This window comes from Nicotiana tomentosiformis, chromosome 3, assembly GCF_000390325.3.
Source record: "Nicotiana tomentosiformis chromosome 3, ASM39032v3, whole genome shotgun sequence".
Classification (NCBI taxonomy): domain Eukaryota; kingdom Viridiplantae; phylum Streptophyta; class Magnoliopsida; order Solanales; family Solanaceae; genus Nicotiana; species Nicotiana tomentosiformis.
In genome coordinates, this window is record NC_090814.1 from 60425984 (window position 1) to 60498072 (window position 72089).

General features: G+C 38.5%; 2 protein-coding genes and 1 long non-coding RNA gene across 3 annotated transcripts; 2 read left to right on the forward strand and 1 right to left on the reverse strand.

Moving 5' to 3' along the window:
• Window positions 1-38758: 38758 nt before the first annotated feature.
• LOC108943273 (receptor-like protein 9DC3) lies at window positions 38759-42287 on the forward strand. Its single transcript, XM_070197008.1, has one exon. The coding sequence runs from the start codon at window positions 39015-39017 to the stop codon at window positions 42087-42089; it is 3075 nt and encodes a 1024-aa protein (XP_070053109.1). The 5' UTR covers window positions 38759-39014; the 3' UTR covers window positions 42090-42287.
• Window positions 42288-42477: 190 nt separating this feature from the next.
• Window positions 42478-57657, reverse strand: LOC117274047 (uncharacterized). The gene is made up of 2 exons (XR_011414739.1): window positions 57568-57657; window positions 42478-43116 (listed from the first exon to the last, which is right to left on the reverse strand). It is a non-coding gene; the product is annotated as an uncharacterized lncRNA (long non-coding RNA).
• On the forward strand, window positions 49891-59011 carry LOC138906919 (receptor-like protein 9DC3). The gene is made up of 6 exons (XM_070196580.1): window positions 49891-50392; window positions 50495-50814; window positions 51026-51414; window positions 51982-52372; window positions 52454-52939; window positions 58880-59011. Exons 1-5 carry the CDS (start codon window positions 49891-49893, stop codon window positions 52841-52843), a joined length of 1992 nt encoding a protein of 663 aa, XP_070052681.1. The 3' UTR covers window positions 52844-52939; window positions 58880-59011.
• The last annotated feature ends 13078 nt before the right edge of the window (window positions 59012-72089 follow it).

The window sequence follows — 72089 nt, forward strand, 5'->3', positions numbered from 1 at the left end:
ACTGACGAGTAGTTAGTAGTTGATTCAGGAAGAGATTAGTTATGGCTGGACAAGAGGTCTCAGATAAATTAGTAGATCATGCAAGATAAATGTAGTGAAACCCAGCATAGGAAATTCAGACTCGCAGATACGACATCGTAATCCTTTAGAAATATTCATATGGGAGTTGGGGTAGTAAAAAGTACTGTACAAGTGTTATGGAAATAAAAGAGGGTGCCACTAGTGAGATAATCAAAATTTCAATTCAAAAGCAACCCTACGAGAACAAGTGCGTGGAGGTAAGTAACTAATGATAATGATAGGCAAGTAAGAACATCACAAATTCCATGAGGTATACAATGTAATAAGCTCGCAGCTTTACAAGAGTCAGAGAGTCTTCCCTAAATGCTACAATGAAAGACTAGCTGAGGAAATAAGGAAGAAGGCTTCAAACTAAGCATAGTGACCTAAATAAATAATGGTCTTGTAACAACATTCTCCCTACAACATCATATGCACTCTATAAGAAAGTGGAACCTATTATGATTAAGGAATGGGAAGTAAAATCCAAAGTAATATTCGAGATCATATGAGTTGCACAAAATTCCAATATATGTGGGCACTAAGATAAGCCAAGTATTCATGCAACAAGTGGCAGAACGACCAAGAAAAGTAATTGCTTACTTTTAACGAAAGCTGAGAAGGCACGAAAGGAATTATTCGATCTATGACCTAGAGTTAGTTGAGTTATGAACACACTTAAGATTTAGGGGTTTTGTCCATGCAGCATATATGTTGACAATGATACAACTATAGGAGACTCCAATATAAGTTAAAAGAATGAATTGAGTCCACGTCACAGACAAAAGCTTGAATTGCTAGAAGGTTATGCCATGGATGTTCCGTAGCATCCACGAGGGGCTAAAGTAATAACTAATAGCCTGAGTCGAAGATTAGAAGATAGTGTAAGACTACTTAAAGCTAAGAGAGAAGAGGAAACTAAAGAATTACATCAGCTAAGTGAATTAGGAGTCTGATTATTAGACCTCGATGAGTATAGAAATCATGATTCAGAACATTGTAGAATCACTCTAAATATCAGAGGTAAAAAAAAGATAGTACAACGGCCATATTCTATAATGGTTCTACGATAAATCTAGTTAGAAGAGTACCAACCTCATAAGAAGTCAGTATGAAGCTTCTGTCGGATTGTGTATGCCCATGAGGTGCAAGTATTATAGTAGAGCTTTAAGGTGTGGATGTGAATTCCACCTATATGGAAGGGAGGTTATGAAAGAGATAAAAGATACGATACAAAATTTAAAGGTAAGTAAGGTACATGTGAAGAAGGTATGAGATGCCCAAGTACAGAAGGTTACGAATAATCCAAATATCAGATAGAGGGCTGGAAGCGTCTTAATTCTGTATCAAGAAATGATAGTTGTATCGTCAGTGGAATATCTTCTAGCCTATGGTTTCCAGGTACATAGAGGTATAGTTAAGAGAGTAAAGAACAGTTATAGACGATATAATGTCTTGCTTGAGGTTCAAGAATAACATAAGGAAATCTATGGTGCTAGCCAGTTAAAGGAAAGTTGTGAGTAGTAAAAATAGATATATGTAGGTCGTAAGCTAAAGTATGGTAGAGCGACAAGGTTTTAGGTAGACAGGAGTAAGGATAAGAAAATGTGAGTGAGAAGGTGACGAGAATAGGTAAGTCCTCGAGATTAAACCCATCACAACAAGAGAGCTGATGGTTTCCATAAGTTATAAAAAGCTCAGTATAGCCTGAATGAACTCGGAGGAGTTGAAGATTATGAGCATTTAGAAAAGAGGGAATGCTGCCCTGGTAGTAGAATAAAGGTGTAATTGTGATAAATGATAAGTGGATGACATTTAGGCCTTCGATTGAGTAATGATTTAGAGAAAAAGGGATTTCATGAATTGCACAGGATTAGAATACCCCCATAAGATGAACCATGTTGGGATGCTATGAAATACGGTTAATGAAGTATTGTATCATCCCTAGGTGGATCAGGCAAATGACTTCAGATGTTCCCTGATAATACATGAGCCCTAACGACAATGTATTATGTAAGAGGTTTCAAGTTATCAGTGGTAGATTATAGATCAACATTAAGGTGAATCATCAATAGGTGGATAAAAGTTTCAAAGTATGAGATGAGATTAGGCCATCATTCTTAAGATGAATAGTAATGAGGAAAAACTAAAGGACTTAGATTTATACATATAGGATAAGCAACAAGAGAGTAACCTGCAGTTGGAAAGAAAACCTCAGTAATAATAAACCGAAGTAAGTGTTGTGGTATAGTATAAGCTACCTAGATATAGTAAATCCATAAGCATAGATAACCGATAATATGAAACAAGATATAGCAATAGTTGTAAGTTCGACAAAGTACCGAGCGAAAAACTTCAGTACACCTACAGATTCCAAGAGGGACAGCTTGTCGTAGTTATGTATATGTTCATAAAGTGAGCCCTAGAGATTGGCTAAAATCTGAAGGAAAAAGAGAGAAGAGTCACATAAGCACACATATAAGGACAGAGTCATATAGGCTGTATGACATAAGATAGTAACAGTTACGAGATTAGAAGATCTTTCGACCACAAGTCGTGGTGTGAGAAAGAGGCCTAAAGGGGAGGAATGCCCTGGCCTTTGGATTTATTCACAGGACATTTTCCTAGATGGAAAGTGTCACGACCCAACTACATGTCAGGTCGTGATAGCGTCCAGCACCGTTGCTGGACAAGCCAACAGTGAACTAGTTAGTGATTTTCCATTTTTGTTTATTAAGCAATTCCAACATTTAGCTTTACTTACATTTAAAGCTTTTGATAAATAAAGAATTTTTAAGGCAAACAAACGGAAATATCTACAAGCAGTTATAACTATTGAATTACAACCCAAAAATCAAAGTCTACTAATACGTGCCAAGATCTGGTGTCACAAATGTGTGGGAAACTAGTAAAATATACAAAAGATGAATATCCTACAGTCTGAAACAGAATAGGCAGATAAAAACAAAAGAGAAACTCTGGCATGCTGTTGAACGGCTCATAAGGGGCAGCTCACCGTGAAGTCTCGGTCCAAGATTAGATATGCGCGTCGGGCGGGTAACTAGATGCATCAGCCTCAGATCCTGTACAATTAAGTACAAAAGCGTAGTATGAGTACATAAACAATATGTACCCAGTAAATATCCCTCCTAACCTCGAAGAAGTAGTGACGAGGGGTCGACTGAACACTTACTAGGGCCAATAATAATGTAATTAAAAGTGTTATGCTAAGTATAGATATCATGAATAATTCTGACAATTCAATAACAGGAAGAGATAAGTACTTCTTTCATAAATTTAAAACTTAAATTTTGGTCATATAATTTAACCACTTACATTTCAAGGCATTTAAGCAGTATAAATCACAGAGAGTTCCAAATAATTATCATGCCCAATTATGCCCAGGTCGTACGGCCCGATCCAACAAAATATTTAAAATGTGCACTGCCGGAGGATCGGACAGCGCGAACCATAGATGCAACTATTTACTACCGAGGCGCTCGGCCCGATCCACAAATAACAATTATTTTCAAGAAAACACAAGTTTCTCATTTACAGTCAAGTATCTCATACAAACCTTCAAGTAAGTGAATTTAACCTTATACAATTCTTTTATCAATTTCTGTCATGACTAAGAGATTATATTAGCAAGTAAGGGTACAAACGTTCCAAGTATAACATGATACGAGTCCTAAACTACCCGAAAAATATCATAATAGTAGCTACGTACGGACTCGTCACCTCGTACGTACGTAGCCCCCACAATTAGGTACAAACATTTATTTAATTCACCTATGGGGTTAATTCCCTCTTACAAGATTAGAAAGGAGACTTACCTCACCTCAAAGCCTACTTCCCAATTCAAGAACGCGCTCTAACCTCCAAATTTGACGCCAAACGACACGAAGCTAGTCAAACATTACATAAACTAATCAATCTATGCTCAAAAGTTCATAATTCCACCATTTAAGTGATTACCCAACCTAAATTGCAAGATTCCTATAATTCACCCCCCGGGCCCACATGCTCAGATTCCGAAAATTTTTAAAGAAAATTGTTACTCATAACCGTAGGAACATAAATATATGATTTCTACTAAATTCCATAACAAATCCCATGGTTAAATCTCATTTTTATCAAAAACCTAGGTTTTCACCTAAACCCATGATTTTCACTAATTTACATGTTATAGTCTACCCATAAACTATGTATTTAACTCACATTGTGTAGAAGTTACTTATCTCAAAGTGCTAAGTGAAATCCCCTCTCTAAGAGCTCCAAGAATCGCCCAACAATGGAAGAAATGAGCTAAAATAGCCTAAGTCCCATTTTTTAAAATGTTTCTGCCCAGGTTTGCCTTCTTCACGATCGCGGAAGAGGCCTCGCGATCGCGAAGGCAAACGGTCCAGGCCCAGGAACATTTTCCCATCGTGAACACGACAGGAGCAACACGAACACGGATGCTCACTTGGCCTACCCTACGAGAACGCGAGGGCTTCTTCGCGAACATGAAGAACGAATAACGGCCACCCAGCTCTGCCTCTTCTACGCGAACACGGACCAGGTCACGCGAACGCGAAGGCTAGAGGACCCAGACCTCCGCGAATGCCGTCCTGTCCACGCGAACACAAAGGGAAAAAGCTCCCCAGCCCATAGTACCCCCAAATCATTTATCGCGAACGCAAGGGTCTAGCCGCGTTCGCGAAGAAGGAAACCAGAGGCAGAAATCTAGTGTGTTTCAACTCAACTCCGGGCGGTCCGAAATGCACCCAAGCCCCTCGGGACCCTGTCCAACTACTCCAACAAGTCTATAAACATAATACTAACTTTCTCAAACTCTCGAAATGCGTAAAACAACAACAAAACCAAGAATCACACCCCAACACCAAATTGAATAAAACTTTGAACTACAAGTTTCTAAATCGTTCCGAACGCGTTGAATCATACTTAGACTACTCGGATTGACACCAAATTTCACAGTCTTAAATGATATTACAAAACTATTCCAGATCTCAGAATTCCATTCGGACCTCGATATCACCAAAACCTACTCCAAACCAAATTTAAAGAACTTCAAAAACCAACTTTCAATATTAGGCGCTGAAACGCTCCCGGGTCACCCAAAACCCAATCCGAACATACGCCCAAGTCCGAAATCATCACATGAACCTATTGGAACCGTCAAATCCCGATTGCGAGGTTGTTTAATAAAAATGTTGACCAAAGTCAAATTTGGCCTTTCAAGCCAACCTTAAGGAACTAAGTGTTCCGATTTCAACCCAAACTCTTCTAAATCCCGAACCAACCATCCCCGCAAGTCATAAATCAGTAAAAGCAAGTATGGGAAATCTTATTTAGGGGAACGAGGTTCTAACAAGTAAAACGACTAATCGGGTCGTTACAGAAAGGACAACAGTAGAGTATTTGTAAGAGTTATAGGTTATGAGCTGATAAGCGCATTAGTCAAAATTCGAGGACAAATGTTCAAAAAGAGGAAATGATGTTACACCCCATGTTTTCGTACATAAGAGTACGTCGTAAGTCAATTGATGTAAGCTCAAAAATGATATCATCTTTGAGAGTACATAAAGTAAGTTAATCATGTTACCTTGGAGATTACAAATCTTTAAGATCATGGATAACAAGTACCAAGAGGGTTAAAAGGCTAAGAAGCTAAACAAATTGAAGAAAATAAGTTCCGTCGATTGTCGACAAGTTGGAAAATAAGTTACCTCAAAGTGCTAAGTGAAATCCCCTCTCTAAGAGCTCCAAGAATCGCCCAACAATGGAAGAATTGAGCTAAAATAGCCTAAGTCTCGTTTTTTAAAAAGTTCAACTCAGGTCTGCCTTCTTCGTGATCGCGAAAGAGGCCTCGCGATGATGAAGGCAAACGGCTCAGGCCCAGGAAAAGTTTCCCATCGTGAACGCGACAGGAGAAACTCGAACGCGAAGGCTCGCTTGGCCTACCCTACACGAACGTGAGGGCTTCTTCACAAACGCAAAGAATGAACAGCGACCACCCAGCTCAGCCTCTTCTACTCTAACGCAGGTCAGGTCATGCGAACGCGGCGGCTAGAGAACCTAGACCTCTGCGAACGCGGTCCTGTGCACGCGAACGTGAATAGAAAAATCTCCCCAGCACACAGTACCCCAAATCTTTCATCGCGAACGCGAGGGTCTGACCGTGTTCTCGAAGAAAGAAACCAGAAGCAGAAATCTGGTGTGTTTCAACTCAACTACGGGCGGTCCGAAACGCACCCGAGCCCCTCGGGACCCCATCCAACTACTCCAACAAGTTTATAAGCATAATACGGACTTTCTCGAACTTTTAAATGCGTAAAACAACAACAAAACCAAGAATCACACCCCAACACCAAATTGAATAAAACTTTGAACTACAAGTTTCTATATCGTTCCGAACGCGTTGAATCATACTTAGACTACTCGGATTGACACCAAATTTCACGTGCAAGTCTTAAATGATATTACAAAACTATTCCAGATCTCAGAATTCCATTCGGACCTCGATATCACCAAAACCTACTCCAAACCAAATTTAAAGAACTTCAAAAACCAACTTTCAATATTAGGCGCTGAAACGCTCCCGGGTCACCCAAAACCCAATCCGAACATACGCCCAAGTCCGAAATCATCACATGAACCTATTGGAACCGTCAAATCCCGATTGCGAGGTTGTTTAATAAAAATGTTGACCAAAGTCAAATTTGGCCTTTCAAGCCAACCTTAAGGAACTAAGTGTTCCGATTTCAACCCAAACTCTTCTAAATCCCGAACCAACCATCCCCGCAAGTCATAAATCAGTAAAAGCAAGTATGGGAAATCTTATTTAGGGGAACGAGGTTCTAACAAGTAAAACGACTAATCGGGTCGTTACAGAAAGGACAACAGTAGAGTATTTGTAAGAGTTATAGGTTATGAGCTGATAAGCGCATTAGTCAACATTCGAGGAGAAATGTTCAAAAGGAGGAAATGATGTTACACCCCATGTTTTCGTACATAAGAGTACGTCGTAAGTCAATTGATGTAAGCTCAAAAATGATATCATCTTTGAGAGTACATAAAGTAAGTTAATCATGTTACCTTGGAGATTACAAATCTTTAAGATCATGGATAACAAGTACCAAGAGGGTTAAAAGGCTAAGAAGCTAAACAAATTGAAGAAAATAAGTTCCGTCGATTGTCGACAAGTTGGAAAATAAGTTACCTCAAAGTGCTAAGTGAAATCCCCTCTCTAAGAGCTCCAAGAATCGCCCAACAATGGAAGAATTGAGCTAAAATAGCCTAAGTGTCGTTTTTTAAAAAGTTCAACTCAGGTCTGCCTTCTTCGTGATCGCGAAAGAGGCCTCGCGATCATGAAGGCAAACGGCCCAGGCCCAGGAAAAGTTTCCCATCGTGAACGCGACAGGAGAAACTCGAACGCGAAGGCTCGCTTGGCCTACCCTACACGAACGTGAGGGCTTCTTCGCAAACGCAAAGAATGAACAGCGACCACCCAGCTCAGCCTCTTCTACTCTAACGCAGGTCAGGTCATGCGAACGCGGCGGCTAGAGAACCTAGACCTCTGCGAACGCGGTCCTGTGCACGCGAACGTGAATAGAAAAATCTCCCCAGCACACAGTACCCCAAATCTTTCATCGCGAACGCGAGGGTCTGACTGTGTTCTCGAAGAAAGAAACCAGAAGCAGAAATCTGGTGTGTTTCAACTCAACTACGGGCGGTCCGAAACGCACCCGAGCCCCTCGGGACCCCATCCAACTACTCCAACAAGTTTATAAGCATAATACGGACTTTCTCGAACTTTTAAATGCGTAAAACAACAACAAAACCAAGAATCACACCCCAAAACCAAATTGAATCAAACTTTGAACTACAAGTTTCTAAATCGCTTTGAACGCGTTGAATCATATTTAGACTACTCGGATTGACGCAAATTTTATGTGCAAGTCTTAAATGACATTACGGAACTATTCCTGGTCTCAAAATTCCATTCGGACCTCGATATCACCAAAACCTACTCCAAACCAAATTTAAAGAACTTCAAAAACCAACTTTCAATATTAGGCGCTGAAACGCTCCCGGGTCACCCAAAACCCAATCCGAACATACGCCCAAGTCCGAAATCATCACATGAACCTATTGGAACCGTCAAATCCCGATTGCGAGGTTGTTTAATAAAAATGTTGACCAAAGTCAAATTTGGCCTTTCAAGCCAACCTTAAGGAACTAAGTGTTCCGATTTCAACCCAGACTCTTCTAAATCCCGAACCAACCATCCCCGCAAGTCATAAATCAGTAAAAGCAAGTATGGGAAATCTTATTTAGGGGAACGAGGTTCTAACAAGTAAAACGACTAATCGGGTCGTTACAGAAAGGACAACAGTAGAGTATTTGTAAGAGTTATAGGTTATGAGCTGATAAGCGCATTAGTCAACATTCGAGGAGAAATGTTCAAAAGGAGGAAATGATGTTACACCCCATGTTTTCGTACATAAGAGTACGTCGTAAGTCAATTGATGTAAGCTCAAAAATGATATCATCTTTGAGAGTACATAAAGTAAGTTAATCATGTTACCTTGGAGATTACAAATCTTTAAGATCATGGATAACAAGTACCAAGAGGGTTAAAAGGCTAAGAAGCTAAACAAATTGAAGAAAATAAGTTCCGTCGAATGTCGACAAGTTGGAAAATAAGTTACCTCAAAGTGCTAAGTGAAATCCCCTCTCTAAGAGCTCCAAGAATTGCCCAACAATGGAAGAATTGAGCTAAAATAGCCTAAGTCTCGTTTTTTAAAAAGTTCAACTCAGGTCTGCCTTCTTCGTGATCGCGAAAGAGGCCTCGCGATCATGAAGGCAAACGGCCCAGGCCCAGGAAAAGTTTCCCATCGTGAACGCGACAGGAGAAACTCGAACGCGAAGGCTCGCTTGGCCTACCCTACACGAACGTGAGGGCTTCTTCGCAAACGCAAAGAATGAACAGCGACCACCCAGCTCAGCCTCTTCTACTCTAACGCAGGTCAGGTCATGCGAATGAGACGGCTAGAGAACCTAGACCTCTGCGAACGCGGTCCTGTGCACGCGAACGTGAATAGAAAAATCTCCCCAGCACACAGTACCCCAAATCTTTCATCGCGAACGCGAGGGTCTGACCGTGTTCTCGAAGAAAGAAACCAGAAGCAGAAATCTGGTGTGTTTCAACTCAACTACGGGCGGTCCGAAACGCACCCGAGCCCCTCGGGACCCCATCCAACTACTCCAACAAGTTTATAAGCATAATACGGACTTTCTCGAACTCTTAAAATGCGTAAAACAACAACAAAACCAAGAATCACACCCCAAAACCAAATTGAATCAAACTTTGAACTACAAGTTTCTAAATCGCTTTGAACGCGTTGAATCATATTTAGACTACTCGGATTGACGCAAATTTTATGTGCAAGTCTTAAATGACATTACGGAACTATTCCCGGTCTCAAAATTCCATTCGGACCTCGATATCACCAAAACCTACTCCAAACCAAATTTAAAGAACTTCAAAAACCAACTTTCAATATTAGGCGCTGAAACGCTCCCGGGTCACCCAAAACCCAATCCGAACATACGCCCAAGTCCGAAATCATCACATGAACCTATTGGAACCGTCAAATCCCGATTGCGAGGTTGTTTAATAAAAATGTTGACCAAAGTCAAATTTGGCCTTTCAAGCCAACCTTAAGGAACTAAGTGTTCCGATTTCAACCCAGACTCTTCTAAATCCCGAACCAACCATCCCCGCAAGTCATAAATCAGTAAAAGCAAGTATGGGAAATCTTATTTAGGGGAACGAGGTTCTAACAAGTAAAACGACTAATCGGGTCGTTACAGAAAGGACAACAGTAGAGTATTTGTAAGAGTTATAGGTTATGAGCTGATAAGCGCATTAGTCAACATTCGAGGAGAAATGTTCAAAAGGAGGAAATGATGTTACACCCCATGTTTTCGTACATAAGAGTACGTCGTAAGTCAATTGATGTAAGCTCAAAAATGATATCATCTTTGAGAGTACATAAAGTAAGTTAATCATGTTACCTTGGAGATTACAAATCTTTAAGATCATGGATAACAAGTACCAAGAGGGTTAAAAGGCTAAGAAGCTAAACAAATTGAAGAAAATAAGTTCCGTCGAATGTCGACAAGTTGGAAAATAAGTTACCTCAAAGTGCTAAGTGAAATCCCCTCTCTAAGAGCTCCAAGAATTTCCCAACAATGGAAGAATTGAGCTAAAATAGCCTAAGTCTCGTTTTTTAAAAAGTTCAACTCAGGTCTGCCTTCTTCGTGATCGCGAAAGAGGCCTCGCGATCATGAAGGCAAACGGCCCAGGCCCAGGAAAAGTTTCCCATCGTGAACGCGACAGGAGAAACTCGAACGCGAAGGCTCGCTTGGCCTACCCTACACGAACGTGAGGGCTTCTTCGCAAACGCAAAGAATGAACAGCGACCACCCAGCTCAGCCTCTTCTACTCTAACGCAGGTCAGGTCATGCGAATGAGACGGCTAGAGAACCTAGACCTCTGCGAACGCGGTCCTGTGCACGCGAACGTGAATAGAAAAATCTCCCCAGCACACAGTACCCCAAATCTTTCATCGCGAACGCGAGGGTCTGACCGTGTTCTCGAAGAAAGAAACCAGAAGCAGAAATTTGGTGTGTTTCAACTCAACTACGGGCGGTCCGAAACGCACCCGAGCCCCTCGGGACCCCATCCAACTACTCCAACAAGTTTATAAGCATAATACGGACTTTCTCGAACTCTTAAATGCGTAAAACAACAACAAAACCAAGAATCACACCCCAAAACCAAATTGAATCAAACTTTGAACTACAAGTTTCTAAATCGCTTTGAACGCGTTGAATCATATTTAGACTACTCGGATTGACGCAAATTTTATGTGCAAGTCTTAAATGACATTACGGAACTATTCCCGGTCTCAAAATTCCATTCGGACCTCGATATCACCAAAACCTACTCCAAACCAAATTTAAAGAACTTCAAAAACCTTCAAGAACCAACTTTCAATATTAGGCACTGAAACGCTCCCGGATCACCCAAAACCCAATCTGAACATACGCCCAAGTCCGAAATCATCATATGAACCTATTGGAACCGTCAAATCCCGATTGCGAGGTTGTTTAATAAAAATGTTGACCAAAGTCAAATTTGGCCTTTTAAGCCAACCTTAAGGATCTAAGTGTTTCGATTTCAACCCAAACTCTTCTAAATCCCGAACCAACCATCCCCGCAAGTCATAAATCAGTAAAATCAAGTACGGGAAGTCTTATTTAGGGGAACGAGATTCTAGCAAGTAAAACGACTAATCGGGTCGTTACAAAAAGGACAGAAGTAGAGTATTTGTAAGAGTTATAGGTTATGCGCTGATAAGCGCATTAGTCAACATTCGAGGACCAATGTTCAAAAGGAGGGAATGATGTTACACCCCATGTTTTTGTACGTAAGAGTACGTCGTAAGTCAATTGATGTAAGCTCAAAAATGAGATCATCTTTGAAAGTACATAAAGTAAGTTAATCATGTTACCTTGGAGATTACAAATCTTTAAGATCATGGATAACAAGTACCAAGAGGGTTGAAAGGCTAAGAAGCTAAACAAATTGAAGAAAAAATAAGTTCCGTCGAATGTCCACAAGTTGGGAATGTTATAACGTGCACTTTTGTGATGAGACTAGGATGCTTAACAATATAAGGAGGTTATGTTATGAGTTATTTTAGTCATATGATAGTCATGTGTTATGTGTTTAAGTCAAGCAAGTTGTGGAACAAAAGTTGGCAAAGGTCATCACAAGTTAAATTCATAAATGTGCTAAATATTAGGTCAAATGTAGATGCGGGTTTCTCCCAATTTACTTCGAATTATGGGGTGATCTACCTACAAAATTCAATATCTATGAGTCTAGTTTCTAACGCATTACACCGTTCATTTATACGACGTTAGAGTAGAGAGATATTCGCATTTTTGGGAGACTGCACCAAGCAGCTCTCTATGGGACCCATAATGGATATATATAAGACGCCTCAACCACGTTTTAACTCATTATATTTCAGTATATTCAGACCCTATACACCTTAAAACACACTCTCAAGGTTCTCTCATGATCCAAGACCCAAACAAAGGGCAAACAACACAAATCAAGTGTCGGAAATCCCGTCGCGATAGTAAGTTTCTTGTTCTTCTTGTTGTTGCTGATTTTTGGTGGTTCCAGCTCGTGTGGGAGTGGTTTAAGTTCTATAAAATACTCTCCCAAGGTTTTCATATCAACCCTAGGTTATTTCAAGTCTTGCAAATGGATTACACCATATTTCAACTTCAAAAGTTAGTTCTAGTGAAGAACAACACCTCTTTGAGGTTGTGTTGTCATTGAGGATAGTTGTGGGCTGTGTTTGGCTGTAATTTCAAGTTGTTGCTACTGGAAAAGGTGAGTATAACAAACTACTAATTGTGCTTAAGCTTGCTTGTGTAACAACCCGGTCGTTCGTTCTGAGAGTTATAGCCCCGTTTCCCCCATCTATCCTTATTTATGTGTTGTTCAGTTGTGTTGAGTTGTATCGGGATAGTTTGTTCCGGTCCGAAGGAACTCGGAGTGAAATAAGACACTTAGTCTCATAATTGAGAAATTTAAGTTAGAAAAGTGGACCGGATATGGATCTAGGTGTAAACAACCTCGAAATTTAATTTTGATGATTCCAATAGCTCCGTATGATATTTTAGGACTTGTTGGTATATTTGGTTAAGGTCCCGAGGGGCTCGGGATGATTTCAGATGGTTAATGAGAAGTTTGGAAGTTTGAAATTTCAAAAGATTAAAGTTTCAAGTGAGTTCTCATAAAACCTAAATTCCATTGAGCATAACTCTAATTATACGAAGTGTTATATAGTTTATTAACTATAAAATTAAAGATATTTGAGTCTAGTTTCTAACGCTTCAAACCGTTTGGCATTTGGACATTCCTACAAGAAGTTATGACCAAATTACCAAAGGCTGGCGGAGGATCCTGCGGATGCGAAGCATCCGAGGTCGCGTCCGAAAGAGATGCTGGCAGTGAAGTGCTGCCATAGCGTCCAGGTCCGCATCCGACCTTCAAAGAGGAGTGAAGTGGGGATGCGAAGCATCCAGGGCCGCATCCGAAACCCAGAAATCTGGGCCTATAAATACAAGGTCGGGGAAGGGGGATATTTTGAGTATTTGGGGGTTAGGGTTCTTGAGGTGAAGGGATGATTTTGAGCTCAAATCAAGTCCAATCAACCAAGGTAAGCTGTTAATGATGTTTTGGGTTGATTATTACTCAATATACATGATTTCTAACATCATTCATACATCCAAATACAAGATTTCATCATCAAATCCTCAAGAACACAAAAATCACCAAAGTTATGATTTCTCAAGATTGATCTACTAGAGGTAATTCCAATGCTTCAAACTCATTTATTATGAGTAGTTAGAAGTATTTGAAGCATTTGTTACAAGTTTTAATGGTTTAAAGATTGGATTATAAAACTCTAGTTCATGGCATGAATAGTACTTTTGAGAAAATAAGAGAGAAGGTGAATGGTAATCTTGGCGATGAAATTTATGAATACAATAAAACTATGGAATGGGTTACTAATGTTGGTCCCAATGGATGTTGATATTGTAGATTGAAGTTGCTTAGTATAGTAGATCATTGTATTATCATTAAGGGGTGAATTTCAGTTTCGGATCGTTGGCATTGAATTGAGGAGACAAGAAAGCATTCAGAGGTGGATACGCACGGAGTGGAAATTTCCTGACTATTGATTAGCTTGCTCGATGTTGGGTTCATCTTGTTGAGGTAAGTAACGATTGTAAATCTAGTCCTGAGGGTATGAAACCCCGGATTTTGTATCATTCTATTATTTTGAAGTGACGCACATGCTAGGTGACGGGCGTGTGGGCGTGCACTGTTGGGGATTTGTGACTTGGTCCGCCCAGTAGCAACTGTAAAGTTGCATACTTTGTTGAAACCGTTGATACTTATATGATTTAGAAAGAATTTCTATAAATTGGGCTGAAAACCATGTTTGGGCCTTGCGCCAATGCTGTTTGGACCCTTAGGGGCTGCTTTGTATCATCCTCTCACTGTTTTTTATTGAAAATCTATACTCACTCAAGGTTATACTTGTTTAATGCATAACTCAGTCTTATGACTCTATTTTGATGCATATAAATGTTTTGGGCCGAATGCCCTATTTTACTGAAATGCCCGAGTGGCTTGAGATATTTATGACTGAGTGAGGCCGAGGGCCTGATTTATGAGGATGAGTGTGGATCGGGGCTGCCCGCCTGCAGCATACTTGTGACTGAGTGAGGCCGAGGGCCTGATTTGTGAGGATGAGTGTGGATCGGGGCTGCCCGCCTGCAGCATACTTTATTATTATCGCACATGAGTTGTCCGTGCAGATTATAGTGCTAGGGATGAAGGATCCCCTCCGGAGTCTGTACACCCCCCCCCCAGTGAGTGCAGGTACCTACTGAGTGCCGAGTGCCAAGTTCCAAGTGCTGAGTGATTGGGAGGTATGTCCGAGTGGCAAGAGTGATTGTGAGGTATGCCCGAGTGGCAAGAGTGACTATGAGGTTTGCCCGAGGGGCTATTTATGATTTCATCATTTTTACTCACATTTGCATTGAGCCTTTGTTTGAAAAACTGTTGGAAAAATGTCTTTAAAATGATTTTTACTGGAACTGGGTTTAAACGAGATGTTTGATTCAAATCCTGATTTTTAAGAGCATGTGGTATTTTGCTGAGATTTCCTGATATGAACGTTACATGCTTTATTGCTCGTCACTACTGCTCAGTCTTTATTTATTGTTGTTACTTACTGAGTTGGCATACTCACGTTACTCCCTGCACCTTGTGTGCAGATTTAGGTGTAGCTGGACACGGTAGCGGTTATTGAGTGTTCTGGTTGCAGGTTTTCTCGGAGATAGTAAGGTAGTTGTTTGGCGATCGCAGCCCCTGCTCTTCTCCCTCTTATCTTCCTCTAGTTGTATTTAGCTATTTTCCAGGCTAAGTTAGCCTTGATATTGTTAGACAGATTATAGTAGATGCTCATGACTAGTGACACCCCAATGTCGGGCTTTTCTTTTCCGCACTTCTGTTTTTCTTTGATTTGAACTCTTTAAATGGAGGTTTTTACCTTGAAATTATCTTTGAAATGAATATATCGGTTTGTTTTGGAAATGAGTCATCTTTCCTAGTTCCACGATAGGCGCCATCACGACAGTGTGAGTTTTGGGTCGTGACAGATTGGTATCAGAGCCTAGGTTACATAGGTCTCATGAGTCATTAGCGAGTTTAGTAGAGTCTTGCAGATCGGTACGGAGACGTCTGTACTTATCTTTGAGAGGCTGCAGAAATCTTAGGAAAATTTTACTTTCTTGTATTCTATCGTGCGAAATTTATTCAGTTTGAGACATAACTCTTTTAATTCCTTCCACGCATCTCGTATGCGCATATGAGCGCTCGGTACCAGTTGTGCATCACCGGTTTGTGATTCTATGAATGAGGTTCAAGATGTGTATTATGTGTTTTGGTGATGGGCTAGTCTGGAGGACTTGAGGCCAGGTCTAAACCGTAGTTTTGGCTCGGTAGCTTCAGTTGTAACCTATACATTTGGACTCATATGTCCGTTAATGTCCCAACGAGTGGAATTGTGGCTCGATGAGCAGTGGAATGGCTTTGTGGTGAGTATGATGTAACTGCGGGAAGTGTTAAGACTATGTGAATGTGATGAGAAGTGTTTTCTTGAAATGTAAAGGAAGGCCATTGTGTGCTTGATTTTCATTTTGATGCGACGTACCGTCTCGAGTGTGAATGTTTTGAAGGATCTTTCACGTTGTTAAATTTTGGGGCAAATTAAATTCTCATGTCTTTCAATGAGTTTGAACTCAAGAAGAGTAAGTGGTTGTGTAGTAATGGTGGTTGTGAATGGGTATTTTTATATTGATGGCTTGGGAAAGATAATCTTTGAAGAGACTTAGAGTCGGTAACATTTTATTGGTTCAGGTGCGACAGAGATACATTTCGATTTGATGCAGCAGTTGGGTTGCAAAGTATGAGGGAAGACATGACGGGAAGTGTTTCGCGGTGGTTGAAGTACTAGCAGGTCAAGTAGGAGAAGTAGAGGTTGAGGAGTTTCTTAAAGGAGATGATTTAACCGAAGTAAGAGTGGCAGATTAGCATATGAATTCACTAGTAGGGTAGTCGTGCACCTTGAGAAAGTGTAGAATGGTTTGGAATCGTGTTAACATGTGAATCGTTCTGCAGACTCTATCTGGAGTGATGGTTAGTGTACAAAGGAAAAATTTAATATGGAAGAAAGGAGTGTGTTTGAAATGAATAGAGGCGTGGAGATCTAATTATCGTGTCAGGTGCAATATGACTTGAGTTCGGAAGGTATTGTTGACGTATAGTTGATGTCAATAGGGAAAGTGCAGACTTATACAAATGGTGGGCGAGCATGAACTCAGGAGAATTTATGGATTTAGTGGTCGTTGCACTCAGTGTAGTGTCATTGGGAAATGTCGGTAAGGAATTCCACATGTGGGTTATCTCCTGTGTGCAGCTAGCGGTGGCGTGATGTTGATGAAACTTTGCGAGTAATATTACTTGCTACCCGGTAGGAGGTCGTGTATGTGATTTTGGTTGGAGATTCAGAATGTTCATGAAAGGCTTAATAAAAGACTTCGAGAAGTCTGGCAGGTTAACGGTGCGAGACCTTGGTAATTGAGAAGGAGAAATCCTTACGGATTCTAATTTTATATAATTGCAGCTTAAGGCTAAGTGGGGCAGTCTGCTATCGATGAGTTGATTGCACGGTTATGGGTCGTATTAGTTTCGGTTCGGGGTATACCGGTGAGTCAGTTATGAGTTGCAGAGGTCGAGATCGAGGATGACTCGGGTAAAGGAATTTCTGAACACAAGTTGTATTACACTCTGTGGTTATAGGAGGACCATAAAATAATTGAGCAGTTATTCACAGAGAATATAGTGTACATGGAGTGGAAATTTGCTCGGTTGTGTAGGAGTGCGGGTTACTCTTTATTCCCTTAGCTGTTGGTGTGCTAATGGGGCACAGGTCATTTCAGTCCGTTTGGTCGGTTAATTCGAGAATTGAGTAGAGTGGATGACTCTCGAGAATGGTTCCAATGGATTCAAGATTTATAAATATGGCTAGAAAACTAGGAGTTGCATTGAATGGTGTTGAGACTCGTGGCATCTTATATCATTGTGAATTATGCATTTCAGTATCAATAAGGCGAAGGAAATAGTTTTAGGTTCACATAAAGTCTCTGCAAAGTAAGCATTTTTGGTTGTGGAACCTTTGGGATACAAAAAGAAAAAAGAAAAAAAAAAGAAATTCGACGGCTTATAAGCCTTAGGACGGCCTGATTCTATGCTAGAGTTCATGGGGTAATTTTTAGTTAAGGATAGTAGTGTTCTAACAAGGAAAAAGTAGCAATTTGAAGGCAATTTAGAAAGGACTTGGAGAAATAGGACAGCTTGGTAGTAGGTTGGATTAGAACAATAATGGGTATGATCGGTTCTTTGGATACTTATGACATGGCTAGTATCTACAGTGCTTTGTGGCAATGCTCCCGGATTTGGCAACCTGTGTGGCTTGGTGAAGTTAGAGGAATTCGGCTCAGATAGCTTGATTATGTGCAAATAGATTTCAAAGTGTTCATGATGGGTTCTACCATGGTTTTAACCGGATAATTTCTACCGATGTACAGAGCGTGTTGTGTGTTATGATTTCTCCTAGAAAGAAGCAAGAAAGAGGTTTCTGACTAATAATGTATGTAATTTGCTAGTGACTCAGAGTTGATAATGGAATTCTTATGCTTGTCACATGGTGGCATAACATATGTGGTGTGTTGTGCGGGAATAGGATTTACATGTACCAGGTCACAGTTCAGTTTTGAAGGGAAGGACATAAATTCTTAGGCAACATGAATGGTTTCCGATGACTAGGTGGCACGGAAGAAGTTTCAAAGTATTTCTCGTAGGGGGGATTGTGTATGAGAGAGATGTTAGGCATTCGGGCGATGGAGGTGGAATCAAATAGGGTGAATCATGTATTCTATGGAATTGAAGATTGGGAGTTCTCATGAGCAGATTGTTTCATGGTGGTGGACTGTGAAGTTGTGGCCGGAGCTAGCCAGATGATAGAAGGTATTATGATTCCGTCATTGTGGACTTTCGAAGGTTGTTTATCTATTGGTGGCTGACCATAGTTGATTTGGGGCCTATTGGTAGGCTCAATTAGGATGTGTATTCTACACCGAGCCGGATTGATCGACTCCATACTGCTATTGTTGAAGGATGTGCCATTCGGTTGATGTGAAGCTTATTCGTGTTCTGGAATGATCTGTGAGTTACTCTTCTATGCTACGAAGAGTTGTGATTCGTTGGTTATATGCACATATGGTGCGGTTCTATTATGGCCTTATAGCGGAATTTGAGAGAGAATAGTATTGGATATTGCTTGGTTGATGATGTATTGGTCACGTTCTTTCAGATTTTATGTGGCATGGTGTCGTTTGCTTCTCTGTGGTTATAGTAATGTACTTTAGGTACTTGATGTCAAATTGCGCATGGTTATTGATTTTAGCAGGGTGGCTTGAGGTGTTTCATATGGACCAGTATTTGGATAGGGTCGCGTATTGCAGCAGGGTTATGTGGAAATATGATCCCTTGTGTAAGATTCGTATATTATGGTTCTACGGTGTGTAATGGGTTATTAGCATTGCGTCGGGGTGGTACTCGTCGAGCTTGCGGAACGGTTCTCCTGTTTGGGTCATTATTACGCTTGGGTACATTTGGAATGTTGCTATCTGGTGCACGGATTGCACGGGTTGTGGCTTTAAATTGTATTGATGTGTAATGTCACTAGAGTGGTCGTGTTAGAGGAGACGAGGTCATTGGACCTAGAATGGATGCTATCAAATTGATTGTGGTATAATTAGGAGGATAATATCGGAAGTCGACTTTGAAATTTGCTATAGTTCTTGTAGAAGGAACGGGAGCTCCATGACCTGTTGGTCTAATGAATGGTTATGAATTCGGTATGTTTCTTTTATCATCGGCAGTGTACGAAGGTTTTAAAACGAGGTTTTGTCTGATATGAGGTTTATTACCAGCACTTGTTGATTTGAGTCGATACTGTGATTTGAAATCATTGCTTCGAGCATTCGCGCTATGCGGTATTTGAATTTGAGTATTTGAGTTATGGTTACAACTTTTGGGTACAGATTGTTCAGACTTATACGGTATGTAGATGCAAACTTATCATCTTATAGGAAATTTCGGATGTTGGAAATTTGATTCGAAGGCTTGTAGGCTAGGTTGAATTGAGGAATTTCAGTTATGCTGTGCTATCGGACTTGTATGGGTTAGAGTGATGTGGGATCACCCCCGGGTATGTGCATGGGAAAGTTACACAGTGATTTGATGGCTTTTGGAACAACTCTGGGCACGTTCGAGGACGAACGTTTGTTTAAGTGGGGAAGGATGTAACAACCCGGTCGTTCGTTCTAAGAGTTATAGCCTCATTTCCCCCATCTATCCTTATTTATGTGTTGTTCAGCTGTGTTGAGTTGTATCGGGTTAGTTGGTTCGGGTCCGAAAGGAACTCGGAGTGAAATAAGACACTTAGTCTCATAATTGAGAAATTTAAGTTAGAAAAGTGGACCGGATATGGATCTAGGTGTAAACGACCTCGGAATTTAATTTTGATGATTCCAATAGCTCCGTATGATATTTTAGGACTTGTTGGTATATTTGGTTAAGGTCCCGAGGGGCTCGGGATGATTTCGGATGGTTAATGAGAAGTTTGGAAGTTGGAAATTTCATAAGATTAAAGTTTCAAGTGAGTTCGCATAAGACCTAAATTCCATTGAGCATAAATCTAATTATACGAAGTGTTATATGGTTTATTAACTATCAAATTAAAGATCTTTGAGTCTAGTTTCTAACGCTTCAAAACGTTTGTCATTTGGACATTCCTACAAGAAGTTATGACCACATTACCAAAGGCTGGCGGAGGAGCCTGCGGATGCGAAGCATCCGAGGTCGCGTCCGAAAGAGATGCTGGCAGTGAAGTGCTGCCATAGCATCTAGGTCCGCATCCGACCTTCAAAGAGGAGTGAAGTGGGAATGCAAAGCATCCAGGGCCGCATCCAAAACCCAGAAATCTAGGCCTATAAATACAAGGTCGGGGAAGGGGGATATTTTGAGTATTTGGGGGTTAGGGTTCTTGAGGTGAAGGGACGATTTTGAGCTCAAATCAAGTCCAATCAACCAAGGTAAGCTGTTAATGATGTTTTGGGTTGATTATTACTCAATATACATGATTTCTAACATCATTCTTATATCCAAATACAAGATTTCATCATCAAATCCTCAAGAACACAAAAATCACCAAAGTTGTGATTTTTCAAGATTGATCTACTAGAGGTAATTCCAATGCTTCAAACTCGTTTATTATGAGTAGTTAGAAGTATTTGAAGCATTTGTTACAAGTTTTAATGGTTGAAAGATTGGATTATAAAACTCTAGTTCATGGCATGAATAGTACTTTTGAGAAAATAAGAGAGAAGGTGAATGGTAATCTTGGCGATGAAATTTATGAATACAATGAAACTATGGAATGGGTTACTAATGTTGGTCCCAATGGATGTTGATATTGTGGATTGAAGTTGCTTAGTATAGTAGATCGTTGTATTATCATTAAGGGGTGAATTTCAGTTTCGGATCGTTGGCATTGAATTGAGGAGACAAGAAAGCATTCAGAGGTGGATACGTACGGAGTGGAAATTTCCTGAGTATTGATTAGCTTGCTCGATGTTGGGTTCATCTTGTTGAGGTAAGTAACAATTGTAAATCTAGTCCTGAGGGTATAAAACATTGGATTTTGTATCATTCTATTATTTTGAAGTGACGCACATGCTAGGTGACGGGCGTGTGGGCGTGCACTGTTAGGGATTTGTGACTTGGTCTGCCCCGTAGCAACTGTAAAGTTGCATACTTTGTTGAAACCGTTGATACTTATATGATTTAGAAAGAATTTCTGTAAATTGGACTGAATGCCATGTTTGGGCCTTGCACCAATGCTGTTTGGACCCTTAGGGGCTGTTTTGTATCATCCTCTCACTGTTTTCAATTGAAAATCTATACTCAGTCATGGTTATACTTGTTTAATGCATAACTCAGTCTTATGACTCTATTTTGATGCATATAAATGTTTTGGGCCGAATGCCCTGTTTTACTGAAATGCCCGAGTGGCTTGAGATATTTATGACTGAGTGAGGCCGAGGGCCTGATTTATGAGGATGAGTGTGGATCGGGGCTGCCCTCCTGCAGCATACTTGTGACTGAGTGAGGCCGAGGGCCTGATTTGTGAGGATGAATGTGGATCAGGGCTGCCCGCCTGCAGCATACTTTATTATTATCGCACGTGAGTTGTCCGTGCAGATTATAGTGCTAGGATGAAGGATCCCCTCCGGAGTCTGTACACCCCCCCCCCCAGTGAGCGCAGGTACCTACTGAGTGTGAGTGCCGAGTGCTGAGTGATTGTGAGGTATGTCCGAGTGGCAAGAGTAATTGTGAGGTATGCCGGAGTGACAAGAGTGACTATGAGGTTTGCCCGAGGGGCTGTTTATGATTTCATCATTTTTACTCATATTTGCATTGAGCCTTTGTTTGAAAAACTGTTGGAAAAATGACTTTAAAATGATTTTTACTGGAACTGGGTTTAAACGAGATGTTTGATTCAAATCCTGATTTTTAAGAGCATGTGGTATTTTGCTGAGATTTTCTGATATGAACGTTACATGCTTTATTGCTCGTCACTACTGCTCAGTCTTTATTTATTGTTGTTACTTACTGAGTTGGCGTACTCACGTTACTCCCTGCACCTTGTGTACAGATTCAGGTGTAGCTGGACACGGTAGTGGTTATTGAGTGTTCTGGTTGCAGATTTTCTCGGAGATAGTAAGGTAGTTTTTTGGCGATCGCAGCCCCTGCTCTTCTCCCTCTTATCTTCCTCTAGTTGTATTTAGCTATTTTCCAGGCTAAGTTAGCCTTGATATTGTTAGACAGATTACAGTAGATGCTCATGACTAGTGACACCCCGATGTCGGGCTTTTCTTTTCCGTACTTCTATTTTTCTTTGATTTGAACTCTTTAAATGGAGGTTTTTACCTTGAAATTATCTTTCAAATGAATATATCGGTTTGTTTTGGAAATGAGTCAGCTTGCCTAGTTCAACGATAGGCGCTATCACGACAGGGTTAGTTTTGGGTCGTGACAGCTTGTATGTTGGTTAAGTTGTTAGGGTGATAAACTATAAGATAATACTTGGATTAGCTTAAGTCACTTCTATGGTGTTGTATTACCATTGAGGGTTGTTGTAAGCTAAATATAATTTGGATTTCGACTTAAAGCTACTGTAGGAGGTATTTGTATTGTGTTCTTGCATGTGATTAAGGTTATCTTGATGTTGATTAAGTTAAATAGATGTACTAGACATGAACTAGTGAATAAAGTTGTTGATTGAAGATAGTTGGAGTTGTGGATTGTTTCCTTTGTTATAAATATATGATATAAGGATGGAATCATTGATGAATGACTTCATTATTATGTTAATTACGCTGTTAAGTTAATATAAGAAGACTATAAGGGGTGATAATGGGGTTGAAGTGTGCTGAAGGGATTTAATCCGAGCTTGTCGCTCGTCGTGATATGTTGATGACTTGTTAATGAAATATTTTGTACACTATTGTTGATGTTGTTCTTATTGTATTGCTCTGGTTGTTGTTGTTGGTATATGGTATTGGAGGAGGCCCTTGTTACAAGGGAGATGCTGCCCAAATATACATAAAATGAGCTACTAGCTTAAGTTACAAACTTAGCCTTTATTCAGCACTGGTTTTGAATCTCCTTATGCTATAGTAGACTGAGTTGAGTTGTTTGAAGAGTTGCTTGGAAGCTATTAAGGACTCAACGAGGTTAAGGTATGTTAAGGCTAAACATTTTCTTCATTTTGGCATGATCCAGTAACTACATGTATTTGATAACGAGACATAAAGAGAAGTTCATATTCCTGAATTTATGTACATTGGCCTAGTCTCATAAGTTATAGTATTCTCCCTTATCGAGACTTTCTATTCAATTAAGTATTGTCTTCATCCAGTCAGGAGAGCAGAGGGTCTAATTGGCTAGATGAAGACAATACTTAATTGAATAGAAAGTCCTGATAAGGGAGAATAATGTAACATATGAGACTAGGCCAATGTACATAAATTCAGGAATATGAACTTCTCTTTATGTCTCGTTATCAAACACATGTAGTTACTGGATATATATACAGTATTACAGTATTTTCAAAATCATTGAGCTATAATCGATGTGCAGGCCCCTATTGGGCAACCTCTGATCAGATGGTAAGTTATATACCAAGCCTATTTTGGCCGAGCGCCTATGAGCGAGCCTAGAATGGCTGAGATATAGATCCTAGTATGGCCGAGTACCTATGAGCAAGCCTACTACGGCAGACCAGTTACACATACCAAGCCTTATAGGGTCGGACAACTATTTTACTTATTATATTGAGAGAGTTGAGTCAGTATCAGCATGTAAGCATATCTTCAGATTATCTTTGACTCCTAGTTACTTTCAGTTATTGTATTATCAGTTTAGTTGTAGCTTTCAGTTATTCTATTGTCTTACATACTCGATACATTATTTCGTACTGACGTCCCTTTTGGCGGGGAGGCTACATTTCATGCATGCAGGTCCTGATAGACAGTTGGATAGACCTTCCTAGCAGACACAGTCAAACATCAGCTTGGTTGGTAAGCTCCACTTCCTCGGAATTACCAGGTCTAGACCTTGGAGTCCATTTTATATATACAGGTTTGATGGGTAGGTCGAGGCCCTATCCCGACCATGATATAGTTCAGCTATCTCTAGAGGCTTGTAGACGAGTCGTGTATATTTTGTATATCAGTAGATGTTCATGGCGGATTCTTCAGCCTGCATAGTTTTAAATATCAGCTTTTGGGCATTATTTTCAGACGATTCAGAATATGGCCTTATCGACCTAAGTTGAGGGTTACCCCTCCAGAGTTCACAGTTACAGAGTGGTACGCTCGGGCCGAGTATGGCACCGGGTGTCGGCCATGCCTCTTCAGGTTTAGTGCGTGACAATAACCATGGAATCATGAAGTATACTCACTTTTGGATATAGAACACTTACCCTAATCCATATGGTGAAAATCGCCTCACAAATCGCTTTAATCTGAGCTCCAAAACTCCAAATATGTTAAAATGGCTGAAACCCCCGTTTTAAGAATCTTTCCAGGCAAGTCTTATTTGACATTTGAGTCTTATAAATCGCATTTGACACCTGCGATTTGCCTTAGCCCCAAAATAACAGCAGTCTTTCTCGATACGGAAATGGGCATAACTCCTTCGTACGATGTCCGAATGATGAATGGTTTAATTTTTTGGAAACTAGACACCAAGCCTATAACTTTTATATTTTGCTCATCTTCAAATTCCTTATAGATGTCGAGATATAAGCTCCCAAAGTCAACCCTGTGCAGCATAAATTTATGTGATGCACACTGCCAGGCAAAACAACTGCAGTACTAGGCTTTAGTTAATCGATCATAACTTTCCGTACAAATGTCCAAATGATGAATGGTTTATATTTCTGGAAATTATACCCAAAGGGATGAAACTTTTATTTATGGATCATCTCCAAATTCCTTACATATTACGAGATATAAGCTTCCAAAGTCAGCCCTATCTAGCAGAAATTTCTGCGATGCACACTGTTGTAGCCAAAAACCAACAACTAAAAATGGCTTAGAAATGGCCTGATACCACTCTGAAACTCACCCGAGCCACTCGGGACCCCGTACGAATATACCAGCAAGTCCCATAATATAATACGGACTTAGTCAAGGCCTCAAAGCACATCAAACAATACTGAAACAACGAATCGAACCTCGAATCAAACTTATGAGTTTACGAAATTTTCAAATTCTATATCTTGTGCCGAAACGTATCAAATCAATCCGGAATGACTTAAAATTTTGTATGCAATTCATAAATGACATAATGGAGCTGTTCCAATTTCCATAATTGAATTCCGACCCCGATATCAATAAAGTCAACTCCCGATCAAACTTTCTAAAAATCTTCCATTTTCCAACTTTCGCCAAAATGCGTCGAATTGTCCTACGGACTTCCAAATTTAAATCCGGATATACGTCTAAGTCCGAAATCACCATACGAAGATATTGACATCATCAAAATTCCATTCCAGAGTCGTTTGCCCAAAAGTCAAACTCCAGTCATCTCTTTTCATTTAAGCTTCAAAAATAAGAATTGTTCCTTCAATTTAATTCCGAATCATCCGAAAACCAAACTCGACCACACACGCGGGTCATAATACATATTACAAAATTGCTCGGGACCGTAAGTCACTGAACAGAATGTTAATTCTCAAAATGACAAGTCGGGTCATTACAAGGTGCTTGCTAAATCTTTTAGTTTTCCTATTTTTTTTGTATAATTATATAGAGTATGCATCAGGGTTAATGGGTGCTTCAGCATCTAGCATGGTTAATGTAGATCCACCCCTACTCACAAACTCCTACCACCCCTCAATTCTCATCCTCGAACCTCATAAACCGAACCCAAAGGTCAACGGGTTAGGGTCGAATTGGGGGTCGGAGTCTGAATTAGAGGTAGGGGCTCGAGGTCGGGAGTTAAGGTCAAGGTTAAGATTCTATAACGACCTGACAAGTTGTTTTGGGGCATTTGCACTTTGCTTGGTGGTTTGAGGGGATGAGTATCTCCGTATGATGTATTACGACTTGTGTGTATCATCGGTTACGGTTTCCGGGTGATTCGGAATTAGTTTGGAAGAATGAATTTCATTGTTAAAACTTTAAGTTGGAAGAGTTGACCAAGTTTGACTTTTGTGAATTTGACCCCGAAACAGAGTTTTGATGGTTCGGTTAGGTCTGGATGGTGATTTTGGACTTGGGCGTATGCCCGGATTTTGCATTTGGATCTTTCTAGAAGGATTCGGCGCTAATTGGCGAAAGTTGAAAATTTGAAGGTTTGGAAAGTTCATAAGTTTGACCGGGAATTGAGTTTGATGATATCGGGTTCGGATTTTAGTTTCGGGAATTTGAATAGCTTCGTTATGCCATTTGGGACTTGTGTGCAAAATTTGAGCTCATTCCGGATTGATTTGATATGTTTTGGCGCGAGTTTTGGAAGTTCAAAGTTCATTTAAGTTTGAATTGAGGTGTGATTCATCGTTTCTATGTTGTTACGTAGGATTTGAGGCCTGAAGTAGGTCTGTATTATGTTATGGGACTTGTTTGTATATTCTTGTCCTAAGGGGCCCGGATGAGTTTTGGACAATGTTCAGACCATTTCGCCGCATGTTGCAATTGGCTAAGGTTATTGGTTCTGGTGTTGCCGCATTTGCGGACAATTGGTTGCAAAAGTGACTTCACATATGCGGGGTTTACTTTCGTAGAAGTGAAAAGTGTAATTGTGTGTGAATGCCGAAGAAGCGGGATTTGTTTCTCACCCGCAACATCGTAGAAGCAGAGGGATAGGTCGCAGAAGCGGAAGAAGTGGTTACACATGTGTGTGCGCAGAAGCGAAATTTGTTCCACAAGTGAGATGGGCGAATTCCAGTGACTTTCCATAGAAGCACAAATTTGGTGGCACAAGCGACACCGCAGAAGCGCAAATATGTTCGCAAATGCGAACATGCCTGGGCAGAACATATATTTCGGGGAGATGGTGGTTTTTCATCATTTTCGGATTTTGGAGCTCGGTTTGGGCGACTTGGGAGAAGAATTTCACCATGTGAATTGGGGTAAGCATTCTTGAATCGCTTTTGAATATATTTTATGAATCTATCCTTGTTGTTGGCATTTGGTTTGATGATTTAAAAAGGGAAATTGAGGATTTTTGTCTAAAGTTTCATAGAGTACATTTTCGAGTTTTGAACATCGATTCAGAGTCGGATTTGAGTGAAACTAGTATGATTGGACTCGTAATTGAATGGGTTATCGGATTTTATGAGTTTTGTCAGGTTCCAAGGTGTGGGCCCGAGTTTAACCTTTTGGTTGACTTTGGGCTTTTGATTAAGATTCGACCTTTATCATTTGGAATTGTTTCCTTGGGCTTTATTTGATGTATTTGAGTTGCTTTTGGCTAGTTTCGAGTCGTTCGGATTTGGATTGTTAGATTTAAGTAACACTTCTAAACTTGGTGCTGAGAGTATGAACCCCTGAATATGCGTGACATGTGTTTGGTGTTGAGGTGACGCACATGTTAGGTGACGAGGGTGTTGGCGTGCACCGTGTGAAATGTGATTCAGTTATTTCTGTGTTACTGTGTAGTTACCTAATCTTATTTGTAACCATAAAATCTCTACGTGCTAGAGTAATTGAGTTGTGATCCATGTTTGAAATCATATTTAGGCTATATGCTTATCCTGTTGGGACCCACTGACGTCATTCTTGTTATTGAGTTAATTGCTTACATTGCAACTACATACTCAGTCATACGCATTCATTTGCATATTATATCTCAGTCTCTATTACCATTTATTGATACATCACATTATATTTTTGGGCTGATTTTCATGACATTGTGAGCTCGAGAGACTGGAGAGATTCATGACTGAGTGAGGTCGAGGGCCTGATTGTGACAATATTTTTGGGATCGGGCTGCACGCCGCAACATGTTTATTTGATTCATGCCATGATTGGCTTATTATAGCGCTTGGGCTAGAATTGCCCCTCTGGAGTCTGCACATCCACAGTGAGTGCAGGTACCTATTGAGTGCGAGTGCCGAGAGCAAGTGCTGAGTGACTGTGAGGACTGAGTGACTGTGAGGACTGAGTGAATTAATACTCTGAGAATATGCATATAGTTTTATCACTGAGTTGCATTGCATTCGACATGCACACTTGACAAACAGGTATAGAGATGTATTTTTCTCATGTTGTACGGTATTGTGTCATTCATGGCTTCACATACACATTGATATGTAGGCATAGAGATGTATTTTCTTCATGCCATTCAAAAATGAAACAATTACCTATTGAAAGCTTTGGGAAAAATTACAGTTTTACAAACTTACTCATATTATTTTGGTGATTTCGATAAAAGATTTGGGTTTTCACTAATATACTTGAAAAGCATGCCTATTCTTTAGGAACTATGAACGAGCTGATATTTTGTCTCTGAATTATTTCTTTTGGCACTTTTATTATGTTATTATGAATTTTTGTTGGCTATTGGTGTTGGACTCCAACTTTTGTTCCAGCTCGTCACTACTTTCAACCTAAGGTTAGGTTTGTTACTTATTGACTACATGGGGTCGGTTGCACTCATACTACACTTCTGCACCTTGCGTGCAAATGTTGGATAATGATGTTACTGCGTACGGCGGGAGCTGGATTTGAAGATGTACTGCGTTCCAGTTATGGCTATCACTTGTCCTTAGTAGCATTAGATTCGAATTCTATTTATTTACATTTCAAAAAGATGTAATTATTTTAGTTCAGTCTTGTAAAAATCTAAATCTGAGAAACTCATGATTTGTACTACCAGTCCTTGGGAAATGTATAAAGATTCAGATATTTTATCATTTATTTGTCTTAATAAATCTCATTAAATTTGATAGTTGTTAATTGGCTTATCTAGCGGATTGGGTTAGGTGTCACCACGACTAGTTGGATTTTAGGTCGTGATAAATTCGGGATCCGGGGTGAGGGTCAGGTTTTGGGTTAGGTCAGTGTCAAGATTGGGGTTGATGTCTAGGGTCAGATTTGTGATTGGGGTCGGGGTTAAGGCTTGAGCTCGAGTTCGGGGTTTTGATTATAAAATATGGAAACATTATATTGAGGTGGTATGAAATTAGACTTAGCAATCAATACTTTCTTTTTGGTCAAAGGACTAAGAATTTGAAGTATACTCAATTTTTTGTCCACTTTTATTGTCTAAATATTAGGAAATTCAAATGACAATCTTTTAAAATGTAAAACTATTTTAAACGGTATAAAGATTAATCAATATTTTATAAAACAAAATAAAAATAAAAAAGATAACGTATATATATGTAATTTTCCGCAAGTCAAGGTACCTTAGAAAGAAATCATAGGTAAAATAAGACAACGATCAGGTTAAAAATTTTAAAACAAAATTGTTAATAACAACGAGTTCGGATGCCTATATAATTACTTAGGTATGAATAGAATAAGGCTACCGTTTACAAGTCACGTTAAATTGAGTAAAATATGGGTAAAAACATTTTTAAATATTTTTGGTAAACTATCTAACACAAATATTATAATAAGTAATACGAAATATATTTTATACAAAGAAATAAAAATAGATAAAATAACGTATATATGTAATTTGCCGCAAGTAAAAGTACCTTAGAAAGAAATCATCGGTAAAATAAGACAACGATCGGGCTAAAAATATAAGAAAAATCTATATATAATGATCGAGTTCGGATGCCAATATAATTACTTAGGTATGAATAGAATAAGGTTAATTACTTATGTATGAATAGAATAAGGATACAATTTAGAAGTCCTGTTAAAATGAGTAAAATATGGGTAAAGAATTTTTAATTAATGGTAAACTATCTAACACAAATCTTATAATAAGTAATACGAAATATGCGTGCAATGCACGTACATAAGCGCTCAGATAAAGTTAAACGAATATTTTATATATCAATCAACGCTACTCCTATGACTTTTTTTACAATGAAGCAAGTAAGAAAATAAAGAAGGAAGAACCGCTAGATCTAACTCCATTATATGATTAATATTTATCATTTTGGAATTTGCATTATTGATTTTGAATAATATTTATGTTATTTTTAAAATTTTATTTTCATTATCACGAAAAACACGCGCAATGCGTGTACGTTAAGACTAGTTACACAAAAAAATCTATAAAGAAAAAATATTGATCGAGTAGGAAAGGAGTTCAAATTAATATGAAATTTAATTATAGCACATATATATAATGACTTTAGTATTTTAAACTCTAGATAAACTAAATATTTAATACTTCGAATTATACTACAGTATATATTTTCCACTTTGACTTTTGCAAAATTTTTTTTTACCTTTTCAATCAAAAATATAAGAACTTTATCTCCTTTTCAAAAAGGAAGTCCTTTGAAGTTAAAGATTGCCCACGCAATCTAATTCTTCGAAAGGTAGAAGTTTATTCTTATATATTTTGAAATATTTTTTTGTTTTTTATTCTTGTGATAGAAAAGATAAAGGATTTTTAATATATTTTCTATGTTTGTTGTAGACTAGGCTCTTTTAAGTTGTAAAAGAATTTTTTTTGTTTAGTTGTATGCACGTTAATATGGTTTGACTTGTTGTTAAAAGGTAATCCAAGAGAATTGATTGAATTACAGATACTTTATACAATTTAAATAAAGAAATATTAATAAATAAAATATAATTAATTTGGAATCCTAAATATTAGAAAAATAATTAAAAGATTTTTCCTAAATATGAGAAAAATAATTAAAATGATTGTCCTGTCTAATATGAAAAAGCAATAATAAGATTGGTGGTTTGGGTGGTGTCATCCGAAATTCTACTGGAACTTCTTGCTTTAATGCAAGGACGGCAGCTTGTGCTCAATTTGACAAGATTAATGTAAACTAGTATGAATATTTGAAGTCTCCTTTTAGAATGAAATTCGTAGATGCATTTTTCATGCATTTACATTGCATGATCACACTTAATATGATGTCATGCATGACACTATTAAGGTCATTTCCCTTCTATAAATAGCAAGGTTTTTGTTCATTTGTAAACATCTCTCACATGCCTTCTTATCTCCTAAGGCATTTGAATCTTCTTTCTCTCTTGTAGTATTTCACTTGTATTTTTGGAGTGAAATAAATTTGAGTTGATAGTGTCCGAGGACTAGGAAAAAATTAAATTTTGCCGAACCTCGTTAATTTCTGGTGTTCTTTTTATTATTGTCTCATTTACTATTTATTAGCTACCTTTAGATATAGTAGATCTGATTTAATCACTCTCTATATATTCGGCTTCTGCAACAATTGGTATCAGAGTCAAGGTTCTATCTTAATATGCTTTGTGGTTGTAGCATAGTCTAAACCTCCACATCAGAAAAGAATTACTTTAGTGTTCTATACTGTCAGCAAATAAATAGTATCTATAGAAAAAATGGGAGATAATAAAAATGAAGAGTCCACATTGGGTGTGAGTAATACGTCGTTGGCATCTTCGCTTATGACAAGAATTATGTCAAATGCGAAATTTGCAGTTGAAATTTTTGACAGGTCAGGACATTTCGGGATATGGCAAGCTGAGGTTCTTGATATCCCTTTTCAACAAGGGCTAGATATTGCTATAGAAGAAAAGAAACCAGGCAATATCGGTGAAGGAGATTGGAAGATTATCAACCGCGTTGTTTGCGGTATCATTCGATCTTACCTCGCAAGAGAACAGAAGTATCCATACACAAAAGAAACTTCTGCAAGTAAATTGTGGAATGCATTGGAGGATAAATTCTTGACGAAAAACAATCAAAGTAAACTTTACATGAAAAAAGACTGTTACGCTTCACATATGTTCCTGGTACTACAATGAATGATCATATCACCAGCTTTAATAAGTTGGCGACAGATTTGCAAAATATGGACGTGACTTTTAGTGATGGAGATATGGCTTTAATATTATTAAGTTCACTTCCCGATGAATACGAGCACCTCGAAACTACTCTACTTCATGGGAATGATGAAGTGTCTCTCAAAAAAGTTTGTTCTGCCTTGTACAACTAAGAACAAAGAAAAAGAGAAAAATAAAAGAGGGTAGAAGGAGAAGCACTGGTCGTGAGAGATCGTTCTCAAAATCATATGAGAACGAAGAAAGGAATATCCAAGTCAAGATCCAGGCCCAGCAAAGATGAATGCGCCTTTTGTCGAGAAAAGGGGCACTGGAAGAAAGACTGTCCAAAGTTGAAAAACAAGGCCAAACCTAACAATGGGAAGGCTGCCATTGATTCAAATATAGCTGATTGTGACGACTCTGATTTCTCACTAGTTACAACTGAGCCATTCAAACCATGTGACATATGGTTGATGGATTTAGCTTGTAGCTTTCATATGTGTCCCAACAGGGACTGGTTCGTTGATTTTCAAGAAGGAGAATGTGGAGTTAACCACACCGCGAATAATTTTCCACCGCATATGGTATTGGTTTAATCGGATTAAGGAACCATGATGGATTGATCAGAACATTAACAAATGTTCGATACGTACCGAAATTGAAGAAAAATCTTATTTCTGTAGGAGCCCTAGAGTCAAAGGGGCTCAAAGTCATTGCAGAAATTGGATAATGAGAATATGCTCCGGTGCACTAGTGATAATGAAGGGAATTCGGTGAAATAATAACATGTACCACTATCACGGTAGTACAGTTATTGGGATAGCAATAGTGACATCCAGTGATGACAAGGAGGCAGAAGCAACCAAGCTATGGCACAATCGCTTGGGACATGCTGGAGGAAAATTCTTGAAACTTTTATCAGATCAAGGATTGTTAAAAGGAGTAAAGACTTGCAATTTGGAGTTTTGTGAGCATTGTGTCAAAGGGAAACAGACAAGGGTTAAATTTGGAACAATTATCCATAATACTAAAGGTATTTTGGATTATGTTCACTCTGATGTTTGGGGTGCTTCCAAAAATACCTTCATTAGATGGGAAACACTATTTTATAACATTTATTGATGACTTTTTCCCGAGAGTGTGAGTGTATACTATGAAAACCAAAGTTGAGGTGCTGGAAAAAATTTCTCAAATGGAAGGCAATGATAGAGACTCAAACATGCAGAAAGATAAAGTGTCTCCGCACAGATAACGGAGAAAAATACAAAAATGATCTTTACAATAAGACTTGTGAAGATGATGGTATTTTGAAATATTTCACCGTTAGAAATATACCACAGTAGAATGGAGTGGTAGAACGCATGAACCGGACTTTGCTGGAGAAGGTTCGATGTATGTTGTCCAATACTGGCCTGGGCAAAGAATTTTGGGCTGGGGCAATAACATATGCATGCCACCTCATTAATTGTCTACCATATGCCGTTATTGGTGTCAAGACACAATTTGAAAAATGGTATGAGAAATCTGCTAAAGATTATAGTTTTTTGCATGTATTTGGCTCAATTGCATACTATCATGTGAAAGAGTCAAAATTGGATCCAAGAGCAAAGAAATTTATATTTATGGGAATTACTTCTGGAGTCAAAGGATACCGCTTATGGTGTCCAGAGACAAAAAAAATTATATTCAGCAGAGATGTTACCTTTGATGAATCTGCCATAACAGATAAGGTGACAGTTGAAGATTTCAAACAAACTGATGGTGCTTCAAAGCAGGTGGAATTTGAGGGAAAATTAATTTTTCCAATACAGAGAGAAAACGAGGAAACAATAGAAGATTTTTCCTTGGAAGAAGAGTCAGAAAAGAGGGAGATTCTAATTCAGGAACCTTAATAACAACTTGAATCAATAGCAACCAGCAAGCCAAAAAAGAACAATAAAAAAAACTTGTTCGTCTCATAGAGACGGTGGCTTGTGCAGCCTCAATTATAGCTGATGGTGTTCCTACCACTTAATTAAGAAATGCCATAAAAATTAAGAAATTTAGTCCCTTCATCAGAATCAAACATGAAAATTGGCCAATCTCCCGAAGGGCAAGAAAGCAATTATGTGCAAATGAGTATTTGCAAAGAAAGAAGGATTTCCTAACCAAGAAAATATTCGCTACAAAGCAAGATTGGTGGCCAAAGGGTACGCTCAAAAGGAGGAATGATTACAATGAGGTATTTTCTCCAGTCGTGAAACACTCCTCTATAAGAGTTTTGTTGGCTTTGGTAGCACAGTTTAATTTGGAACTAGTTCAGTTAGATGTAAAAACTGTATTTTTACATGGAGACTTGGAAGAGGAAATCTATATGACTCAGCTAGAAGGATTCAATGTTGCTGAAAAGGAAAATATGGTGTGCAAACTTGAAAAATTATTGTACGGATTAAAACAATCTGCTAGATAATGGTACAAATGATTTGACAAGTTTATGTTGCGGCAGAAGTACAGAAGAAGCAAATACAATCATTGTGTGTATTTGCGCAAGCTTGAAGACGGATCTTTCATATAGCTTCCAAAAGTCAAGAGGAAATTGAGAAGTTGAAGATTCAACTAAGAAAGGAGTTTGAGATGAAGGATTTGGATTAGGCGAAGAAAATTCTTGGCATGGACATAAAAAGAGATAGACATTCAAAGAAACTCTATCTATCTCAGAGAGAATACTTGAAGAGAGTAATCGATCGATTTGGCAGGAATGATAACACGAAGTCAGTTAGCACTCCTCTTGCTCCTCACTTTAAGCTTAGTGCATGCTATATCGCCGAAGAATGAAGCTGAACGAGAGTATATGTCAGGAGTGCCATATGTGAATGTCGTTAGTAGCTTGATGTATGCAATGGTTTGCACAAGACCTCATATTTCACATGCCATCGGAGTTGTAAACAGGTATATGCATGATCCAGGAAAGTTGCATTGGCAAGCTGTGAAATGGATTCTACGGTATATTCGTAATACTGTAGATGTTGGATTAATTTTTTAGCAGGAAGATAGTCAGTATCTGGTTGGATATTGTGACTCGGATTATGCGGGTGATTTGGACAAGCGTAGATCAACTACTGGTTATGTTTTCACTTTTGCAAATACATTAGTTAGTTGGAAGTCTACTTTGTAGTCAATGGTTGCTTTGTCTACTGCTGAGGCAGAGTACATGGTAATTACGGAGGCTGTAAAGGAAGCAATTTGGCTTCAAGGGCTGCTTAGAGAGCTTGGTATTGGTCAAGAAAGCATCACACTATTTTGTGATAGTCAGAGTACTATCCAATTAGCAAAGAACCAAGTTTATCATGCAAGGACGAAGCACATTGATGTTTGATATCACTTTGTATGAGATATTATAGAAGGAGGTGGAGTGATGGTGCAGAAAATTCGGACTACAGACAACTCTGCCGATATGCTAACAAAAGTAGTGACTGCGATCAAGTTTCAACATTGTTTGAACTTGATCAACATTGTTGAACTTTGAAGATTGAAGTTGAAGACACAATCAAAATTTATCAGTGAGAAAAAATTTTAAAAAAAAAATAGAATCTTGCCAAGGTGGAGATTTGTTGAATTTGACAAGATTAATGTGAACTAGTATGAACATTTGAAGCCTCCTTTTAGGAAGAAATTGGTAGATGCATTTACATTGCATGATCACACTTAATATGATGTCATGCATGACATTATTAAGGCCATTTCCCTTCTGATAAATAGCAAGAGTTTTGTTCCTTTGTAAACATCTCTCACTTGCCTTCTTATCTCCTAAGGCATTTGAATCTTCTTTTTCTCTTGTAGTATTTCACTTGTATTTTTGGAGTGAAATAAATTTGAGTTGATTTTGTCCGAGGACTAGGCAAAAATTAAATTTTGTCGAACCTCGTTAATTTCTGGTGTTCTTTTTATTATTGTCTCATTTACTATTTATTAGCTACCTTTAGATATAGTAGTTATGATTTAATCACTCTTTATATATTCGTCTTCCGCAACAGCTTACCCATGAAAGAAACTTGAAGCCGCTAGAAGTGGAAACGGACTCGGTGGAAGTAATACAGCTGGTTCAAAATAATTATCCTACATATAACTCAATTTTTCATTCTTGCAGTTGCGAGTGGTTAATTAGCAAACGGGCGGGTCGGATATGAATGGGTCGAAACGAATAATTCAAAAACGGATAAATTATCCGACCCGACCCGTATTGAGACGGATAACAAAATGGGTTATCCGGCGGATAATATGGATATCCATATTATCCATGACTTCTTAAATATGATCATTTATGGGAGAATTCTACTCTTCCAAACTTGAGGAACCCCCAATTTGAGGCTTTACAAATGTAAAAGTTAAACATATTAGTTATCCATTGGTTATCCATTTGGTTAACCATTTTCTAAGTGGATAATATGGTTCTTATCTATATTCGATCCGTTTTTAAAAAGTTCATTATCCAACCCATTTTTTAATGAATAATATGGATGGATAACTATTTTCTTTTAATCATTTTGTCACATCTAGACTTTCTGGTAAAGATCTAGGACATCAGGCATCATTTTCGCAAAGCAAATTCAGTAGCTCATCTTTTGGCAACAAAAAGTAAGTACCAAGCTGGAATATTTCAACGCTCAAATGAAACTTTCTAATGCCTCTCGTTTTGTTGCTGCCAACCTTCTAGCAGATAAAGAGGGTCCTCTTTTACTAGAACTATTTCATAGAGTTCATGTAATAAATTAGCTAGTACCTCTGCTTTTTCAAATAGTTCCTTTAACTCTACAAATTATGGATTTGATCCCAATGGAACTTCCATGATAGAACAATGTAATGCTACTTAGTTTATATTAATAAAGTCTCCCCGTTGACATATATATATATATATATAATGAGCTTTTTCTGGAGTATCAGGTGTTCTCCAAATGCATAATATGGTTTAATCACCACGTATATGGACACTTTCAATTCCGAGTGCTTATAAAGTATTCAAACCCTTCCTCTATTCTTTTTCTATTCTTTCTCCACTTCTTCCTTTAATTGATTCTTCATCTTACAAATAATTCAAGAACTGTACGAGGAATTATAACGGTAAGAAATTAAACGGTAACGACTTTGAACTTTAAAGTAGCCAGATGCAAGAAATTAAAGGGTAACGACTCTTGAGAGAAATACTGAATTTTCTAACGTTGAAAAAAACAAACGTATACTTAAGGTAGCCAAGGTCCAAGGAAGATGTCCAATCGTAAACTGAGGACTACTCTTGGTGTTGGAGGCAATGAGTTGCATATTAAGACCTCTTCATGAATTTATAGGTCCAAAAATCTCAATTTGATTTTATCAGTGAATTTGTTCTTTTGTTTTTGTGCATACAAAATCTTAGGTTTCAGGTAAAATTTAAGAATATTATTTTTTTCAAAAACTTTTATTTTTAATGTTGTAATATAGAAAAAGATTATTTCCTAAATTCAATAAAATATTTTACGACCGTGCAAAGTGCAATTAAACTTACTAGTTCCTATCTAATGAGGGAGCCAGCTAGATCAAAACGTCTCAAAAAGAAACACTAGCGTTGACATTTAAGATATAGACAAACCTTTGATACTTATTCTAGAACTAGGAGGAGTCAATATATTCTGAGATTATGTAAATTTTTCATTTTTACCCTAAATGATCTTATAATTATAAAAATACCATCTCATGCTTAAAATAAAAAAAATATACTTTGTGAAAGATATCTTTAATGAGTCAAAGCAAACATTGAACCACAGTAAAATCTATTCTTTATTTGGAGAATGGGCAAGGCTCTTTCTCCTGCCTTTGAGGTGGGAATTCAACTCCAGCCTAAGCAAGACAAACAGGAAAGAAATACTGTTGTTTCTTTGCAGAAATAGGGTCTGTGTGAACACTTTATGTTATTTTAGGCTTCTCCACATTCCAAGTTTCCAACACTAAATAAGAAAGAGCTAATTGAACCACAGTAACTAAAAGGACATTTAATTGAGTGTACTGGTATGTCAATGGCTTTCCATATATCTCGACAGTTTTCACTCTTTAATAGTCCTACGAAAATAAAATGCAGCAGAAGTTCTTCAAAATGTAGTTTTTGCATTTCATGCATAGTTTGTCAAGATGTTGCCATGGTATTGCGTATTTCTTTCATTCCTCTAAGTTGACAAAACTGTCTCTATTTTTCCAACTTAGGGGAAGTTTCATGTCCAGTATAATATTAGAGGGATGAAAATAATTCTAGCTGTATACTTGAGGGATTATCTTAATATGTTATGTTCGTAAGACTAGAAGAATAAGAAAATGGGTGTCTTGTCCCTTTTTTTTTTTTACAACGGGCAATCATTAAATTCCATAAGGATCTTGCTGATGTATTTTTTCCATTATGAATGCCAAAGCCAGACAACACAAATAAAAGAATTCCTATCTAATGAGGGAGCCTGAGAGATCTGACTATCCGGTCAAACAAAGCAAGAGAGTTGACATTTAATATATAAACAACAAAACAAACCTCTATGCAGCTTTGACTGCAATTCTTGATTTGTACTTGTTCTAGAATGAGTCGAGGAAATATGCCTCATGAGGTATAAAATCTCTGTTGGGATTTGAATCTTGATCTCTGCTGTATTTCATCTCACTTCATTGACCACTAGATGCCGAGTGTCTTGTCATTTATGCAGCCGCAATCATTAATTCCAATAGCATCGTGCTGAAGTATTTCTCCATTTTGAATGTCAAAGATAGAATAAACAATTGAAGGAATTCCAATCAAATGGGGGAGCCTGTATGATCGTCAGTCAGAAAGAAACAATAGAGTTGACATTTAAGATATAGACAAACCTCCGTGGACCTTTGACTGCAAATTTTAAGCTGCTTCAAGATTTGACAATCAATGACGTTGTACTTGAGGATCTCATTATTTGTTCTAGAAGGAGTCAAGGAGATGTGCTGAGACTCTGAGGCATAAATCTTGTTCCTAGCCCAGTCTGAATTGCTTGTACATTCCCCTACTTTCATTTGATGCAATATACTCTATATAGGTAACAATGAATCTTATTACGTTATTTGTTGATCTGAAAATGTATCATTCTTTGTAGTTTAAGTAAAATATTCAATTTTTGCAGATGGGCTGCCTATTTCTTGTCCTGGTTTTTGTGTTACAATATCCAATTATTGTTCTTTCAAGTGTTTTGTGCAGCCAAGACCAGAGCTTGGCTTTGCAGCAATTGAAGCTTAAACTGACCATAGATGAATCTTCTTCTTCTGATTGTGAATCCAATGGTCACCTTCCCTACCCAAAGACAATTTCCTGGAATAAAAGCACTGATTGCTGTACCTGGGATGGAGTAACGTGTGATAGAATTACAGGTCAAATAACTGGGCTTGATCTTAGTTGCAGCCAACTTCATGGGACAATTGATTCCAACAGCACCCTCTTCCAACTTTCTCATCTGCTAAAGCTTAATTTAGCATACAATGATTTCTCCCCTTCCCAAATTTCAAGCAAATTTGGCTGGTTTCCAAGTTTGGCACATCTTAATCTCTCGCATTCAGGCTTTTCAGGCAAAATCCCTTCAGAAGTATCATACCTATCTAAGTTGATTTCACTTGATCTTTCCGCAGGTCTTGAGGAGTTGAGATTTGGACCTCACACTTTCAAATTGCTCCTTCAAAACTTAACCCAACTAAAAGAGCTTCACCTCACCTCTACATACATCTCTTCAGCACTGCCATCAAACTTCTCCTCTTCCTTGGAAGTCCTGAATCTTCTTAGCACCGAATTGTCTGGGAAAGTCCCAGATCACATTTTTCATTTACGAAGATTGCAAATCCTTAACCTAGGGAGCAACTTGTATCTCAAAGGGCATTTGCCAAAAATGCAATGGAACAGTAGCAGCTCTTTAAAGGAGTTAGATCTTTCTTCATCAGGCTTTTCCGGGAATGTACCAGATGCTATCGGTCATCTCAGCTCTTTAAGTTTCCTAGATTTCTCAAGTTGCTACTTCTCTGGAACCATTCCTCAATCTATAGGGAAACTAACAAAGCTCAATAATTTGCGCCTCTTCTCGAACAACTTCAATGGTTCACTGCCATCAACAATCTCAAATCTGGTGCAACTTGTTGAATTTGATATTTCATCTAATAACTTTAGTGGTGATATTCCAAATATTTTCAGTAACTTCACCAAGCTCAAATCTTTATCCCTTGCAGATAACTTGTTCACAGGGTTGTTTCCATCCTCAGTTACAAACCTAACAAAGCTGGAGAGTTTAATACTCTCTAATTGTTCAATTGCTGGTCCTATTCCTTCTATCGCCACTGGATTCCCAAACCTCATTTTGCTCTTCCTATCAGATAACTTGCTTACTGGGGAAATACCATCTTGGATATTTGATCTTCCTTCCTTAAAATTCTTACAGATGAGAGCCAATCATCTTACTGGTCAACTTAAGGAATTTGGATACAACTTGCTAGAAGTTCTTGATGTTGGTGACAATAAGCTGCATGGACCTATCCCAAGATCATTCTCCAAACTTGTGAACTTGACAACACTAGATCTTTCTACGAACAACTTTTCTGGTGGTCTAGACATTGGTATGTTTTCAAACTGCAAACAACTTAGAAGTCTTGGTCTTTCTTTTAACAATCTGTCGGTGTTTTCCAGCCACAAAGATATGGCCTTGCCGAGATCTATTGGAAGATTGTATGCATCTTCCTGCAATATAAGGGAATTAAATTTCTTACAAGCTGCAACGAGAATTGGTCAATTAGATCTTTCCAACAACAAGATCTATGGCAAAATTCCTGATTGGGCGTGGTCTGATTGGCAAAGCTCATTGTTTTATCTGAATCTTTCAAGCAATTTTCTAACTGCTATTGACCCACTTCATGACTTTGAAAATCTTGTTTATCTTGATCTTGGATCGAACTTGATTCAAGGAGAAGTACCTGCTCCACCTCCCTATATGTTCATCTTCGTAGTGTCAAACAACAACTTCTCTGGGAAATTACCTTCACCACTATGCAAAATGAGTTCCCTAATGATTCTTGATTTGTCCAATAACAGCCTGACTGGAGTTATTCCAAAATGTTTAGTAAACATGAGCAGAAGTCTCTCAGTGTTGGACCTGCATGACAATCAATTTCATGGGACACTTCCAAAAAATTTTGGTAAGGGAAGTAGTCTAAGAAGTCTCAATCTGCGGAAAAATAAACTAGAAGGAACATTGCCACGAACCCTGGCCAATTGCAGAGCGCTGGAGGTACTTGATCTTGGAGAAAATTCCTTGAATGATACATTTCCCAAATGGCTGGGAACACTTCCTAGGCTACAGATTCTAAGTTTGAGATCCAATAGGTTACATGGCCCCGTTACCACTTCTATAAACCAAGTCTTGTTCTCTAAGTTGAAAATCCTTGATCTCTCTTATAATGACTTCACTGGAAATTTAACAGAAAGGTTTTTCAGGAATTTAAAAGCCATGACGATTGTAGATCCAAGGGGAACTCCCCTAACGTATATTGGAGAATATCTATACCATGATTCCCTGACAGTGGCTATAAAAGGGCAGCAGCTCCAACTTGTGAGGATTCTTTCTATTTTCACAACCATTGATTTCTCACATAACAAATTTGAAGGTGATATACCAAAATCCATTGGCAATCTTGGTTCACTTCGAGGATTGAATTTGTCCCATAACAGCCTTATGGGTCCTATTCCTCAGTCCTTTGAGAATTTATCTGTTCTTGAGTCATTAGACCTGTCATCAAATCAACTCTCGGGGAAGATTCCTCAAGAACTTGCGACTCTGAAATTTCTTGCTGTCATGAATCTCTCAAAGAACCACCTGGTCGGACACATACCTAGAGGTCAACAGTTCGATACATTTGAAAATGATTCATATTTAGGAAATGATGGTTTATGTGGATTTCCCTTGTCTAGGAGTTGTGCAGATAGTGGGATGCCGCAACAACCTCCTTCATTTGTGGCCGATGAAGAAGAAGATGATCCAGGTTTTATGGATTGGAGAGCAGTGGTAATTGGATATGGTTGTGGAATGGTGTTTGGATTATTTATGGGATATGTCATTTTCTTAACAGGGAGACCTAAATGGTTTGTGAGAATTGTCAACGAAGAAGGATACAGGATGGTTAAGAAAATTGAGGCAAAGAGAAGACGTCGGAAAAGAAGACAATGAAGTAATCGAAAAGTCTGTATAGTTCATGCATAATTGCCTTCTTCTTCTTTTTTTGTATTTTTCTGGTGGAATTTGATAATTGAACAAATCTAAAACACCTTCAATATAGAATCTATTACTGACAAAGATAAATAGAGCTTTTCATACATGTATTTGGGTTGAACAGTTAGTGAGGTTAATTTTACTTGTGCTCTTCATACTAATTTTCTTCGACTGAAACTTGAATGATCTATTTTAAATATCTGTTAACTTTTGTTATTATCTTGTTAACTTTTTTGAATCAAATTTAATGTGTCTGACAGATAGAGTTATCTTTTCTTTATTAAATCAGGAGTATCCAAGAGTAGGTTGAGATATACCTGAAGATAATTCCCTTTACATATGAATATGTAGTAAATTAAAGCTGAGATTTGGTGTATAAGATGAACAATCATCTTTTTGTTAAGAAAAGGAGAAAAGTACATGACGTTTCTTCAAGAATTCAAGTATAAATGAACATAAAGAACAAAATGAAGCTTGAACATAGTTACATACTAGTAATTCCTGCCTCGCCCCACCCTGTTTGCCATCCCTGCTCAAAGGCAGAGTTCAGGCTTGAAAGAAAAAAACCATTTGTTATCAGATCTCATCAGAAGGTCCATTCCATTTGAGTAAACGAGCATGAGCTACCATTTATACTAGTACAGACTATCATCCGAGGTATCTCTGCATGTTACAAGCAAGATCTTATACAATAAATATTTAAATTTAGGGGGGCTCAGCTTAATATGATCATTACAACTCCTATAAGCTTGAAAAAGTATTTATTATCACATTTTGCATCAGCAATAGAATCTTGTGCAATAAATATCCAAAAACGTTTTTATGGTGAATTACTAGGATAGTTGAAACTCACTCATGCATCACAGATATGTTAACGAAAACATTATTCATCAAAATATTGAGAATGAAGCGAAGAAGTCTGATTAAAAAGCCTGACCACATGAGGTCTCTCTCGATGATAGCTTCAGTTGGCAGTTGTTGGTGCCTGAGATATAAGTGAATACCATGTTATGTCGAGGAAGAGGCAAATCCGAAAATAAAGAAGATAAAGAACACCAAATTTTAACATGGAAAACCCTTCAAATCGAAAGTAAAAACCACGGGATCACAAAGATCCAAAAGGCTCCACTATAATAATAAAAGGGTTACAAAAGTTCTCCAAATTGGCTACACAACAAGTGTCAAACACGGAGCAACAAGAGCAACAATAAATCAATTGAAGAAAGAGGAGAATCCACAAAAATGAAGCTGTTATTCGATGCTCTAAATTAGATACTACGGGCCTCCAAATATGATCTTCTCCGTTCCAATCAAAGAAGATGTTATGAACACTCAGTCAAACTTTCAGTCCGATCCAACGGTTAACGAATCAGAAAACGTGATTTGAAGTTGGCTGGTCGAAATTAAAATCTGCAGCAAAACGAATACTTTTCTTCTCTCTTCTCTCTTCTCTCTTGATGAAGGCTCTCTCAAAACCACTCTTATGTGCTTAAGTCTTTCAAAGGCTTGTACCAATGAGCATAGAATAATTCTCCAAGGTTGTCCTATTTATAGATAATGAGTGGTGCTTTCTCTTAAAGCAAAACCAACTCTAAATAGGAATAAAAACCGAATCCAATTTCAAATAGGAATGGAAACCAAAAGAGAATAGGATTAGGCCATTGGGCCTTTGGCTGGACAACATGGACATGTGCCCAACAAACTCCCCTTCCAGTCAAAGGGCCAAATGTGTCTTTAAGTAGAGGAACTATTGACATGCTTCATACCTGCCAATTTTCTGCAAAATTCATGTTTATCTGCAACCACCGCCTTTGTCATCATATCCGAAAGATTTTCATCAGTGTGTATCTTCTCAACCTCAAATAATTTCTCTTCCACAACCATTCTTATCCAATGATACTTTCTATTTATATGTTTGGTCTTAGAATGAAAAGTGGAGTGTTTGGTGAGATAGATAGCACTCTGATTATCACAAAATAAGATGTACCTTGGCTGCTCAAAGCCAAAATCATTAATAAACTCCTCCATCCATAATAGTTCTTTGGCACCTTCTGTGACAGCAATATATTCGGCTTCTGTGGTGGATAGAGCTATGCACTTCTGTAGTCTAGATTGCCAAGAAACAACTCCCCCTGCAAAAGTGATCAGATAATCGGAAGCGGATCTTGAATTATCAAGATTGCTTCCTAAATCACAGTTTGTATAACAAACAAGTTCAGGCTTGCCATTGCCAAAGCGCAGCTTCAAATTTGCAGTACCTTTCAAATACCTTAATATCTATTTTATCGCATCCCAATGTTCTTTTCCAGGATTAGAAAGGAATCTACTAACAGTACCAACGGCATGTGCAATATCCGGTCTAGTGCAAATCATAGCATACATCAAGCTACCAACAGCAGAAGAGTAAGGAATACGAGACATCTCTTTTTTCTCTTCATCAGTAGATGGACTCTGACTAATACTTAATTTGAAGTGTTTAGCAAGAGGAGTACTAACCACTTTTGCATCTTTCATATTGAACCTCTTGAGTACCTTCTCAATGTATTGCTTTTGGGATTAAAATAACTCCTTTATATCTCTGTATCATTGGATTTGAATGCCCAAGATTTTCTTTGCTGGCCCCAAGTCCTTCATCGCAAACAATTTGCTCAACTGCTTCTTAAGGACTGAAATTCTGGATTTATTCTTGCCAACAATAAGCACATCATCCACATAAAGCAATAAGATAATAAAATCATCATCAACGAACTTCTGAAAGAATACACAGTGGTCTGACGAAGTTTTCTTGTACCCTTGTTCTTCTATGACAGATTCAAATTTCAAATATCATTGCCTTGGAGCTTGTTTCAATCCATACAGGCTCTTTTTTAATTTGCAAACATAATTTTCTTTTCCCTTAGTTACAAAACCCTCAAGTTTCTCCATATAAATATGCTTATCTAAATCACCATGAAGAAAAGCAGTCTTGACATCCATCTGCTCAACCTCTAAATCTAGACTTCCGGCTAAGCCTAGAACCACACGAATAGAAGATATCTTCACAACATGGGAGAAAATTTCATCAAAGTCAACTCCCTTCTTCTGGACAAAACCTTTAACAACTAACCTCGCCTTGTATCTAGGCGCAGAGGTACGGTTATCTTGCTTTATTCTGAATATCCATTTGTTAGATAAAGCTCTCTTACCTTTTACGGCAATTTCACTAACTCATATGTGCCATTCTCATGGAGTGACTTCATCTCATCTTCCATGGCTTCGATCCACTGATCTTTGTGAGTATCTTGCATGGCTTCATCATAATTCTCAGTTTCTCCCATGTCAGTCAAAAGTACATACTCATCAGGAGGATAGCGCATGGATTTTTGTTTCTCCCTTGTAGATCTTCTAATAGAGGTTTCAGGAGCATTCGAAGTAGTTACTTGAGCAGGAATTGGTTGCTGATCAACCATAACTTCATCAACTGGAGCATCTATAACATCTACACCATGATGATCATTTTGATCTTGATCACTATCTTCATTATTGTCTTGGGTTCCTTCATATGCAATAGGTGCCTTAGCAATAGAAACTGGATCAATATCAACTAAGCTCTCATTACTCTGAGAATCTATCTTCTCAGCTTTGTCAATATCTTCGATAGTCTGGTCTTCAAAGAATATTGCATCACGACTTCTAATAAGTTTACTGTCAACTGAATCGTAAAAACGATATCCAAACTCATCTTGACCATAACCTATAAAGATGCACTCCTTAGTTTTCACATCCAGTTTTGATCTCTCATCTTTAGGAACATGCACACAAGCTTTACACCCAAAAACTCTCAGGTGATCATAAGAAACATCTTTGGCAAATCAAACTCTGTCTGGGACATCACCATCTAAAGCAACAGCAGGAGACAAATTGATAACATAAGCAACAGTGTTAAGTGCTTCCGTCCAAAATGTATTTGGAAGTTTAGCTTCTGAAAGCAAGCATCTAACTCTCTCAACTAGAGTTCTATTTATCCTCTCTGCCAAACCATTCAATTGAGGCGTCTTGGGCGGAGTTTTCTGATGACGAATTCCTTGTTCATTGCAATAGTTATCAAAGGGACCACAATATTCACCACCATTGTTAGTGCGAATACATTTTAATTTCTTTCCCGTATGTCTCTCAGCTAAGGCCTGAAATTCCTTAAACACGCCAAGTGCTTGATCGTTAGATTTCAAAGGATACACCCAGAGCTTACGTGAATGATCATCAATGAATGTCACAAAGTAAAGTGCACCACCTTTTGACTTTACTTTAAAAGGACCACACAAATCAGAGTGCACTAGATCCAATAAATCGGGCTTTCTTGAGGGAGGATGGCTATGAAAGGAAACCCTTTTCTGTTTGCCAGCTAAACAATGGATACACCTTTTCAGCTTTGCTTGTTTCACTCCAGAAAGCAAACTTTTCTTAGTCAAACATGTAATCCCCTCCCCTCTCGCTCATATGACTCAATCTTCTGTGCCACAATTCTGATAAAGTGTCATTTTTCCACCAGATTTATAGAGTCATTAAAAATAGAGTCCTGTGTCACATATAAATTACCAGACTTGACTCCTCGAGCCACTACTAACGAGCCCTTGGTGAGCTTCCATTGGCCATTAGAGAGGGCATTATGATAACCTTCATCGTCTAATCTTCCTGCGGAGATCAAATTGAAAGGAAAGTCTGGAGCATGCTTGACATCTTGAAGAACTAACGTTGAACCATTATTAGTTTTCAAATAAACTTTACCAACACCAAACACCTTAACTTCACTGGCATTGCCCATCTTTAACACTCCATAATCAACATGAGTATAAGATGAGAAAAACTCTTTTCTTGGTGTGACATGTGAGGTAGCTCCAGAATCTACTATCCAACTCGTATTATAGGATACCAAATTGATGACATTTTCATCATAAGCAAAAATGTCATCTCGAACAATAGCAGCAACATTGTTCTCATTATTTTCAACTTTCTTTCCTTCTCTAATGTCTTGCAACCACTCGTGGCAAAACCTTTTGATGTGTCCTTTCTTGCCACAGTGGTTGCATATAATATTATAGTATTTGGACCTTGACTTACTTCTACTTTTACCTCTATTCCTCGAGTCTCTTGTTCTATCTCTCCCCCGGTCTTCTGTAACCAAGATATCTGCTTGTGAGGATGAACCCTGAGATGTTCTCCTTACTTCCTCTTTCAACACACCACTATTGGCATATTTCATGGTCACCTTACCTCCAGGAGCTGAATTTGTCAAAGAAACACGAAGAGTTTCCTAAGAGTCTGGCAAAGTATTAAGAAGCCAAAGTCCTTGTATCTCATCATCAAAATTAACTCCCATTCCAAACAGCTGATCTAGGACGCACTGAAAATCATTTATGTGATCAAGGATAGGGTTGTCTTCCTTGTATTTAAAGGTCATCAATTTCTTTAGCAGGAACAACTTGTTGTTCCCAGTTTTTGAAGCATAAAGAGTCTCTAGCTTTTCCCACAATGATTTCGCATGTGTCTCGTTTACAATATGGTTGTGAACATTATCTTCAACCCATTATCGTATATATCCACATAATTGTTGGTGCTCGAAATCCCAGTCTTCATCAGATATACTCTCGGGTTTATGAGCTGCAAAAACGGTAGATGCATCTTCTTCACGAACAATAAATCTTCCATCTTGCTTCTCCAAACATTATAATTTCTCCCATTTAAACATACCATCTTGCTCATATTCGCCTCCATTATGTAGCAACTTGGATAAATAACCAAGGCTCCACGTTAAAATTTGGTGTTCTTTGTATTCTTTATTTTTGGGTTTGCCTCTTCCTCGACATAACATGCCAATACCCAGCTTAGAGCTGGACCCTGACTGGGTTTTGGTTGGTATAGGTCAGGATCGGCAGCTGACTCAATGACAACATCAGTATCTCCTTGGCATGGAAGCAGGAATTAGTTGAGGTACCCTACAAAACCCAAGACGGTGTTAGAGTTCTATTGGAACACACTTCAATACTTAAAATCAATAATGTTCATGAAAGATAGGCAAAGCAATGAACTAATATGAAAAATAGCAGTAATTTGTGAATAAGAAAAGTTCATAGTAGATGGTTAAAGGGTATAGACTGCACAACTGGCTTTATTGCCTTGGTAAAAAAGAGGGCAGGACATTCCCCTATTGTTCTCCTACCACTATTTCTACTGCTGCCACTACTCTACTCTTTCCTTCCGCTTGCATTTGTCTCTCCTTTTTTCTCTTCTTTTTCTGTTACCTTTCATCCTATCATATAAAGATTGTTCTTCTGATTCTCCTTTTTGTTTTTCTTGGCTTCTTTTTTAAACTTGCCCGATGCAGTAGCTTGGGTTCAATGTATTGGTCGCTCTCAACAAAACATTATGCTCATACCCTATTCTAAACTTATTATAATTCTTATATATCTATCAATCACTTCTATATCCAACAAAATATTTGAGAATAATTAAAATGATTTCTTAAGAAACATATATTTTCCACAAAAAATAATTCCGCCGAAACATTCTTCTCTATACCTGATTCATCTAAATCCAGTTCATTTAACTCATTTCCCAGCTGCTTTTCTTACGAAGCAAGCTACTCGTGCGCATAAATGTGCTAAGCACATCAGTTTTAGCTAAATTTGTGAATTTTATGACATGCTGCCTTATTTCTCTTTTCATTAGCTATTAAATTTCCAGTCCGCTCCTCCCTCCAGATTTTCAAATTTTAAAATTTATCACTTAAGATTTTGTGAATCTCCCCAGTATAAAGAGAATCTTGGCATGGCAAAGTGGGTCAGATCTTTCTCCTGCCTTTCAGAGTTTAAGGTGGGAATTTCAAATCCAGCCTAAACAAGACACAAAGGAACGATTGTTTCTTTGCAGAAAAAAAGTGAACACTTTTTGTTATTTTAGGCTTTTCGGTATTACAAGTTTTCAACACTAAGAAAGAGCTAATTGAACCACTGTAACTAAAAGGACATTTGAAATTTTTGTAGGCAATGAACGTGTCTGCATAAGTGTACTGGTATGTGAATGGTTTTCCATATATCTCGACAGCTTGATGGTTTTCGCTCTTTAAGAGTCCTATGAAAAAATAAAATGGAGCAAAATTCTTAAAATTGTAGTTTTTGTATTTCATGCATAGTTTGCCCAGATGTTGTCATGGTATTTTGAATCTCCTTCTTGCACAAATCTGCTTCAATATAGATGGGTTTAGGAGACTCCTTGATATGGAGTTGAGAAATACCAACAGTAAGCTGAATGGGGATCTTATTGAAATGAAAAAGAACAAAAGCTGAAAGGAGGAAGAAGGATGAGGGATATTCAGTTAATACTTGACATAATCCGTTAGAGCAGAGTAAAACTGTCTCTGTTTTGCAACCTTAGAGGACGTTTTATGTTCAGTAAACTATTAGAGGGATGAAAATAACTCTAGCTCAGACTAGCTCTATACTTAAGGGACTATCTTCATCTTGACATTTAAGATTTAGCCAAACCTCTGAGCACCTTTGACTGCAAATTTAAGCTGCTTCAAGATTTGACAATCAATGACGTTGTACTTAAGGATCTCATTATTTGTTCTAGAAGGAGTCAAGGAGATGTGCTGAGACTCTGAGGTATAAATCTTGTTCTTGGCCCAGTCTGAATTGCTTGTACATTCCCTTACTTTCAGTTGATGCAATACACTCTATTGTATCATTCTCTGTAGTTTAAGTAAAATATTCAATTTTTGCAGATGGGCTGCCTATTTCTTGTCCTGGTTTTTGTGTTACAATATCCAATTATTGTTCTTTCAAGTGTTTTGTGCAGCCAAGACCAGAGCTTGGCTTTGCAGCAATTGAAGCTTAAACTGACCATACATGAATCTTCTTCTTCTGATTGTGAATCCAATGGTCATCACCTTCCCTACCCAAAGACAATCTCCTGGAATCAAAGCACTAATTGTTGTACCTGGGATGGAGTAACATGTGATAGAATTACAGGTCAAATAACTGGGCTTGATCTTAGTTGCAGCCAACTTCATGGGACAATTGATTCCAACAGCACCCTCTTCCAACTTTCTCATCTGCGAAAGCTTAATTTAGCTTACAATAATTTCTCCCCTTCTCAAATTTCAAGAAAATTTGGCTGGTTCCCAAGTTTGACACATCTTAATCTCTCGCATTCAAGCTTTTCAGGCAGAATCCCTTCAGAAGTATCATACTTATCTAAGTTGATTTCACTTGATCTTTCCGCAGGTCTTGAGTAGTTGAGATTTGGACCTCACACTTTCAAATTGATCCTTCAAAACTTAACCCAATTACAAGAGCTTCATCTCACCTCTACATACATCTCTTCAGCACTGCCATCAAACTTCTCCTCTTCCTTGGAAATTCTGAATCTTCTAAGCACAAGATTGTCGGTGAAATTTCCTGATGACATTTTCCATTTGTCAAAACTACAAAAGCTTAACCTAGGAAGCAACTCGGAGCTCAGAGGACATTTTCCAAAGACACGGTGGAACAGTAGCAGCTCCTTAAGGGAGTTAGACCTTTCTTTGTCAAGATTTTCTGGGAATATACCAGATATTATTGGTCATCTTAAATCTTTACGTTTTTTAGATCTCTCAAGCTGCTACGTCTCTGGAACCATTCCTCAATCTATTGGGAATCTCAGACAAGCTCAATAATTTGTGCTCGAACAACTTCAACAGTTCACTGCCATCAACAATCTCAAATCTAGTGCAACTTGTTGAATTTGATATTTCATATAACTACTTTAGTGGTGACATTCCAAATATTTTCAGTAACTTCACCAAGCTCAAATCTTTATCCCTGTCACATAACTTATTTACAGGGCTGTTTCCATCCTCAGTTACAAACATGGCAAAGCTTGAAAGTTTAGACCTCTCCAATTGTTCAATTACCGGTCCTATTCCTCCTATCACCACCGAATTCCGGAAGCTCATCTTGCTCTTCCTAACAGTTAACTCGCTTAGTGGGGAAATACCATCTTGGATATTTGATCTTCCTTCCTTAAAATTCTTAGATATGAGATCCAATCAACTTACTGGTCAACTTAAGGAATTTAGATACAACTTGCTAGAAGTTCTTGATTTGGATGAGAATATGCTGCATGGACCTATCCCAAGATCATTCTCTAAACTTGTGAACTTGACAACACTAGATCTTTCTACGAACAACTTTTCTAGTGGTCTAGATATTGGTATATTTTCAAACTGCAAACAACTTAGACGTCTTGGTCTCTCTTTTAACAATCTGTCAGTATTTTCGAGCCATAGAGATGTGGCAATTCCCAGTTCTATTGGAAGAATTAAACTTCTTACGAGTCGCAAAGAACCTTGGTCATTTTTCCAACAACAAGATCTTTGGAAAGATTCCTGATTGGGTGTGGTCTGATTGGCAAAGTTCATTGTTTTGTCTAAATCTTTCGAGCAATTTTCTAATTGCTATTCACCCACTTCATGACTTTGAAAATCTTGTTTATCTTGATCTTGGACCGAAATTGATTCAAGGATAATTACCCGCTCCACCTCCCCACATGTTCCTCTTCATAGTCCCAAATATTATCTTCACCGGGAAGTTACCTTCACCATTTTGCAGAATGAGCTCACATGTCATTCTTGATTTATCCAGTAACAGCTTGAGTGGAGTTATTCCCAAATGTTTGATGAACATGCGCAGAAGCTTCTCAGTATTGGACCTGCATGACAATTGTTTTCGTGGGTCGATTCCAACAATGTTTGGTAGGGAAAGTACTCTGAGAAGTCTCAATTTGAGGAATAATAAACTAGAAGAACACTGCCACAAACCCTGGACAATTGCAGAGCGCTAGAAGTACTTGATCTTAGAGACAACTTGTTGAATGATACATTTCCGAAATGGTTGGAAAAACTTCCTAGGCTACAGTTTCTCAGTTTGAGATCTAATAGGTTACAGAACCCAATTACCACTTCAAGAAACCAACTCCTATTCTCTAAGCTGAAAATTGTGGATGTCTCTTATAATCACTTCACTGGAAATTTTCCAGAAAGATTTTTTAGGAATTTGAAATCCATGATGATATCATATGGATCAGGAACTCGCATAGTGTATATTGGAGAAGATCTATACCATGATTCCCCGACAGTGTCTATAAAAGGGCAGCAACTCCAACTTGTGAGGATTCTTTCTATTTTCACAACCATTAATTTCTCACATAACAAATTCGAAGGTGATGTACCAAAATCCATTGGCAATCTTAGTTCACTTCGAGGGTTGAATTTATCCCATAACAACCTTATTGGTCCAATTCCGTAGTCCTTTGAAAATTTATCTATTCTTGAGTCTTTAGACCTATCGTCGAACCAGCTCTCGAGGAACATTCCTCAAGAACTTGTAGCTTTAAAATCTCTTGCTGTCATGAATCTCTCACTGAACAATCTAGGCGGACGCATACCTAGATGTCCACAGATTGATACATTTGAAAATGACTCCTATTCAGGAAATGCTGGATTATGTGGATTTCCTTTGTCAAGAAATTGTGGAGATAATGAGATGCACCAGCAACCTCCTCCATTTGAGGCCGATGAAAAAGAAGATGATCCAGGTCTTATGGATTGGAGAGTTGTGGCAATAGGATATAGTTGTGGAATGGTGTTTGGATTATTTATGGCATATGTCATTTTCTTAACAGGGAGACCAAAATGATTTGTGAGAATTGTCAACGAAGAAGGATACAGGATGGTAAAGAAAATTGAGGCCAAGAGAAGACGTCGGAAAAGAAGAGGATGAAGTAATGGTGTTGTAATACATCGATCTCACTCTGTGATTTCTCATAAAGGAATTGGTACTGAAGAAGGGAAGAAAGTAATCGATGAAGAAGAAGAAGAAGAAGGGAAGAGAGGACTGAAGGTCTTGGACAAGATAAATTCGGACAAACCAATGCTAAAACTTGGTCTTAATCCATTCTCTGAAAAGACATGTGACAGGCGACGTGGCATCATCTCATCCAACAAACAAATTAATGAAGGATTTAATTTGGACCGTTCAAAGCATGATCATAAAATATAGTTAGACACTTTTGGACTAGAACGAAAGCTAAAAGATGCTAATAAGTAGTCAAAATTTCCACTTATCAACTCCCCCAAACTTAAGATTTTGCTTGTCCTCAAGCAAACAAGGTAATTCTCACCTCCATAAGATAAGAGCTATTCTAGCTAATCTAAGGTGAATCAAACACACATCAATTGGAACCAACAATTACCCACAACACTTATGAATGTAATGAAGGCTTTTGGACTAAGGTAGGAAATGTTGGAATATAATGGGTTCCTCTTTCCTTAAGCACTCCATTTTCTCTTTTTGGATCATGCTTTGTCGACTCTTTGAGTAATTTGTTTTTCCTTAGGGGAACTAGAGAGACTTAACATCACTCTTTCTTGGTCATGATATTCGTTTTCTCCTTCTTTGTTTTTTCCATGCTTTGCATTTTTGCTTTTCTTTGAATCCCTTCAACTCTCCAACTTATTCATTTTATTTTTGCATTTTGCCTTTCCTTTACTTCATTTCTTTTCTCTTTTTGTACCTTGATACCACTTTCAAATTTCTCGTCTCTCTCCCAAACTTATGTTTTAGCCAATTATTTCTCAAGAGTGTTAAGGAAAGCTCGGGTGCCAAAAGAAGATCACTACAAAACAGGTAAAGGCTTGTAACATGGTTATCAAATGAGAAAAGTTTTTAGGCTCAAAAGGGTTGACTAGGGATAACAACATTGGTGGGTCGTGAAAAAATTTAAAATGGGTCAAGGAGAGCCTACAATCACTTCTCAAGCCAAGCAAAACTTAAAATTTTGCCTCGAAACACATTCGAGGCAAGTTCTAGACCATTCGTACGGGTACTTGGACTTGTAACAAAATACCTCACCTTTCACATAGCTGGATTGTTCAAGAGGATAGAGTCGAGGGCCCACAACAACCATATTCGAGATTGAAAATCATTAATGGTTCAACTAAACCACTCGATGATTGCTTAAGTCAATACAAGAGTCAAAAGATCACTAACTAGAGCTATTTCTTTCCAAGAACTTATTTTTAATCATAAGCATGTAGTTAAGTGTGTTGGTACTAAGTGAAGCATGCTTGACTCTGCTAGTTCGACTCAATTAAGTCCTCTTATTCATTATTACTACTGTTCTTACCTAAACATCAAAAATAGACTCAATCCCTTAAGAAGGTTGTCACGTCATTCATCGTTGGGAAGAGTCACCCGGTTCACACAGAAAACCACCTTTGGAAAGAACCGTGGCATTAAGAAAACCAAAAGCTTATTTATCACTTAAATATGAAAAGAAACTACTAAATTAAAAAGAAGCTATTAAAGTAGATAAGAAGCTATTAGACTAAACATTGACTACTGAGAAAACAAAATAAATAAGCTATGAAGTAAACTGCTGAAAGCACAAATGAATATACAAACTGAGAAAGGGAAAGAGAATATATACATCAATAGAGAGAGAAGAATATGTACATAATGAAAGTAAAACTAAAAAGAGAATGTTATCCGTTATTACAGGCCAATGTCAAATGTCAAATCAAAATACACTCCACCCCATGAATAAAAATAAGCATTGTCTTCAATGCTTAACAAAATAAAAATAAGGAAGGTAAAGAGTATAGAGGACTCCCTATGTGGTCTCAGTGTCTGTAGCAGCATCACCTCCCTCAGGCTCCTCCAACTGGATCTCATCATCCTCTGCTCGGGGAGTAGCTGGGTTGGTGAACATCTGTAGCACCGCCTCAGTAGTGTGGGCAGCGAGGTCTGGCTCCTTAGACTGGCTAGCTGGTGCCACTGATGCAGCTAGGCCTGCTGGTACTGATGGATTTGTCTCCATCAGTAAGTCAAATGGAAGATCTCCAGCGGCTGCTATCTTGGTCACTTCTCGTCTCAATTTGTCAACTAATTTACTTGAATCCTGAGATTTCCTCATCTTCTTCACCTACTTCCCAAGCTCCTCAATTTCTCCCCAATGTGCCACCCAGGTGCTCATGATGGTCTTCCGATTCTCCAATATTTTCTTTAAAGTTTCCTCCACTGACGGAGGAATCTGGGTGCTGAGGTAGAAGTATGAGATGCAACAACACTGAATAGGTCAGACAGCTTTGCAGTAGCTATCTGCATCTAGTTGTTGAGACTCGCCAGTATCTGGGAGATGCGCATCGCAGAGATGGATAAGTAGATGAGGAAGGCACCGATACTGATAGCCATGAAGATGGAGGTGGAGGTATGGCAGTTGTATCGGTGGAAGGCCCGAATGCTGTGGAAGGCATGGCTATTGTAGAAGGCATGGCAGCTGAATATGCAACTACCACTGATGGCTCATCAGACTAGCCTACGGTAGTAGTCGACTTACCTTTGTTCTTTGGGTTCCTTGGGTCCTTCAGAGAGTACCAGGAAAAGGGCTGCTTAGCCCTAACCTTCGTATCAAAGCTCTTGGGCTCCACCCCCACATCCGTAAGATACTCTATGATAGTGTTGGGATATGGATAGGAGCTTTCACCATGCCTGACAACCAGAGACATATTGGCCTACATGATGGCACCCATATTGATTGGGTACCCGGCCATAATGGAAGCAACTAGGACTGCCCGAGGGATTGGGAGATTATTTTTATTTTGGCTTGGGTCTATGCGATTGCACACAAATGTTTTCCACCCTTTTGCTTTAAAGTTGAGGGTGTTCCGCAGAATGGGAATCCCTATTGTGATCCATGGTGGTGGTGGTCCTGGATCCTCTATATTTCTACAATCTCAAGGAATTCTACATCAGACTTCATGTGTGAGTACTCCTCAACAAAATGGTATTGTAGAAAGGAAACAAGTACATTTGTTAGAGGTAGCTAGGGCTTTATTGTTTCAATCCAAGGTGCCTATATCTTATTGGGGAGAATGCATATTGACAGCTACTTTTCTGATCAACAGATTCCCTTCTAAGGTGCTTAAAGGTAAAACTCCCTATGAAGTGTTATTTGACTAGGCACCCTCCTATTCTTTCTTGAGAAGTTTTGGTTGTTTATGATATGCCTCTACCTTGTCACATCATAGAATAAAGTTTGAACCTAGGGCAAAGGCATGTGTTTTCATGGGCTATCCTATTGGACAAAAGGGCTACAAACTATTGGATTTGACTACTAAGAAACTGTTTGTTTCTAGGGATGTTCATTTTCTTGAACATATTTTTCTATTCACCTATATCACTTCTCCTACAATAGACTTCTCTTCTCCATCAGTCCAAATTTCTTTAGTTTTTCCTCCTCCTCCAGGTCATTTCATCCCTGATACTTCTTCTCAGCACTCACCTACACCATAATCTATGCCCACATCTCATACCTATCCTACTTGTCTTCCTACACATTCTACTTCACTTGCTCCTTCACCTGCTTCTCTTAATTCCCCTTATCCTTCTCTTGTTTCTTATCTCCACTAATTCACCTCAGGAGATCACACAGAGATAATATAGGCACCCTGCCTAGTTATCTTAAAGACTATGTTTGCAATAATATCCATTTCACTGATTTCACCACCTCTTGTTTTTCCTCTCCTTGCTCACCGCCTACATTCTCTTTTTCTGCACTCTCCACCTCTAATCAGCATCTTATTCAATCATTCTCTACCATTTCAGAACCTACCAATTGCAATCAGGCTTGTTCCAATGCAGGTTGGGTCCAAGCCATAGATTCTGAACACAAAGCTTTGGAAGAGAACCATACCTAAGATGTAGTTCTCTTACCTTATGGAAAGAAAGCTCTTCCTTGTAAATGGGTTTACAAGGTCAAGTACCATGCCGATGGTACTATTGAAAGGTTAAAAGTCAGGCTGGTTATAAGGGGTGATGTGCAGAGAAAAGGCATTGATTACACAGAAGCCTTCTCTCCAGTTGTCAAAATGACAACTATCAGAAGTTTGCTTTCTATTGCAGTCAAGAAAGGGTGGTTTGTTTCTCAATTTGATGTGAGTAATGCCTTTTTACATGGGGAGTTACAAGAAGAGGTTTATATGAAATTCCCTGCTGGTTTGTCTTCCCACATTCCTAACCATCTTTGTTGACTTAAAAGGTCTCTTTATGGCTTGAAGCAAGCTTCAAGACAATGGTATGTCAGGCTTGCCGGAGCCCTCAATTTTAATGGATTATCCTACTCTCTAAACGACTACTCCCTATTCTTTAAACAAACAGGGGACTTCATTTCCATTGTTGTTGTATACGTTGATGATATCCTCATTACAAGCAATAAATTTGGTAAATTATCAGTTCTTAAAGCATTTCTACATTCTGAGTTAAAAATGAAGGACCTTGGGCACATTCACTACTTCTTAGGCATGGAGATTTTAAGGGGGCATGATGGGATTATTATAACTTAAAGGAAATTTACCACTGACCTGCTTGCTGAATTTGATTGCTCCACTCTCCCACTGGTTTCTTCTCCACTTGATCCATCTTCCAAGTTGATTGCCAATTCTAGAGCTCCTTTATCTGATGCTTCCCTCTATCGTCGTCTAGTTGACAAGCTTAATTATTTGACTCACATACAGCCTGATCTTTCATTTGTTGTTCTGACTCTCAGCCAATACATGCAACACCCTTGTATTGGGCATTTCACAGCAGCTTTCCGCGTCCTTCATTATCTCCACTCTAATCCTAGCCAAGGTTTGTTCCTCAATGCTCGGCCCTCTTTTGATTTATTGGCTTTCTGCGATGCTGATTGGGCTTCTTTCCGTGATAGTCATCGTTCAGTCAGTGGTTGTTTCATCAGTTTAGGTGATTTACCAATGTCTTGGAAATCTAAAAAGCAACCCTCTATGTCTCTATCTTTTGTTGAAGCAGAGTATCGTTCAATGCGTCGCCTAGTGGCTGAGCTCACTTGGTTAACTCGTCTACTCACAAATCTATTTGCTCATCCTCCGATTCCGATTCCGATTCCGATTCCGATTCCGATTCCGATTCCAATTCCAATTTTTCTGATAGCCAAGCAGCTATTCATATTGCCCGGAATATCGTCTTTCATGAGAGAACCAAACACGTTGAACTCAATTGCCATTTTGTCAGGCAACAGTTCCTTTCCGGTCTCATATCCCTCTCATGTATTCCCTCAAAACTTCAACTTGCTGATTTATTCACCAAACCCTTGTCAGGGCCTTCTCACATATCAATTCTTGGCAAGTTGGGAGTATTTTCTCTCCCCTCCGACTTGAGGGGGATATTGGAATATATCGATCTTACTTTTTGATTTCTCAAAAAGGAATTGGTACTGCAGAAGAGAAGAAAGTAATCAATGAATTAGAAGAAGGGAAGAGAGGACGGAAGGTCTTAGACAAGATAAATTCGGACAAACCAATGATAAGACTTGGTCTTAGTCCATTCTCTTAAAAGCAATGTGACAGGCGACGTGGCATCATCTCAGCCAACAAATAAAATAATGAAGGATTTAATTTGGACCGTTCAAAGCATGATCATATTCTAAACTCTTCTCACATGCACACAAAGACTCACATGCTGAAGGAATAGTAGTTAGTTATATTATTAGAATTGAGCTGGTAGAAATAGGATAAGTGTACATAATTCATAGGCTGTTTTTATTCTTTCTAGATAGTTAATACTTGTATAAATATGCAGTCCTCTTGTACAGTAATTCATTAAGAAATATACAGAAACTTTCACAATTCTCTTCTTCAAATTACATCAAATGGCAAGGGCCTTCTGATATTTGTTACAGATTTCATGCATTGTTGCATTGTAGAATTGACAGTTTTTGCTTAATGCGTCTGATATTCTTATTGTTGCTTGTAAATTGAGTTATATAAATTGGGTTTCTTTCGTATTATCTTTGTTTTTGTGCGATACAAAGGCAAAGCTAATAATGAAAAGAGAAGGAAAAGAAAGAGAAAAAAAGAATACTACTTATTTGTTCCATTGGACAATGTTGCACAAATTTGCAACTTTTCAAGTTCATCTATGTTATTATATCTTCCTCAATTAATGTAACGATCCAACTAGTCATTTTGAGTAATTAATCTCCTCTCTACTATTTGAAGTCTCAAATAGTTTCATATGATGTATTATGACTTGTGTGCAAAATTTGAGGTCAATCGGACTTGATTTTCTATGTTTCGGCATCGAACCTAGGATATTTTGACCTCACTACTTCAAGTATATGTGGTATCATATTAATTAAATGAGCTCCAAATTAATTTTTGATTAAATAATTAAATTCATATTGAAATTACGGAGCCATAGCAAAAAGAATCATCGAATTCGGACATCGTATGAGAGAGATATGCCCATTCCCGTGTCAGAAAAAATCATTTCCCGTTGCCAGCGCCCAGGGTAGCGCGGAGCGCTGTCCCTAGCGCTGGAATTTCTTGCAGCTACTGGAACCAGTGCCACATGCAGCCTCCGGCGCCACCTGTGGCGCCCGAAATGCTATATTCTCATTCAGAGTTCATTTTACCCCATTTTTCTTGGCTGAACTTTGGAGTTTTTCTCCACTCTCTCAAGACCTCCAACTCTCCCCCATCTTCAAGGTGAGTAATCCCTACTAATTTGGTATTTTATTCCATCAATTCCACTCTAGAACTAACTCAATCCGCCATGAAATCCTTAGATTTTCAAGAAATTTCTTCAAGAACTCAAAAGAGGGTTTTGCAAGATTTCTTTCAAAAGGTAATTTTACACCCTTAGACTTACATGTATGGATATATTATGGGAATATAAGTATGAATTAGGTATTTGAACTTATGGTATGGTGATTGGAAACCATAAGTTCCCAATTTAAATGAATACCCATTATAGAGATTGCAAAATGAATTAATTGATAAGATTTGTGGGTTGGGAGTGAATTGTTGGGCATGCATGTGCTAAAGGAAGTTATGGATGGACTAGAGACGATTGTGAGGTGAATCATTTGTGTGAAAGGTGGCTATTAGGTGAAGAAATTCTATTGAAGGAGGTTATAGAGAATTATGTACTCTATGTGTTTGACAAAATACCGAAATGACCAAAAATCTGGAGATTTGTTACTAATATTGGTGCAATTGTGTTTCATTGTTGTAGATTGAAATTTATTTAGTGTGGTGGACCATCGTAGTATTATTAAGGAGCCAATTTCAGATTTGAGCCGTCCGTAGGTGGCTTCACTCGCGAAGATCATTTAAAGCATTGAGTTAGTTTCGTCGAGATAAGTGTCTTGCCTAACCTCGAGTGGGGGAATTACCCCTTAGGCATTGAGTCTTATGTACTATTTGTGAAATTTGAAAAACCATGTACGCGAGGTGACGAGTACGTACTCGGGCTTATATGTACAAATTTTACTGGGTTAAAGTCTTAAGCATTATTGTGTAGTAAATTGGATAATTGTTGGCATTTATTTAATCATCTATTTGCCATGCCTCAAACCACATTTATTGAATTTGTTTTTATATGACGATTTGATGTGAATGTTACCTGTATATTTATGTGAATTCCGTGAGTTTGATGGTTTGATATTCTTGGAATTTAATTTTTTTATGAATTTTTTCTCTGCAAATAATTAATTAAATGAGCTTAAGAAGAGGTGTTTATATAATTTATTGAGAATTTGGATTAAATGAAGGCGTTGCTCTATACTAGGTATTTTTCATCTCTGTTGTTGTTTTTAGGTTTTATACATATTGTGTGAAGCCTTGGGCTATTTGCTGTGAAATTAATTGATTTTGTTATATCTTTGGAATTGGTTGTGGCTATTGGGCAAATTGTGATATGAATTGATTTTGTTATGTTGCCGGGATAATATTCTGTGTAAATTCTTGTGCTATTTGAGTTATTATTTTGAGGATATAAGGGTGGCATTTCATTATTTATATTATGTGGGTATAAGGGTGGTATTTCACTGTTGTTATGCGTGTTGGGATATTATCTGGGCGGAGCGATAAGGGTGGCTATAGGAGAGATAAAGGTAGCTATAGGAGCGATAAGGGTGGCTATTGATATTGTCAGGGCAGAGGGATAATGGAGTCTATTATAGGAATGATAAGGGTGGCTATAGGAGCGATAAGGGTGGCTATCGATATTGTCAGGGCGGAGGGATAAGGGAGGCTATTATAGGAGTGATAAGGGTGACTATAGGAGAGATAAATGTGGCTATTGATATTGTCAGGGAGTAGGGATAAGGGAGGCTATTATAGGAGTGATAAGGGTGGCTATATGAGAGATAAGGGTGGCTATTATCTGGGATGATATGTGATGATGTGGGGTTATTGCATTGGTAATTTTCATGTGATGTTGTGATTTTCTTTGTGTTCATTTTATACCTTGTGCAATTTGTCTTGTTGTTGGTAAATTGATAATAGTATGATCTATGTTAAAATTGGGAGGTGGTTATTGCCAGGCGGATTATGATATAAAATGTGGGCACGAGATTCCGTGAGTAATTAATGATGATATTGGCACGTGAACTGTCTGTGCAGTTGTGATATGAAATGTGGGCACAAGGTGTCGTGAGTAAATAATGATGATATTGGCACGTGAATTATCCGTGCAGTTCTGATATGAAATGTGGGCATGAGGTACCGTGGTTAAATGAATGATGATATTTGGCACGTGAGTTATCCGTGTGGTTGCGATAGATAAATTGGCACGAGGTGCCGTGAAAATATGAAAGTGGGCAGAGACCCGTATTTTATAATTTTAAAATACTGTGTCACATGGTGACTTTTATTCGAAAGAGATTTAGTTGAAAGAATTTTATTTGAAAAATATTTATTTGAAAGAATTATATTTGAAAGAGATTGAAAGAGATTTATTTGAAAGTATTATATCCTGAAGATTTCTATTTGAAAAATATATAGGCGAAAGATTTATATTGGAAGGACTTGATTAATTGGTTGTATTTGTATTCATTATTTGTTGCGCAATATTTATGGTGTTCTTGTTAACCTGCTGTGCATATCACTGGTTGATTTATGTTGTCCTTATTGTTATTTGTTTTCTATTATTTTGTATATCATATTGCACAGGTTATTAGACTAGTGAGTGTCTTGACTGTACCTCGTCTCTACTCCACTGAGGTTAGTCTTGATACTTACTGGGTACCGACCGTGGTGTACTCATACTACATTTTCTACATATTTTTGTGTAGAGTCAAGTATTGGAGCTATCGGACTCAGACAAAGTTAAAGTGAGATTGCAAGGATTCAAGGTAGAGCTGCTCGGTCGTCGCAGTCCCTTGGAGTCTTTCCATTTTATTGTACCGGCTACTCTTATTCGAACAGTATTGTATATTCGATCCTTGAGATCATTTCATGTATTCAGTTAGAGTTCGTGACTCAGTATTACCATTCTTGGGAGGTTGTTATATTTGTTTCTGCTTTTGTTTTTTTTTTTTTAAAAGCTCGAAATGTAATTGTAATCGTCTTACCTAGTCTTAGAGACTAAGTGCCATCCCGACGCCTGTGGTGGAATTTTTGGGCCGTGACAAGTAAATGGCCAAAAATATCCTGAACTATGTTCCTACTACCAAGGGTCTGTTTGGAAAGCCACTAGGTAATTAGAATCGGTGTAATTACTAGGTTAGTAATTATACAGCCTAGTAATTACATAGTTGTGTAATTACGACAACCTGTTTGTTTGTCATAGTGTAATTACAGTGTAATTTCAAATTTACTGTTTGGTTGCACAAGTATAATTATACAGTCAGATTAAATTTTAAATTAATTAATTATCAACAACAACAACAACCTAGTATAATCCCATTAGTGGGGTTTGGGGAGGGTAGTTTGTATGCAGACCTTACCCCTACCCTGGGGTAGAAAGGTTGTTTTCGATAGACCCTCGGCTCCCTCCGTCCAAGAACTCCCCACCTTGCTCTTGGGGTGACTCGAACTCACAACATCTTGGTTGGAAGTGGAGGGTGCTCACCACTAAAGCAACCCACTCTTGTCAAATTAATTAATTATCAAAACTTAAAAATTAATATAATAAATATATGCCTATAAATGTTTATAAGTATAAATGATATTATATCTGGTATTTAGGATGTATATGTTTTCGTGAATATATTTAATTAGTAATATTGTAAAAGTAATTTTTATATATTTTTTAAATTAATAATATTTAGTTTCGATACTTACAAAAACTAAAAACATATGTTTTGTAAGAACATCATGAAATTCATGTTTGATAAAATAAATTAATATTTATAAATAAAATGTCATAACATTATTCAAATGTTTGACAAAACTAATCTATCAATTCTAACTAAAAAATGAACAACATGCAATGTGAGCCACTACTACTAAATCAAGTAAATTGGAACCATGAATATAGTACAATTTTAAAATCCCAAAAAAAACAATGTTTAACATATATCAAATTCCATTATAATAATAGTAAGTTCCACTACAACTTAAGATTAGGAAACATAATAAGTTTATAACCACATTCAATAACGAAATTTCACTTTAATTGCATCACTCATTATATTTCAAGTTTGTTAATGACTCATTATTTCTAATATTAGTAGGTGTAGTTTCAAAAAATAGAATAATAAAATAAATAATAAATAAAATATAAGAAATTACATTGAATCACAAGAATTAAAGATAGATAAATAAAAGATAAATAATCTACAAAAAAAAAATATTTTACAATTTCAAAAAATAAAAAAAGTAAAAATAAAAAAAAAATAAAAAAAAGTAGAAATAAAAAGTTATAAATAAAATAAATTAAAATAAAAATAAAATAGAAAAGAAACTAAAAAGCAAATTGTCGGTCAAAAGAACTAATGGCTCTTAACATACATCTCGTTTCGGCATTTTACCAAACAGGTGGTGTTCATGGTGTACTGCAAACAGACATGTATTCAAAAAGTAGATATTTCGACAACTAAAGCAAACATCTCGTTCAAGGTGTTAAATCCTTTGTTATTTGATAAAATTGTATACGGTCGAAATAGATTTCGGCTTTCGTACGATTGATCAAGTTCGAAATATAATCGATCGAAGTAAGACTTCGAGATGGATTTCGAAGATAGTACAAACAAGCTTCGAGTCCGTGGAACCGATCAATGCCGAGCTCGATATTATTATCAAGCTCGAATCCAAATCGAACTATGATGCAAAGTAAAGTTGTCGAGCTTATGATCCAGAGACCGACCAACATTGACCCTGAATCAATTCAAGGGTCCGAGTCAGAATCGAGCTCAAGCCATGATCGAGAGCTCGAGTCAAGACCTAAAAACTCGAGTCAATATCGAGCTCATAGACAATTGCCGTTGCAATCCCACTAGAGGAGAGAATCTTGTCAGGAATTGTGGGAAAGCTGATTTATCATGGGTCTCCCACTACGTATGTTTTTATATCTAAAGTAAGATCCCTCTACTATAAAGGGGATGGTTATCATTTCTGTAGAGACAAGTTTTTGCTAACATTGTAATTCAAGCATCATATTCTCCTATAGTGAAGAGTTGCTCTTTCAAGTTTCTTAATCTGATTCCACTTGTTTAGTCCAAAATTTCATCTTCTTTACAACCTTGTCTATTTTGCATTCTTTGCAATCTATACTTGATATTTCTATTTATCCTTACGATTTGTATTAAGTTACACCACATATCCTTAGAACTACGTAAACATTCAACTCTATCTGTTTTTTGGGTAAACAGTTTGGCGCCCACTATGGGGCTAAGGATAATAGTGGTTATTTGATACGAATCTGCAAAAACACATTGTTGTGTTTCGCGCTTGTTTCCGAAAATATCTTGGATTTCGGATTAGCAACGACTAACTACCAGTCCAATAGCCACACCAATCGATAACGAAGTCGGTCTTCAAGATTAGAACAATAACTTGACACCCAGTACCGAAAGACCACTTGTCAATGTCGTTGGAGCTCGAATCGGAGCACCGATAGATAATAATTCGCATGTGGCCATTGAGGCAAACCTACATTCTGAACCCGAAAATAGCATTCATGGTGGCACTCGGTCTGCAGCTCGAGATACCCATAACATCGAGGAAAACGGCGTCAGCTTGCTTATGATTTTCGAAATGTTGCAAGCTCAACAAGCAATAATAGCTCAGTTGCAGAGCCAAACCAAGCTACAAAGCAGGCCGGAGCCCAATCCACCTCGAGAAATCACTCACTGAACGAAGCCAGCCATAGTGAACTCAAATGAACAAGAATCGGGGACTACTCCCGAAATTGCTAAATTGCCGGAAGAACACACAAAGCGAGTCGAAGCCAACAATAAAAAAGTAGAAACATATAACTCCAGGGTCGATCAGATCTCGGGAGCTCCACCAATGATAAAAGGGTTGGATTCAAAACAATTCATGCAAAATCCTTTCCCCTCGAGCGCAGCCCCAAAACCAATCCCCAAAAAATTTTGTATGCCCGAAATTTCCAAATATAACAGAACGACCGATCCCAACGAGCACGTCACCTCTTACACATGTGCCATCAAGGGCAATGATTTAGAAGACGATTAAATCGAATCCGTGTTGTTAAAAAATTTGGAGAGACCCTCTCGAAGGGAGCAATGATTTGGTATTACAACCTACCACCAAATTCCATCAACTCGTTCGCCATATTAGCAGATTCTTTTATGAAAGCACATGCCGGCGCCATAAAAGTCACAACAAGGAAATCAGACCTCTTCAAGGTAAGACAAAAGGATAACGAGATGCTGAGGGAGTTCATATCTCGTTTTCAAATGGAATGAATGGATCTGCCACCAGTCACAGATGATTGGGCTGTTTAGGCTTTCACTCAAGGTTTGAACGAAAGAAGTTCGACGGCTTCACGGCGGTTAAAGCATAACTTGATCGAATACCCAGCCATCACATGGGCCGACGTGCACAATCGGTACTAATCAAAAATTAGGGTTGAAGATGATCAACTGGGGTCTAAACCCATTGTTCGAAGGGATATTAATCGAGAACAATGTCTGATCGGGACCGATACCGACCGTACAACGGAAACCACAGAGTGAGAGAATCGAGACATAACCCCGGGAAAAATAACAAAAGAAGTGATAGAGGTCAAGGCTCCCAGGGGATGATGAACAAAAGTAGGTTTGATAGGCCTACTGGATCTAAGGAAGCGCCTCAGTAATCGGAATATCACTTCAGCATTGATGCATCCGCCATCGTGTTGGCTATCGGATGCATCAAGGACACTAAATGGCCTCGACCCATACAGGTCGATCCTGCCCAGAGGAAGCCCAATCAAATGTGCGAATATCATGGCACCCATGACCACAGAACAGAAGATTGCAAGCAACTAAGAGAGGAAGTAGCCCGGTTATTCAACAAAGGGCACCTTTGAGAATTATTAAGCGATAGGGCGAAGAACCGTTTTAAAAACAGGGATTTCGGCAAGAAAAACAAACAAGAAGAACCACAGCACGTCATTCACATAATCATCGGTGGCGCCGACACCCCTCAGGGACCAATGCTTAAATGCACTAAGACATCGATTATGAGAGAAAAGAGATCTCGAACTCAAGATTACACACCTATAGGAACTTTGTCCTTTAATGATGAAGATGTAGAAGGAGTCATATAACCTCATAGCGATGCACTGGTAATATACGTACTCATGAATAAAACTAAAGTTAAGCGTGTGTTGATTGATCCAGGTCGTAGAACAGTTCGCCTGCAGGACCAGATCATACCCGCAACCCTAGTTCTAAATGAATTCAATATGGGATGTGAAACCACCAAAGGCGAGATAATTCTACCAATCGTGTCCGGAACCATCTGGGAAATGAAGTTCCATGTGATCGAAGGTGACATAAGATACAACGCCCTTTTCGGAAGGCCATGGATCCACAACATGAGAGTTGTACCTTCGACCCTACACCAGGTCCTTAAATTTCCAACATCAAGAGGAGTCAAAAACAGTGTGCGGAGAATAACCAGCCACAAGAGAAATATTCGTCGTCGAGGAAGCGAAACCAATATCCTCGCCTTAGCCAGTAAAGGGATCGGGCTCAGAAGGGGAACGAGATACCAAATAGCAATCACAGACATCGGCCTTGACCTAAACAGATAACCAGAAGATCGAAAAAGATGATGATCAGAGGATCCCTCAATCCTTTGTGATTCCCGATGATTCCGATGCCACCAAATCAACGATTGAGGAACTGGAGCAAGTCACACTAATTGAGCACTGGCCCGAACTGAAGGTATACTTGGGAATGGGATTGAGCCCCGAACTCAGGAAGAAACTTATTCAATTTCTTATCGATAACATTGATTGCTTTTTCTGGTCCCATTTAGATATAACAGGGATCCCACCGAACATAACGACACATCGGCTAAGCTTGGACCCTAGGTTCAGACCGGTGAAGCAAAAGAGAAGACCCCAGTCTGAGGTAAAGCACGCATTCATAAAGAACAAGGTAACTCAACTTCTCAAGATAGGGTCCATTCGGGAGGTGAAATATCCCGAATGGTTAGCCAATGTAGTTGTAGTGCATAAAAAAGGGAACAAACTTAGAATGTGTGTGGATTATAAGGATTTGAACAAAGCATGCCCCAAAGATTCCTTTCCGCTGCTCAACATCGATCGCATGATCGATGCCACGGTCGGCCACGAGATCCTCACTTTTCTCGATGCCTATTCCGGGTATAATCAAATCCAGATGAACCCGGAGGACCAGAAAAAGACTTCATTTATCACCAAATATGGAACATATTGTTATAATTTGATGCCCTTCGGGCTAAAAAAATGTAGGAGCTACTTACCAACGCCTAGTAAATAAAATGTTCGAAGAACAAATAGGTAAATCAATGGAAGTTTATATTGATGACATGCTAGTTAAGTCCTTGCGCGCAGAGGACCATTTGACCCATTTGTAGGAAACGTTCGAGATTTTGAGGAAATACAACATGAAGCTCAACCCCGAAAAATGTGCTTTCGGGGTCGATTCGGGCAAGTTCCTCGGCTTCATGGTGTCAAATCAGGAAATCGAGATTAACCCCGATAAAATCAAGTCCATCGAAGACATCACTATCGTGGACAGCGTGAAAGCTGTACAGAGGCTAACGGGACGGATTGCAGCCTTAGACAATTAATTTCGAGATCATCAGATCGAAGTCACAAATTTTTCTCTCTACTAAAAAAAAAAAGAACGATTTTGCTTGGACCCCGAAATGCCAACAGGCATTAGAGAAACTAAAGCGATATCTATCGAGCCCACCACTACTTTATACTTCAAAAAAAGACGAAAAACTTTGCTTGTACTTGGCAGTATCGGAAATCGCAGTAAGCGGTGTCCTAGTTCGAGAAGAGCAAGGTACGCAATTTCTCGTTTATTATATAAGTCGGACCTTAGGAGAAGCAGAAACTACATATCTGTACCTATAAAAATTGGCATTTGCACTGATAAGTGCCTCTAGAAAGTTAAGACCGTACTTTCAATGTCACCCCATATACGTATTAACCACTTACCTGCTTCGTAATATTTTGCACAAGCCCAAACTATCAGGCCGATTGGCCAAATGGGTCATCGAACTTAGTGGGTACGATATCGAATATCAACCCTGTACGGCCATCAAGTCTCAAATTTTAGCAGACTTCGTGGCCGATTTCACGCCAACCCTCGTACCCGAAGTCGAAAAAGAACTTCTGTTGAAATTGGGTACGTCATCGGGGGTATGGACCTTTTTTACGGACGGGGCTTCGAACGTGAAGGGGTCCGGGATAGTCATAGTTTTAAATCCACCCACAAGTAACACTATTAGGCAATCTATCAAAACTACCAGATTGACTAACAATGAGGCCGAGTATGAGGCCATGATTGCAGGTCTCGAGCTAGCTAAAAGCATAGGATCAGAAGTCATTGAAGCCAAGTGTGACTCTTTGCTGGTGGTAAATAAAGTAAACAAAACCTTCGAAGTTCGAGAAGATAGAATGCAAAGGTATTTGGCCAAACTACATGTCACTTTGCACCATTTCAAACAATGGACTTTACATCATGTTCCACAAGAGCAGAACAGTGAGGTCGGTGCACTTGTGAACTTGGGATCATCGGTCGAGGAAGGTGAGTTGAGCTCGGGGACTGTCGTTCAACTCTCGAAATCCATGATCGAAGAAGTTCATGCCAAGATAAATTCGACGAGCTTAACATGGGATTGGAGAAATAAGTATATTGAATACTTAAAGAACGAAAAGCTCCCATCGGACCCTAAAGATTCAAGGATCCTACGAACCAAAGTTGCTCGATTCACGTTAGCTTCATATGGAATGCTATATCGAAGGGCATTCGATGGACCATTGGCAGTATGCTTAGGCCTAGGAGATACCGATTACATCCTACGTGAGGTGCACGAGGGAACTTGTGGGAATCACTCAGGTGCCGATTCATTAGTCCGAAAGATAATCAGGGTAGGGTATTATTGGATCGATATGGGAAAATACGCAAAGGAGTTTGTTCAAAAATGTGACAAATGTCAAAGATTTGCACCAATGATCCATCAACCCGGAGAGCAACTTTAGTCAGTCCTATCCCCATGGCCATTCATGAAATGGAGAATGGATATCGCCGGCCCTCTGCCATCGACCTCAGGTAAAGCTAAATTCATTTTATTTATGACTGACTATTTCTCTAAATGGGTTGAAGCACAGGCGTTCGAGAAAGTAAGAGAGAAAGAGGTTATAGACTTTATCTGGGATCATATCATATGTCGATACGGGATACCCGCCGAAATAGTCTGTGACAATGGGAAATAATTTGTCAACAGCAAAGTGACGAAATTCTTCGAAGACCACAAAATAAGAAGGATATTATCAACACTGTATCACCCCAGTGGGAACGTACAGGCTGAATCAACAAATAAAACTATTATTCAAAACCTAAAGAAGAGGTTGAACGATGCTAGAGGAAAATGGAGAGAAATCCTACCCGAAGTCCTTTGGGCATATCGAACAACATAAAAATCTAGTACGGGGGCAACCCCATTCTCCTTAGTATATGGCTCTGAAGCCTTGATACCAGTCGAAGTCGGCGAACCCAATGCTAGATTTTGATATGCAACAGAAGAATCAAATAATGAGGCTATGAACACTAGCCTCGAATTATCAGACGAAAAATGAGAAGCTGCTCTCGTCCAATTGGCCGCCCAAAAGCAACGAATTGAAAGATACTATAATCATAGAACCAAGCTTCGCCATTTTAAGCCCGGGGACTTAGTGCTAAGGAAAGTCACCCTTAATACCCGAAATCCAAACAAAGCAAAACTAGGACCGAACTTGGAAGGACCATATCAGGTTCTCAAAAATGTCGGAAAGGGATCATACAAGCTCGGCATTATAAACGGCAAACAATTATCAAGAAATTGGAATGTGTCGCATCTAAAACAATACTACTAATAAGGTACGACCCTCCCATATTCATTAACATTTCAAAACTAACCCCTGCAGAAGTCCGATCAGGAGCTAAGATATATCCTTCAATACGAAGCCTTAGGTCTAAAAGCATGCGTTGCACTCTTTTTCCCTTAGATCGGTTTTATCCCAAATGGGTTTTTGGCAAGGTTTTTAATGAGGCAACCATTGATCGTGCTAACTTAGAACAATTAAACAGTATCCGAGGCCTCTTTACAATCGACCTCGAATATTGGGGGGAATTAACCCTCAAACATATCAAGCTCGATGCAAGAAAGTTACTTCATAAACAACAGGGTTCCGATAGGAAAAATTGTAAGAGCCAAATGGTAAAAACGAATCATGCTCATGTAGTTGGCCCGAGCCCTGACATAAAACATGAACACATGTATAATGACTTACAAAGAAAACTTTCTTCTTTACCCACATCTTATATCCAAGAAATATTTCCTCTATTTCGAGATTTATTATGCAAACAGGCTTAAGGGCCGACCGCTACCCCTTAAATCGGGGACTGCCAACCAAATATCAACGAAGCCCAAGGGCTACACCGACTCGAGTTTGAGCAAGCACTTACTCGACTACTAAGCCTACGGGCTACTATTATCTTGAGTTCAAGAAATCACTCACTCTACCATTTAGCCTACGTGCTACATTACTTCGAGTTCGAAATCACTCACTCGACTATTAAGCCAACGGGCTACATTATTTCGAGTTCGAATCATTCACTTAACTACTAAGCCTACGGGCTACTTTTATTTCGAGTTCGAGTAAGCACTCACTCGACCATTACGCCTACGGGCTACATTATTTCAAGTTCGAATCATTCACTCAACTACTAAGCCTACGAGCTACTTTTATTTTGAGTTCGAGCAAGCACTCACTCGACCATTACGCCTACAGGCTACATTATTTCGAGTTCGAATCATTCACTCAACTACTAAGCCTACAAGCTACTTTTATTTCGAGTTCGAGCAAGCACTCACTCGGCTATAATGCCTACGGGCTACATTATTTCGAGTTCGAATCATTCACTCGACTACTAAGCCTACTGGCTACTTTTATTTCGAGTTCGAGCAAGCGCTCACTCAGCTATTACGCCTACAGGCTACATTATTTCGAGTTCGAATCATTCAGTCGACTACTAAGCCTACGGGCTACTTTTATTTCGAGTTCGAGCAAGTACTCACTTGACCATTACACCTACGGGCTATATTATTTCGAGTTCGAATCATTCACTCGACTACTAAACCTACGAGCTACTTTTATTTTGAGTTCGAGCAAGCACTCACTCGACTATTACGCATACGGGCTACATTATTTCTAGTTTGAATCATTCACTCGACTACTAAGCCTACAGGTTATTTTTATTTTGAGTTCGAGCAAGCACTCACTCGACCATTATGCCTACGGGCTACAATATTTCGAGTTCGAATCATTCACACGACTACTAAGCCTACGAGCTACTTTTAATTCGAGTTCGAGCAAGAACTCACTCGACCATTATGCCTATGGTCTACATTATTTCAAGTTCAAATCA

What these genes read in the sequence shown, in the direction of transcription:
- LOC108943273 (XM_070197008.1), top strand. Translation starts at nt 39,015, where the DNA reads ATGGGCTGCCTATTTCTTGTCCTGGTTTTTGTGTTACAATATCCAATT.
- LOC138906919 (XM_070196580.1), top strand. Translation starts at nt 49,891, where the DNA reads ATGGGCTGCCTATTTCTTGTCCTGGTTTTTGTGTTACAATATCCAATT. An exon ending in CTATTGGGAATCTCAGACAA is followed by an intron (nt 50,815 to 51,025) that starts GCTCAATAATTT and finishes AACATGGCAAAG; the next exon opens with CTTGAAAGTTTAGACCTCTC. An exon ending in GGTCTCTCTTTTAACAATCT is followed by an intron (nt 51,415 to 51,981) that starts GTCAGTATTTTC and finishes GGACAATTGCAG; the next exon opens with AGCGCTAGAAGTACTTGATC.